This window comes from Dermacentor andersoni, chromosome 2 (genome assembly GCF_023375885.2).
Source record: "Dermacentor andersoni chromosome 2, qqDerAnde1_hic_scaffold, whole genome shotgun sequence".
Classification (NCBI taxonomy): domain Eukaryota; kingdom Metazoa; phylum Arthropoda; class Arachnida; order Ixodida; family Ixodidae; genus Dermacentor; species Dermacentor andersoni.
Window position 1 is genome coordinate 157,156,410 of NC_092815.1, and position 62,298 is coordinate 157,218,707.

At 47.1% G+C, this 62,298-nt stretch overlaps 1 protein-coding gene across 1 annotated transcript; it reads right to left on the bottom strand.

Annotated features, from left to right (window-relative positions):
- Positions 1 to 7,483: 7,483 nt before the first annotated feature.
- Positions 7,484 to 35,258, bottom strand: LOC126540554 (uncharacterized). Its single transcript, XM_050187389.3, has 5 exons — positions 34,826 to 35,258; positions 33,229 to 33,431; positions 31,329 to 31,472; positions 29,047 to 30,378; positions 7,484 to 9,216 (listed from the first exon to the last, which is right to left on the bottom strand). Exons 2-5 carry the CDS (start codon positions 33,410 to 33,412, stop codon positions 9,041 to 9,043), a joined length of 1,836 nt encoding a protein of 611 aa, XP_050043346.1. The 5' UTR covers positions 33,413 to 33,431; positions 34,826 to 35,258; the 3' UTR covers positions 7,484 to 9,040.
- Between the last annotated feature and the right edge of the window lie 27,040 nt (positions 35,259 to 62,298).

A 62,298-nucleotide genomic window follows, 5' to 3' on the forward strand; every position in this document is an offset into this window, starting at 1 on the left:
TCATGGAACGGCTTTTTAACACGTTTGCCGAAGTTATAACCGAGGTGTTAACTGCCAAATTAAACAGACTCCTCCAATCGCACTCGGATGTCGCAGCCCCCACTTCAATTAGCATTTTTGCGCAACATTCGAACGACTCAAACTTTCACGCTCAGGCGTGAATGTCCTCCGCCAATAGAAACTGAGGGATCCGGCAACACATTTGGACCCATGAGGCTTGGGACCATCAGTAATAGGCGTAGCAGTTCCCCACTTTCTTCTTTCGGTTCTCCTAAGTCTTGGCAGAAAAAAAGAAAAAGAAAGTAAATACCATAAAGAGGATGCATTGTGCTTCTCAGGATGCATTCTCATCTGCACTAGACTTGACTTTCTTTTCTGCTAAAATGTCTATTCCATCTTGGGACACCTTTGACCACGGAACAAGTAGCGATTACTTCCCCCTTACATTTGAAATTATGCTTTCACGACAGGCCCCTATTGTACGGCAAAGATGGCTCGTTAGTAATGAAGCTTATAAATTGACTATAAATTCAGGGCTGTCATCGTCACCAGTTCTGATGAGCAACGGAGGTCTGACTGACTCAGTGGCATCACCTTTGTGTTCTGCTATTCAGCACGCAGAGTTTACAGTTATGTCTCGCAGCAAGTCATCAAACTCGCCTTGGTCGAATGAAGCATGTAGGCGGGATTAGAGGCGAAGAAAAGCCTGGAAAAGCATCGAGCTTAATCATTCACCGAAAAATTGAACGGTCTATAAATTTTATGCAGCTGTCTTTACACGAGCTGTGGCAATAGCTAAATATGAAGAGAAAGACGGACTGCATTCGTTTATTGTATAAATCAGAAATAAGATTGCCGCTGTTTAGGTTTTTCCGGAATAAAAAATATTTTCTCCAGTCCGTGTGGTCACGTTCTTGTGTAATATCCCCTAGAGAAGAAGGGGATTCGCTAGATGTTATCGCGAAGGGGCTTGAAGCGCGCTTTTCTTCGAAATGTCGTAGACCTGATTTACAACGCCGCAATCGACTTGCAGGACTAAAAAAAATGCAATTAACTTCTGCGGTTTAACGTACCAAACCTACGATTTGATTATGAGGCACGCCGTAATGGGGCACTCCGAAATAATTTCGACCTCCTGGAGTTTTTTAAGGTCCACTCAAAGCCCGGTACAAGGAGGCTCGCAGGACTATGAGCAGGTGTCTCCGCATACAGCAGACCTGTACAGTATCCAGAGAAGCAACGCAACTTTCGTTGGAAGTAGCGATGGACAGGATACAGAGGCTCCTTATGTGCCTAGCGATGAAGTTGGAAGGGCCTTACAAGACATGCCTCGGGAAATAGCGGCAGGACAAGATAGAACAACAGTCGAGTTAATCAAAGGTGGAGGAGATATCATGCTTGAAAAGCTTGCGACCCTTCATACGCAATGCCTCACAACTTCAAGTTTACTAAAAAGCTGGGAAAATGCCAACATTATGCTAATCCAAAAGAAGCAAGACGTTCAAGAATTGAATAATTATAGGCCCATTACGTTCCTTTCAGTGCTGTATAACATATTCGCCAAGATAATTTCCAATAGAATCAGGGCAACACTTGACATCAATCAACGAAAAGAACAGGCTGACTTCAGGAAGGAATATTCTACAAGATATCATATCCATGTCATCAATCAGGTAACCGAGATATTTCCGGAGTACATCAACCTATCTATGTGGCTTTCATAGATTAGGAAAAGGCATTTTATTCAATAGAGATACCAGCAGTTATAGATGCATTGTGTAATCAAGTAATGTAATCAATGTAATGTGTAGGGTAGATAACTGGATGACCATTAGAGTTGCATAATGGGTATCAAGGGAAGGGAAGCGCCGTCTAGGACGGCAGAAATCTAGGTGAGGTGATGACATCAGGACATTTGCAGGCGCAAGTTGGAATCAGCTAGCGCAAGAAAGGAGTAATTGGAGATCGCAGGGAGAGCCCTGCAGTGGACTTAAACATAGTATTAGATCTTGTCGTTGAGTGCGGGAGTTGGCCGACGTTGAGGAGGATTTTGAGAACTAAAGGTTTATTTACATTATTTAAAGTAATAATACAAGGTAATGAACAGTCATAAAGTCATCGATGGCCGGCAGCAAATCGGACGCTGCGGCCCGTGGCAAGAATAACGAAAAACTCTTCTCCCTGTCTCTCACTTTTAACCCCTTCGGTCTCTGGGGGTCACGTCATTTTCGGCCAATCGTCAAGCCAGCTCAGGTGTCGTCATTTCCCTCCGATGGTAGGCGCCCGTGCAAGTGCCGTCACATTCGGCCAAGGGGACGCTCCGAGGGCTACATTGTCCGAGGGTCGACTTGCCTCCGGCGTCACCTCCTCGCCTGGAAGCGCTCAGCTGGAGAAGACGGGTTGTTCTCGAACGACCTTCCAGAGCCGCAAAATAGCTTTGCTCGGGACCAAAATCAACTACCTGGAACCGTGCCAGCCTCCCGTTGCACTTTCGGGAATAGTCAAGCAGGGGGGAGACAATAGCTCGACGTGTGGCGCATGAGGTAGGGGTCCCCAACCTGTCTGACGGGTCCGGTAACATGGTAGACGGGCCCTAGCGCACCTTAATTGGAATGCGACGGCGATTAGATGTTGTCGGGGAACTTGAGTGATGTCAGAAAAAGGGTCCGTATCCAACAATAGGCGGTGGTGAATGAGGCACGAGCCATGGGTCGATGATTACTGCTCTGCATAAGATAATTAAAGCGTACGGAAGGTACGCTTCTAAGGTACCGACCGGGGTGCACGTTACTCTCAAAATTTGTTATAATTTAGTTGCCTAATGCATCGTTTTGAATGTTGGCCTTCACCTCTTATTGTATTTTGTTGGGTGCACCTTTCAATCAGCCCAGTGTGGCCAATACGCCTCATGGGTACAGGCCATGTTTTGAGGCAACAACAACAACTCTTAGTTCTGCTATAGTCGGTTGTCAAGAGTATTTTGGTTGGAAAATGCTTTTCCCTCGCATGCGCCGCAGCGTTTCTGCATATGATCAATTTTCCTGAGGTTCTTGCTCTTCTGACAGCTCTTTATGCACCTTCTTACTCCTCAAAATACTGGTTTATTTTATGCTTCCCCCTGCCACTAGCAACTACATTTAATCGTGATGAATTAGGCTAGTCCGTGACTTTTCATGCTATTTGGACAAACATGCAAATTCAGGACACAGGTCCTCATCGCGTGGTAGTCCTGCGCCCTGCAACGGAATTGTTACCAAACACGAGCGGGTTTTTTGCATTTCGCCCCTATCGAAATGCAGCCGCCCCGGCCGGGATTTGACCCCACGACCTCCTGTTTAGCAGGGCAACACCATAGTCACTAAGGCACCACAGCATTTGCTTGTTTAAACTGCTCTATTTTACTGCATAGTCTTCGCTCATTTAAACAAAGGAGATGAAAAACCTTTTTTTTTAATGTGTTAGCATTCTTAGGTGACTCAGCGAGGAAGTGTGTCCGCCGGTCCGCCTGTTTCGCGTAACACGATGCTTTCCGCAAAGAAAAAAAAAGAACGAAATAAATTCCAAAGGAAAAATAACGGCGCTGGGTGAGATTCGAACCTGTAACCCCACGCTCAGATGCCGAGTGCCTTATCCACTGGGCTAAGCACTCGCTTTTTTTTTTCTGCATATTACATCGGAGCAAAATTTTCAGCATATCAGGAAAGCGCTACAGAAATTTAAGGTGTCTGAAAACACATTCAAAACACATTCAAAACTCAGGCAAGCACGTGCAAGCGTCCAATAAAGATATTTACTCCGGTGGTGTTTCGTATTCACTACGAACGGAACGTAAGCAGCAGATTCCCGAAATATACGACCGAGTGCTCCGCGGTAGTTCAGCGTGCCTGTCGCGCATTCTACTGCGCCAAAGGCTATGTACGCCAAGTAACACGAACATGTCATATGATGGGTCACAGGGATACTTAAAAGGTAGGAAGCAAAGTGTGTATGGGGTGACATCTATATCTTTATAAAGTTTTCTTTGCATAATGGTCCCAGAAGAACGCGGCATCTGTAGTCTACAAAACAGCGCTCAATCGTTTCAGCATGTTAAACTTCGATTAATCAATTACCTTCCAGAAACAGTTGCGTCGTCATCTGTCAGGGATGCACCAACGGCTCTTTGGGGCTTATTGAAGGAGGTTGTTGAAGGCTTTCCAAACGCTTGCTTTAGTATGGCTCATTTTTTCACTGCCTTCCACATAAAAAAATATGCTGCACTCAGACACGTTATTTACAGTTCCCCATTATCGTGCGCCTTAGTTGAAATGCTATTACCTAGATGTACTCAAGCGTGTCCGTCGAGTGGTCGTTTCTCCAGGGATAAAAAGTTTTTTCTTTAAGTTACCTTCGGCACTCCTTCCCGTCAAAACCTGGTTTAAAAAAGGGGGTTGTTTCGTGCCGTGGTCGACAAACTGCCGCTTGTTTCTACATGCTGAAGCGACTGGGCTAAACAACCACGCTGGCACAAGGCGAATATATCTGAACCATATGGGTGCGATGTACCGCGTTGTCTTCGTTGCCGCGCAACTTAGATAGATGATCAGTCAATGAGTTGATAAGGAGTCATCAGGAGTTATATGGGTGTTATCGCGGGTGATAATGGTTCGGCACAGATGGTGCTAAAGAGCGATAAGGGCTTGTAATGGTCGGGTGATAATGTTGATAAGGACCGATAAGGGGTGATAAGGGTCTGATCAACTTCGATAATATTGATAAGGACTTATAAGGGTTGATAAGGGTCACGTCATGTCCCGTAAGGTTGATAACGATGTATAAAGGTTGAAAGGGTTGGATGGAGTCCGACAAGGTTGATAACGACCGATAAGGGCTCATAAGGGTCGATAAGAGTTGGAGTTCAATAAAGTTGATAACGACCGATAAGGATTGATAAGGGTTTGTTCTGCTCGTATAAAGAGCCAAAACATACTACAAACCCAATAAAGCATGCATTTAATGAACCCTCTACTGCTTCGTCAACCGCGGCAAACAACATGCGTCGCGTCGTATGAGTGGCAATGAGCAAGTGACAAAATTCTTACGCGCACTTAGACAACTCCACTGGAGTTTCTGCATAATTTTTGCTGAATTGTTCAGTCTCGGTATGTCAGACGTTCTGGGTGCAAGATTTTTTTTTTTTTTTTTGACAATGAAGCTTTCGCTTTGCGGTCAGATCTTCGCAAAAGGGCGTTACTGTCCGTCACCTGGTCCCACGTGAACACGCTGTCCTTTATGAAAAGTTTGTCAAGGACAAGTTAAACTTTATAGCCGGGAAGTTGGACAGAACTTACGGGTTGCTAAAGCTACTTATGCGCAGCGTCGCCTGAGAATAGTCGTGAGACACAGACACACCTGAGTCATTTTGTTTGAAACTGTTCTTAAAGACGGGAAGCTTTTTGTTGTAGTTGTACAATTTAAGACTAGCCGGTTTAAATTTGTTATCGCGTCTTCTGCCGGTTCTGCGAATGCATTCATTAAAATTAATGTCGATGCGAAGTCTGTCTTTGCAGACCTTACGCAGCATTATTTCTTCCAATACGTCTCTAATCTTGTTGTGAGCTTCTGGCATGCCCAATACTAATAAATTATTCCTACTAGCTCTGTCTGCGTAATTAAAAAGCTCAATTAAGTCATGCCAGGTGGCTGACTTAAGCAACCACACTGGAAGTTGAAGGGTTTGACTTTATTGAGCCGTCTTTGACGAAATTCACCAGCGAGGCTCTGGACTGAGAGCCTCTGAAAACTCAAACATTTTAATAAAGTTTCTCCCTCACCTTCTCACTTACCTGGGAAGCCTCCGTAGCACGGCGCCAAATGGTGTAGTGGCAGCCGGTAACCATATGTGGCTCATCTCTCAAATATACAACTTTGTGTCCGTATCGCTGCAAGACGTCCATTGTTCCGCGATTGAAAATAGTTATAGCTATGCCCGAATTTTGAGCAGTTACGCAAGTATTGTGGTGTAAGTATCGACGTGTTGGGGCCGAAGAAACGGCAAAGCGCCATGTGCTCACGTCACAACCATAGGCCGGCCAACTCACTCACTGGCTCAGGCTACGACCAATCGGTGAGTTGGAGTATGAGTGAGCGCGGCTGAGTGGAATTTCGATGAGTCTGCATGCGGGTTTCCCCATATGAGTCAGTCTGAGTGAGCTTTGTTTATTTTGTCGAGCTTTGGGTACATGCTGTAGTTGATTATCATCATCAACATGGTCACGCCTCGTTAACGCGGCGCTCAAAGGGATGCAGCCATTGTCTTCAGATGGCTGAAGAAGGTACTGCACCTGCTTTATGCAGAGGCTACGCAGTTATTCTGGAAAACCCGAACACCTCCCGCATTGACTATATCTCAATAGCCGTTTTATTCGGGACATTCTAGTGCGTAGCATTGTTTTGCTAGATGTCTGGGGTCATTTGTTGCTCCGTTCGTGCTTCCGTTTCCTGCCCCAAAAAGAACTCCTAGCGTCATCTAGGTTCGAATAGGTGAAATTCTGCGAATACACAAACATCTGTTTTCCAACCCCAGTGGCAAACAGCGTCATCCAATTGTGTGCAGTTTATTGAGTTGATTGCCATAAGCAGCCGGCCATTGTTTAGAAGAATTTTTGGCAGTCCCTACTATCATCATTTGAAAGATTTTTTTTTCAAAACTGTACGATCTCCCAAGAAACCGACTTCTCACGTCGGTATCGTGACGTTACTGTGCAACACTGAAAGTGCAAGTTTAAATGTTTCTGATGAGCAGACTAACACAGATGCTGATAGAACACTTGGCATAAAGACTAAGATCTTCTAAATTATAGGATCATGTGATGATATGTGCAGTCATAGATACCTTCTAACCACGGTCTAAGTTGAGGCAGAGTGAAACGCTGTCATTTTGCTGAACGGCTGTATTTATTTGACGTGGCCCATCACAACCACTGCGCATGCATGCAAATGTTGAGAAACATAAGTGTTATTGAGGCCTGCCCTTATGAGCCCCATTGCAGTACGCGGAATACCAATAACGTTGGAGAGAGAAAGCTGCAGCAGTAGTGAAGCCACCTTGCGACACTGGTGTCCACAAGGACACGCAGAACATAGCCTCCGAGATCGGGCGGCGCGAGCAGTCCGATCTCGGAGGCCGTGTTCTTTGTGTAGCTGCCTACTGGTGCGAAGAATTCGGTAGCGGCTACGACTAAGGGAAAACGAATTGCTTCTTCTTGTTTTCGTCCACTCCAGCTAAAAAATGACGCAATGGAGAGACGTTTCTAAGGTGTGACTGAACGCGCCACAAGATTGGGCTACCAGCGCTGCTCCTTTCATCCCCGTCACTTGAAACTACAGTCTGCTGATCGTGCGCCACTCCAGAAAGTTTGGTATAGCATGTCCCGAAAGAGGAAGTAAGCAGCCAGTATCAAAACCTCGCATTTAAGAAGTGTTTCGTCATAAATAACAAAAGTCACAGAGAATAGGTTTTTTATTTGCGCACGTGACAAAAATACACAGCTCTTTAGCTGTTACATTGTACTTCGCATTCAGCAAAAGCGATAATGCTATCTTCCTCCTAGTGAGATCGTGATTGTATATATATACACATGGTCAACATTTGTATTTACAAAACAAGATAGCATTCTGAAAATTCATCGCTTGATGACACGTCTAAACGACAATTTTCCTAATGCTGCTCAGCAGAACTCACAGATAAAGCATATAAATACGCTGAATACTATTAGGTCTAAACAATTGTGTTGTACAACGTTCGTCGGAAATAGGTAAATTATGAATGATTTGCCGCCTTGGATTGTCCGACTATGTACTAGAGAAAGGGAAGAACTTAACATGGGGGGGGGGGGGGGGGCACACCGAAAAGCGAGCATGAAATTTCGCTAAAGATATCAACGAGTAACCCAAAATGTCTAAATCACCATTCCTGGAGAGGACGGAGTAGGTGATAGGTAGCTCTAGCGTAGCGTGCCTTTCCCTTTTTCTACATCAAAAATGTTAAAGAAGGGAGGAAGCGATAGACGTAAATCAAAGACAGCAACAGTATCACCACTATTAAAGGCTCTTAGCCAGCTTCCTATAAGTACCTTCGTTCTGATTATAATTTCTCAAGAGTGCTTTAAGTGATTTTAGAAGTATAATTACAATAATGAACTTGAATGAAAAAATATAGTTTGAGTATCTCCATGCGACGGCAAACAACATTACCTTTGTTCTGTCCAGCTACGTGGCATTTGCATATTTTTTTTAACTCTGGCTAAAGTTAGCTGGGACAACCTGTATAGTTAAACTCTTGAGGATATCGGGCACTTTGCCTTCTGATATGCCATCGAAAGTCTAATTGTGAATGTGAATGTCGTCTTTCTAATAAAAAATAATTGTGTGCAGTAACTGCCGTCAGGTAAGTCGGTCCATCGTGCCAAGCGTACAGATGACCCGTGTTTGACCAACATTTCTTCAACAACCTGTAAGGAAGGCACGTGTGTTTCACTTGTTATGTACAGGACGATACGGCGCAAGAGCGTCGCCTTAATAGCGTGGGAGGATGAAATTACCCAAGTGTAGCAACACACTTGAGATATAAGGAGTAATCAACGCCTTAAAAGAATCCGGGATCTTATCGGGCTGCCAGCAGATAAAAGCACCCCATTTGCTGTATACGACGGTCACCCGAAGGATATATATAGTGTCGCGATGATCGTGGGATGAGCACAAGCTGCCATAAAACGACTCCACTGTGGCTTGATGGTTCCTGAGGACGTCATCGTCGTCACCAACAACTGCACGCAAGTCAGTCTGCCAGAGCACTGCTTGAGAGCAATAACATTATGGTAGTCCGGCACCACACAATGACGCTAGCCGTCCTGGTACCTAACTACCGCGAAAATCACAGGTTCATTTAATAGTCATCGTCCCGCTCATGTCACCGCTCACTTACGGTTTCCTTGTTAAGCACAAACTAAGTGCACTGTCTTGTTAGGTACTGGGCGGTCGCACAGCACAGCTTGGACGTTCACGCTGCACAACCGCCGTTATCCTTTGCGGCTGCTGCTGCTGCTGCTGCTGCTGCTGCCTTGGTTCTTCGCGCGGAGACGATGATGCCGACGAACACAAAAGCCGAGCACAAGATCACGCCTGCTGCGATCCTGAACAAGTTGTCATAGGAACCCATCGTGTCGCGGAAATAGCCTGCAACAGAGATTAGGGTTTTGTATAGTGAAAATTTTACCTTGTGCCGTAACTCTACCGTATTCTCCCACCAGGGGCGTAGCTAGGGAGAGGGCCTAAATGACTTCAGCCCCCTCCCCCCCCCCCTTCCCGAAATTTTTCGTGCTGTCATGCACCGCCGAGCAAACAACCCCCGGCACCGGAAATCATTCTGGATTTTGTCTAAAATGTCTTTTTCATGCTCGAAAAGACAATTCAGCGAGAACATTGCTAACTCGGGCTGGATTTCGCACCAACGGCCATGCACCGGGAGTCACATAGCGCAAGGAGCCCCATCCAAGCACAAAGCTTAAAGAGCGTTTTAATGGCCAGCGGGCTCGTCGCGGCATCTCGCGGAGGCCGAGGAATCTACGGAATATTTCAGAATCTACAATTCTGAAACTTTATGGCTATAAAGTTCTCATAAAGTTTTGATGCGAAAGGAGCATTGACACTTTCAAAGTCGTGCTTTAGATTTTCCATTCCGGAGCATTGTGGCTTTAATGTTGTTATTAACATTGGACGCCAAAGGTGCATAGATTTTTCTAAAGTCGTACAACGGACCATTCAATGAGACAAGCCAAATCAACACACTATCAAACAAGGTGACTAGAGTGTACTACTCTAAAGTTGACAAAGCGCGCAGCGAGGTCCGATGAGACGAAGCACTGCGGTAGTTCATTTGTGCCGTCAGGTCACAGGAAAGAATATCGTCATTTTTTCCCCTTTAGTCAAAGCATCTATGTCAAGACACTAAAGCCAGTAATGATAACTACGTTATTTTGTTGTTGCTTTTTTGTACTTCGACTTTTATTCGCGAGGACACATTGAGCCTCTTCAGTTTTCTTGTTCTCGCTACCCGCGGGCTGCCAGAGACGGACATAGCGCATGCGTTTTTGTCGTGTTGCTCCAACCACCACGCAGCGCACTTTGGTACGCGTTCGTTTTTCTCTGGCCGAGTGGATTTTCGCCTGGCAGAGTTTTAGTCGCTTTCCGGCTAGCAGACGAGAAAAAGAAACAATGGTCGCTCGCCGCCATCACTGTGGGGACTCGACGGATTGAAATGCGTTCGCTTGAGCGCAACCTCTCCGGAAAATTTTGTCTCGCCGGTGTAGGATACCGGGCAGCATGCGTATGCTTCTCTGTGGATCAAGCGTCTCACATTTTTTTCGATATTCGTTAACCACATTAGGTGCCCAAAGTAGGCATTCGATTGTGGCCAACATGCTCTCCTTCGGATTTTTTTTTCTTTTCGGTGCCACCTCCCCACAAAAGAAAGAAAGACATTCTTGCGGCGCAGCGAATTGTCTCATGGTGAAAGTTCGATTTTGTAACTTCTTCTTTTGCGTAATGTAATGGACCACGGGATTCTTCAGTTGCCGGATACTCTCATTACATTATTGCGATAGCAATTATATGGACACTCCAGGCGCATTCCTGCCGTTGCCGTAATGTCCCGTATAAAGTCCAAGGCGATAACAACGTAACCGCGCGCCGTATGCTGTATGTGCGAGTGAAAGCGGGGGGGGGGGGGGGATAAGCATGGGTGAGCCGACGATGGTGGCTCAGTCTTGTGTGTGCGAGGGAGAAAAACGGGGAGGAAGCGCGCCGTCTTCCGTCGCGCGCGATTCGTCAGGGGGAGTGGAGGGAAGGGGGCGGGCCTTAGGATTCTGTAGTCTGTGGATCTGTGATTGCGCAACATGTTTATTTGTTTTCGTCCTGTAGTGGACATAAAATATGCTGATGATGACTATGGCGACGACGACGATGATGATACAGTGACCTTTTCTTAGATGCGTATATTTATTGGAGACATACGTGTATTTAGATATCTTGTTGCGAGGTTTTGTGTATACGTGCAGTCAACTTTGTTTCCAGTGACACTACTTTGCCCTTTATTAAGCTGTATCTTCGCATTTGTATATTTCATTGCATTTTCGCATTTCTAATCTACGAGGGCGAGTCAAATGAAAGTGAGCCGAATCATCCCGCGCAATAATGGTTCGATTCATTGTCTGTGAGGCATGCAAGTAGCACACAGGCATCTGTCATTTACAAAAGTGACACACAGGTGTGAGGATAAATGTCCTTTAATGCTTTTATACAATGGGTTGAACACGGTTGCGTGGCATAATGGACGCTCCAAAAGTTGAACAGCGTAGTGTCGTGAGGTTTTTGACAGCTGAAGGTGTTTCCCAAAAATAAATTGGTCGCTGTATGGCTGCCGTGTACACTGAACATTGCATTTCATTAGCCACTGTGAAGCATTGGAGCAAAGTGTTCAAAGAAGGACGTGAAAGTTGCAAATACGATCCAAAACTGGGTCAAAGCCGCCATGCAATCACCCCCAACACAATTGCAAAGGTTGATGAGCTGATTAGACAAGAACGGAGGATAAGCATCGATGAACTGGCAGAGCGTGTGAACATCAGCCACGGTTCGGTCCACGCCATAATTCGTGAACATCTCGGTTATCGGCTCTTGTGCGCGCAATGGATGCCCAAGATTTCGAACCACCACCAGAAGAGGGAGATATTCGGCGCTGCCTTGACTCATCTTATCCGATATCGCAATGAGGGTGACGACTCCTTGTCTGCAATTGTGACCGGGGACGAATTATAGTGCCACTACTACTACGAGCCTCAAGCATGACGGCAAAGCTTACAGTAGAAACATTCGAATTCACCACCCTAAAGAAAACAAATGCCGTCATTTTCGCCGGTAACGTATTGATTACTTTTCTTTTCGATCGTCATTCAGGGGTCATTACTGATCGAATTTGTTAAACCTTGGGAGACTATCAATAATTTGCGATATTGTGAAAGGCTGGATCGGCTGCGTGTCGCAATCAAGAACAAACGACGTGGAAAACTGACGAATGGGGTCATTTTGCTCCACGACAATGCCCATCTCCAGGTCGCTGATGTGGTTAATACAAAACCGGCAAAGTTTAAGTGGGAAATGCTGCAACATCCGCCATACAGCCCTGACCCCTCGCCTTGCGACTAACACAAGATGGGGCAATTAAAAAAAAGAGCTCAAGGGAACCAGATTCATGTCGGACGATGACGTAAATGAGTCAGTTACAGACTTTTTGAAGCAGCAACCCAAGGAGTTTTATAGACGGGAATCACGCGACTCGTTTGTCAGAGGTACAAATGTCTAAATGCTCATGGAGACTACTTTTGAATAAAGTGCCCCGTTTGTCATATATTCGCAATGGCTCAGTTTCATTTGACTCGCCCTCGTACATTTTGCAGAACTCCTGCTTTTTGTGTATGCTCTCTGTTGCGACTATAAATTCAGTGCATTTACTTACAATACACGACCGGTGACAGCTGCTCCTGCCAAATACATTGGAACAAAGGACAGCGTCACTGAGATTTTCCCCTGGCCGTTGCATTTGAACAAAAACGTAAACAATGTTCTTGAATGACAAAGTTTCATTAAAATATTTGTCCTGAAATTGTTAATTTCATGGCCTTTACATTTTTCATATCAGCGGCATGCGCTGCTTTGGTGGTTTCGAGCTGATATAGTTCTAAAGCTTGTGTGATATTTTCTTTACATATGAAATAGACAAAAAACAAGGAAGCATTGATATCAGTTATTTCGAGTACAATTTTTGGGACATACGAGTACATGCTTTCATGAAAAAAATACATATTTTACTTGTCTTCACAGTGTGTAGCGTTCAAGCATTCGTTTACAGCATCTTTGGCAATGGCAATGCACTTATTATTCATGTAGTTGGTCCCTCGACAAATTCATAGCGAGGAGGCCTAGCTGCAATGTGAGCCTCCCACGAACGAAATTTCTGGCTACGCCACTGTCTCCCACTTGTACTTGCCACTGTGAGCACTACTTGGAATACAAGGTTAACAATAGTGGAGAGCCCATTATAAATCTTGTCATTAGACACTCATGAACGCTCGCCTAACTCCAAGTGAAGGAACGTTGTGTTTTTCTTTAGCTTATTGAAACGCGGAAGCCGCGACCGGAGCTGAACCTTACACTTCGTGCTGTGAATCACGAGATTGCGTTGTACTAGCAATCACACTTTTTTTTTTCAGGAGAGTTTGAGACACAGGGTATTGTGGGGGAAAACAATGTCACGCAAATACATCAGAACACTGCTCCACAAAAAGGCTTCCTTCTTTTTTTATTCGCTCAGACTGCGTGATACGTAGTGTGAATGAATATTTACGCAAGCAGGTAGTTGACACATTTTGAGTACCCTCATCTTCCACAATGAATCGACATGCTCTTACATCGTCTCCGCCTCGGAACTCTTTAAAGAAAGTACTTTTTTTATTTCGAATTAGACATGTCCCCTCTCCAGCATGTTCTTGTGACCCCGACGACAACGATGTATACGACCTACTTCTCGACTGCGCCAAGCACACCACACATAGACAGCGTCTCGAAAAAGAACCCCGTTTACATGATTCACCTCGAAATTTTTCACTTACCAAAGTGCTAGTGCCCTGGCCATCAAAAGTACAGCATCGAAAAGCAACGAATTCACTTCAACATTTCTTCACAGACACTGGCATTTGCGACGAATACTGCATTATATGTGCCTCATTTTTGTACCTGAGAATTGTGTACCACAAACCATCGTGGATTCTGTTATGAGAACTTTTCAATAGAGACTTTTACTCTAAGTAGTGCTATATGTTCTTCTGTTTCATTTAGGAATCGCCTAGTGCAACAATTTATATGTATTTTTCTAATCCTGTATTATTGATGAATTGGTTAGGAGGGTAGCCATCGCCAGTAAACGGTGTCAACGACTGCTCTGTTTATTTTTATTTCAATAAATACAAAAGAAAAAGGAGGTCCGTTTCATACGGACACCACATCAGCGATATATGAAGCCTATAGCTAATGAGCCATCGCTCATAGTCTATAGTGCACTAGACACTATACATTCTATATCTTTTTCTGTTTAGCTCAGCGCCCAGCGAGGCGCTATAATCTCTCCCGAATCTGCAGTTGCGGTGCACGCCAGAACATAAGCGAACAATATGCCATGCCAATTCAATCACGTGTTCTTTTTTCATTCACCCTTTCAACCTAGTACGTACACCACCCTACGAACGCTTTGCGCAATTGTGCTTGTGTCCATTAAAAAACCTGATAGAGTTAAAAGTCTGACGCCTTGTTGTCTGCTTGATACATTAGACGGGAACATTAACCCTGAAGATATGGCTATATTTCTTTGCGTTCAATATTACGACCACTGCATGACTTGCGGCATCTCATAGGCATTACCTAGGGTACTTCTGAGATACCGGAGAGGAATGCAATAACAGAATTACTTGTGCCTTTTCTGGCTCTAGTTGCACCCTGCGCCTAGTCTCCTTTGTAAGAATAGCGTCTGCTTTACTAGTCTCTGGGTCTCTAGTCTTTTCTGCCTGAAAACACTAGAAACACCTTTTCATTAATGTTTATCCTATAAATTCATGGTGTTAAAGAGCAAGTCCCCTCCCTGTTTCAGTGTGCTTTTTATTGGTACTTCAATACTACTATATATGAGCATTGTATTACTCCTTCATCTTCTTCGTCTATATATATTCACCATCATGGCCAGCGTCATTTTTCTTCTTATGTGAGAAATTTCAGTCCCGTTTTATCGGGTCCTACACTGTTCGGGAACAGACTTCGCCAGTTAACTTCGTGTCACTCCCGTTTTTCCACCTTTGGACGGCCGCTGCGGGTCCACAGAGATTGTGCATTCATCTTCTTCATCTGTATACATTCATCACCATGGCCAGCGTCATTTTTCTTCAGCGCGACCTGCTAAATAAACCGTCGAGGTTCAACAGCTGTCTCACACTACAAATACCTACAAGCCAGCCCAACTGTCTACAGCTCTTCACAAGGAAGCTTGCATTGTGATAACACGAGGCGTGTTTACCTTTGCGCGACCGAAGGACACTCTATCTTTGTGTTGACCGTGGGAGGCAACTTTCCCCCTTATGTTTATTATATTGTGACCGTGTTCTTTCTAATCTTTCTGTCGACCTGAATATACGTTGGTTTGGTGCTCAAGGGCTAGAGGGCATATTTTACCTGCTAGATTATATTGTTAGGTGGAAGCACAGTAGGGAAGCTACTTACAGGATGTATTTACAAAGGTAGCAAGTACCGGCCAACAAGGAAGCCAGCCAACGTCAAGCAAGGCGCGTCGTCGTCATCAGATCAGGCAGTGGCCGATTATGAGTACGTCCCACTGAATCCAAAGGTCTACACCATCGTCTTCGAGTAGCACGTGGCATGACCCTCGGTGGCAGAAGCGCCACGTTGGCGCCACTAAGGACCCACAGCAGAGGAAGGGCAGTAGTGCTTGAATCTCGAAATGGTGGACGACATCGCTGGACAACGGAACAGAAGATGTGGTGGGACTGATGGACACGATCTCGTACGTCAAGTCATTCACTTGCTCAAGCACGCGGTATGGGCCCTTGGAGTGAGGAAGGAGCTTTTCAGAACGACCCACATATTGGGAGAGGAACCAAAGTAGCTCGAGGGCACCCGGAGTAAAACGTTTGTGGAGGTGTAGCTGGTGATAAAGGCGCTTCTGATTGTCTTGGGAAGCAGCAAGTCTACTACGGACTATCTGACGCGCGTAATCAGCCCGGGAAACGGCGTCGCGTACAGTCGAAGTTACAAGAGAAAGAATAAATGTGTCCAACGGTAAAGCCAATAGGCTCACGTCCGAACAAAAGGTAAAAGGAAGAGTATCCAGCAATGTTCTGGCGGGAGGAGTTATATGCGAATGTCAAATATGGCAGTGCAAGGTCCCAATCACGGTGGTCTGCCGACACCTGCTTTGAAAGCATGTCTGTTGATGTCCGATTCAAGCACTCGGTGAGCTCGTTCGTCTGGGGCTGGTATGACGTGGTGATCTTGTGCTGCGGGGAGCGGCAGCGCAGGATATCGTCGATGATTTTAGACAGGAAGGTGCGGTCTCGGTCAGTCAGCAATTGACGTGGTGCACCATGTACTAGAATCGAGTCACCGATGAGAAAGTCCACCGATTCTGTAGCATAGCTGGTAACCAGCGCTCGTGATATTGCGTATAGCGCGTCGCGTAATCGATAGTGACGGCCACCCACTTTTTTTCCTGAAGCAGATGTAGGAAAAGGTCCGAGAAGGTCTAAACTGACAAGTAAGATGGGCTGAGGTGTGACGTCGATGGGCTGAAGATACCCAGCAGGAAGCGCAGACGGTTTCTTTCGGCGTTGACCGAGGTTCGCAGGCGCTGGCATAACGCCGCAATGAGCGGGCTAGGCCAAGCCAATAGAAGCGATGGCGCACGGGGTCATTTGAGCGAGTAACACCAAGGTGGCCAGTGGTTGGGGCGTCGCGAAGCTCGCGAAGAACTGTGGAGCGCAGGTGTGATGGCATAACTAGGAGACGATCAGGGGCGTCAGGGTACACGTTACGCTGATAAATGTGCCGTCCTACAGGGTGAATATGCGCACCGAGGCGTCGCTGGGAGAGGATTGCAGGAGCTCGATTATTTCTCTTAAGTAGGCACACCGACGCTGTTCGTCGGTGATGTTAAGCAACTGGCACACGGAAAAGACGCAATCGAGGGAATCAGTGCGCGAAGAGTCACAGTCGGCCACAGGGTAGCGGTACAAACAATCCGCATCTTTGTACATCCTCACTGTCTTATGTACGAACGTGTAAGTGTACCCTTGCAGGCACAGTGCCCATCCAGCGAGTCTGCCTGTGGGATCTTTCAAAGAAGCGAGCCAGCAGAGGCCATGGTGGTCGGGAACTGCTGTGAACAGTCGGCCAAATCGATGAGGGCAAAACTTTGCAACTGCCCATACAATATCGAGGCACTCATGTTCTGTAACTGAACAATGTCGCCTCGATACGCACAGCAGCCTGCTAGCATAAGCGATGACGCATTCCTTCCACGTTCACACTGGGCCAAGACAGTGCCTATTCCGTAACCGCTTGCACCAGTACGGACTTTGGTTTGGGCTCATGGGTCGAAGCGGGTCAAAATTGGAGGCGTTGGCAGGAGTGTGGTTAACTAGGGGAAATCCGCGGCTTGTGCAGGGCCCAAGATAAAAGAAGCGTCTTGTTTAGGATCTGTGCGTGGCTTCGCAATCACTGCAATATTCTTCATAAACCGGTGATAATAGTAGCATAGCCCTACAAAGCTGCGAACATTTTTGGCAGACGTGGGCACAGGGATATCTTTCACGGATCTAATTTTCTCTGGGTCAGGTTGCACGCTGGCAGCGTCCAAAATGTGGCCAAGGATCGTAATGAATCTGAGGTCAGGCACCGCGGAACACGTCAAGAATTATAATTGCTGAGAGGCGTTCGAGGTGTGTATCAAACGTAGGGGAAAACACAATTATGTCGTCTAAATAACACAAGCATGTATACCAGTTGAACCCAAGCAGCAGAGAGTCCCTCGTTCGCTCGAATGTGGCTGGGGCGTTATATAGACGGAAAGGCATGACCCTGAACTGGTAAAGCCCATCAGGAGTTACAAAAGCCGCTTTCTCGCGGTCCATGGGGTGCGCACCAATCTGCCAATATGCAGGTTGAAGGTCGATAGAAGAGAAGTGGCACCATAGAGACGATCAAGGGCATCATCAATTCGCGGTAACTGGTAAGCGGCTTTCTTCGTAATGTTGTTGAGGTGGCGATAGTCCACACAAAAACGCTCGGTACTTCTCACGAAGGAGCTCCACAGCAGACGCCACCACTTATCTACCGCAACGCCGCCAGGTGATGACATGTCGCCGCCAGCTACGCCAGCGACCACTACTACGCCAGCGGCCCCGCGATCCCGGAACTTTCTCCGGGGCAAACAGCGCTGACGTGGATGAGTGGCTCAGCCATGCACGAGCGCATGAGCAAATAGCTGGGATCCAACTATAATATTGGCAAACGTCGTATTCTACCTCGATGGAACCCCTCGCGTCTGGTTTCCGACCCACGAGGACGACCTCAACAGCTGGGACGCGTTTCAAAGCAGCAGCTCTGGGACTTTTTTGGCAACCTGTCGCCAAGAAACAACTGGCGGTACGTACCCAGACGTCAACTGAGCCTCACTTGTATATGCTAGACCTGTATTACGTATTCGGTTAAAAAAAGATCGAGCAGTGAAAAGCTTATTCGTTTAGTCGATTGCATGTAACCGCAAGCGGCATCAAAGACTCGGCATCTGTGGCTAAAACTCAGAACTGACACACCGAAAGTTAGCATTATTTCTTATGTTAACGTTAACTCTAGTTTAGCAAGCTGAATTTCTAGAAGTGGTTTTCTTAATAATTTATACCGGCAACATAACAAAAAATAGCAATCTAGGGATTCTGTTTCTTGGCATTATTGACACAGGGGTGATATCATCAGACCAGTCCTCTGTAAATGTAGGATTAATGGGGTGACACGGCAGCGTAATCTGGTGATCACTACTTCCGATTGCCTTGATGGACCACCCCTTGATTTTCCACAGAAATTTTAGGTGCTGCAATTCTGTCCATGTAGTTATGTGATTCAACGACATCTCTGCAAATTTAATATATTAGATATCTAATTGCAATTATGTGTGCCACTGCTAGAAGAACCGACATTGTCGGTCCACTCAAGGATGCTGGCGCTAATGAATCTGCCATTTCATTTTAATGTAATCCATTGTGACCTAGTACCCATATTACTATTACAACATTCAACTAGTTGAACTAGCTGTGGCGGAACTAGTGTTAGAAATGTCTTTATAGTTGGCGAATTGGATGAAGCTGTAAGCGAAGAATAGGCAGAAAGGGAATCTGCTATAACACCCGCAATGATTGCATTCAATGCGAATTTCCGCAGCGCTAAAATCATTGCCAAAAGCCCGGCTTCAAAAACGGGAGTGAGATCTGGCAGCCTCAAAGAGAATTCCCAGCCAAGAGAAAGCGAGAAAATGTCTACGCCCCACTTTATCGTTGTTCACTGAAGCGTCCGCAGCTATTATGTTACCTTTAGGTGACTCGTTGCAATGGCTCATACGCGAAAAAAAGCGGCGACTAGTCCAGTGAAGCAAAAAATATCACCAGGAATGACTCACACCTCCATAAGCAAGCAAAGATGCAATGGCTGAATATGAATGAAGAAACGAAAGAGAGAAACAACGAACGAACGAAGGAAATAAATAAATAAATAAATAAATAAATAAATAAATAAATAAATAAAGAAAGAAAGAAAGAAAGAAAGAAAGAAAGAAAGAAAGAAAGAAAGAAAGAAAGGACTCTTAGGTAGTGCATTAGGTGCTCGCATGTGGCGTTCAGGAGGCCGACCTACAGTGTTATACGTTTACTTCACACTGAGGCTCGTTATGTTTTGCAAGAAATCTGACCCCTCCGATCGTATAACTTAACGCGTTACCACGTGTGCATCAGGCTGTCGCCTTCGCGTGTTACAGGAGCTTAACATGCTGCGTAACTTTTGTTTGTACGTGTGCAAGGTAATATTTCAATAAGTTATTTATCATCAAATTCAATTTTAATATTCTTATTTTATTCAGTTGATGGAATTACGTCTGGAATGCCCATATCAAGAAAGGCACGTTGTCCTCATCGATCGGGACGCGGCCGCTTATGGGTACGTCCCACTGATTCCAAGGGACCACACCACTTTCGAGTAGCATGTAGCAATATCTACGGTTTTATCAGAGAAGTGAGCGTTTTCGTCACGCGGTGAGTAGCTTTATCCTACCCAAGGTTGCGAGACAGTTGAAATAGTCGGTCCACTCCTGCCTCACGCGGGGCATTGTTATATCGGAAATTCCCGTTAAGACACAAGTTGTGACCACGGTGACGTAGAATACTGTATTGCGGCCAATCGGTCAACGAAGAATGGTGAGAGTAGGAGAAATAAACTACACTTACATTACTCTAGTTGTTTACATCTAAGATATTGTTACGTGTAGAAAGACACAGACGAAAGAGGCTATTTACAGGCTATTTACACTGGACTGGAGCCAGAGCGCCAGGCCGACATTCACTCGCGCCAAGGGCATAGACCCACTTCGTCGTCGTTCTCGCGGTGGCTCGTCTCTCGGGTATCTACCGATAATATCGTAATACTACCCCCCGGCAGCAAAAGCGCCGTCACGGTGCTTTTAAATATCCAAAGAACGTGGAGAGTTGTAGGGCTTGAGTCGGGTGACGTGGACAATGTCACTGGTTGTCACACCGGAGGACGTAGTGGGCGTGGCTAGTACAATTTCATAGGTGACATCGGTCACTTGGCGGAGCACGCGATATGGGCCTGTATAACAGGAAAGCAGTTTTTCACAAAGGCCAACTTTACGCGATGGTGACCAAAGCAACACGAGGGTGCCGGGCGCAAAATGGACATCACGGTGACGGAGGTCGTAGCGTCGCTTCTGTTTGTCTTGAGAGACTTGTAGACGAACGCGCGCAAGTTGACGAGCATGGTCAGCACGGGCGATTGCATCACGGGCATAAGCGCTAGTTTAAGCTGTGGTGGACGGAAGCACGGTGTCCAGTGGTAGCATCGGTTCGCGGCCATACAAGAGGTAAAACGGGGAAAAGCCGGCAGTTTCGAGACGGGAAGAGTTGTATGCAAAGGTAATGTAGGGAAGAGCCCGGTCCCAGTCACGGGGGTCGTCTCAAACGTATTTGGATAGCATGTCTGTAAGGGTGCGGTTCAAACGCTCAGTGAGGCCGTTCGTTTGAGGGTGGTAGGAGGTAGTAAACTTATGCTGAATGGAGCAGGCCCGCATGATGTCGTCAATGACTTTCGCCAAAAACGTACGGCCACGGTCTGTTAGCAATTGACGCGGAGCACCATGCATCAAAATGATATCATGTAGAAGGAAGTCCGCAACGTCAGTTGCGCAACTGGTCAGAAGAGCGCGGGTGACGGCGTAGCGGGTCGCATAGTCAGCCGCGACTGCAACCCACTTGTTTCCTGATGTAGATTCCGGAAATGGGCCGAGAAGGTCTAAGCCAACACGATGGAAGAGCTCGGCAGGGATTTCGAGCGGCTGCAGGTAACCAGCGGGCGGCTGGGAGGGCTTCTTCCGTCGTTGGCAAAGTTCACAAGCGGTGACGTAACGTCGTACGGAACGGGCAAGGCCCGGCCAGAGAAAACGGCGACGTACACGGTCATAAGTTCGAGATACGCCGAGGTGTCCTGCCGTTGGTGCGTCGTGGAACTGTTCTAGAACGGTTGAGCGGAGGTGTTTAGGTATGACAAGTAAGAACTCAGAGCCGTCCGGATGAAGGTTACGACGGTACAGAGTACCGTCGCGGAGGACGAAGAGGCGTAGAGTGGCGTCGGCCGGAGAGTGTTCAAAACGGTAGATGAGTCCTCTGATGTTGGCGTCACGACGTTGCTCGTCGGCGAAATGAAGCAGCTGCGACACAGAGAATACACAAGCAGCACTGGTAATATTGGGGGAGTCAGGGTCGTCAACAGGGTAACGCGACAGGCTGTCAGCGTCTTGGTGCAGGCGGCCAGACTTGTAGACCACAGAATACGAAAATTCTTGTAGTCTCAAAGCCCATCGACCAAGCCGGCCTGTAGGGTCTTTTAGGGATGAGAGCCAGCAGAGAGCATGATGGTCAGTGACTACGGAAAAAGGGCGACCGTAGAGGTAAGGACGGAACTTCGCAACCGCGCAGACTACAGCAAGGCATTCTCGTTCCGTAATGGAATAGTTGCGCTCCGATGGTGTGAGGAGGCGGCTTGCATAAGCAATAACGCGATCCTGGCCACGCTGACGCTGAGCTGAGACGGCACCTACGCCATGACCGCTGGCATCTGTACGCAATTCTGTAGGGGCATCAGGGTCGAAGTGGGCGAGAATGGGTGGCGAGGAGAGAAGAGTGACGAGACGAGAGAAGGCGGCGGCTTCTGCAGTACCCCACGAGAATTGTACGCCTTTCTTCAAAAGATTAGTGAGGGGTCTAGCAATTGGCGCAAAATCTTGAACAAAACGACGAAAGTACGAGCATAGCCCGACAAAACTTCGAACGTCTGCGGCTGTCTTTGGAACCGGAAAGTCTCGGACAGCGCGAGTTTTGTCTGGATCAGGCTGTACTCCGGAAGCATCAATGAGGTGGCCCAGAACAGTAATTTGGCGGTGGCCGAAACGACATTTCGACGAGTTAAGTTGCAGCTTCGCCTTTTGAAATACATCAAGTATAGCTGTTAGACGCTCAAGGTGAGCGCCGAACGTGGGCGAGAAGACAATGACGTCGTCGAGGTAGCAGAGACAAGTGGACCATTTGAAACCACGGAGCAAGGAGTCCATCATACGCTCAAAGGTGGCAGGGGCGTTGCATAGTCCAATTGGTATAGGCCATCAGGTGTTTAACGCGGTTTTTCCTCTGTCCATATCGTCAACAGCAATCTGCCAGTATCCAGAACGAAGACCGATAGAAGAGAAATTGCTGGAACCGTGGAGGCAGTCAAGGGCGTCGTCTATATGTGGGAATGGGTAGACGTCCTTCTTAGTAATGTTGTTCAGATGGCGGTAGTCTACACAGAAGCGCCACGTGCCATCCTTCTTCTTAACCAACACTACAGGTGACGCCCAGGGACTCGAAGAAGGGTCAATGATGTTTTTGTCTAGCATTTTGTTGACTTCGCTTTCAATTACTCGGCGTTCCGACGCAGAAACTCGATACGGTCGTCGGTGAATAGGAGTAGCATCGCCAGTAAGAATCCGGTGCTTGACCGCGAGCGTCTGGCCTAAAGGGCGATCGTCGAGTTCGAAAATATCTCTGTAGGACGATAATACTTGGTAAAGGCCTTCAGCCTGCGCAGAAGACAGGTCCGTCGCAACCATTTTCTGTATCTTGGGATCGGCGGCCGAGGCTGGCACGATCCGGCCGAGGCAGGCTAAGCTCGCAAGAAGCATCGGTTGATAACGCTGCCACGTGATGGTCGCCGAGACAATCAACGTTGGCAAGGGAAATACCTTGCGGTAGAATTTGCTCTGCCAATCCAAAGTTAAACATAGGTATGCGAGTGCGGTTCGCAGTAATAGTAAGTATACTGTGAGGCACGGTAACGTCATACAGTAGTGGAATGTCGGGCAGAGGAGTGACGAGGTACTCGCCATCAGGGACTGGTGGGGAAGACAAGAGTTCAATATAGGCTATTGATTTTGGCGGCAGGCGAATAAAGCCGGTGGGGCGTAGGTGGCACTGGGGTGCGTCAGAAGGTTCTGCGAGAATCGGCAACTCAAGGCGAAGGGTACTGGCAGAGCAATAAATAAGAGCAGAATGTGCGGAGAGAAAATCGAGGCCGAGAATGAGGTCGGGGGGGCAATGAGCAATCACGGTGAAGAGGACAGGAGTGGGGCGGCCGGCGATGCTAACACGTGCCGTACACATGCCGATGATAGGCACAGTACCGCCATCCGCAACGCGGACGACGCGTGCCGACACTGGTGTGAGGAGCTTGTTTAGTCGTCGTCGGAAGGCAGCACTCATAATAGAAAGATGTGCCCCTGTATCGATGAGTGCCGTGACAGGATAGCCATCAACGTCAACGTCAAGAAGGTTTTGGTTCGTGTTTAACGTGAGCAGAGGATTTGAGGGCAGTGTCGACAACGCAGCTTCACCTCCAGAAGCTGCAGTGCCTAGTTTTCCGGCTGGGCCCGGGAGGCGATAGGTGGCGAAGAGAAGCGGCGGGGTTGGGGCGAACGAGACTGACGGCGTCGAGGTGAGGGCGAGCGGCTGTAGCGGAGGTTCGGAGCAGGGGCATCAGCGGCAGTGGCTTCATGGCGGGTTGCATAGGGAACAGAAGGTCCAAAGGTGCGGGTATAATTGGCGGCGTATACGTCCGAGGAGGCGGTGGCCATCGGTTGCGGCAGGGACGAGCGACGTGGCCGATGCGACAGCAGTGGAAGCAGATTGGTCTGTCATCAGGGGTACGCCATTCAGACGGGTTGCGGCGAGATGTGGTAGAAAAGGACTGTCGGGGACGAGGAGGGCCGGTAGAGAACTGGGGAACACTGGGTGTAGATGTTGAACACACGGAGTTAAGACCCATGTTCTCAAATTCCTGCCTGACTACGGCCTGAATCATGGCAATCGTGGTTGCTGGCGGATCGGGAGGCGTCGTGGAGAAAGTTGGCGAACAGGCAGCCTCGAGCTCGCGGCGAACAATACGGGTGACGTCGTCACAGGTGGTGGCCTGACGCGGTCGACCCTCACATGTCGACGTAGCAGCGGTGTTGGGTAGCCGCGTGATGTTGTGCGTGATACGGCGGCTCTTGGCTTGTTCAAGGCGACGGCATTCTTTAATGATGGCGTCGATTGTCGAGACGTTGCCGAAAACAAGCAAATTGAAAGCGTCGTCGGCGATGCCTTTTAGAACATGGGACACTTTATCTGATTCAGACATAGCATCGTCAGCTCTGCGACATAGCGCCAAGACGTCGAAGATGTATGAAACGTACGGCTCTGTAGATGTCTGAACACGAGACGCAAGAGCCTTTCTCGCGGCAACCTTGCGGCCAATGGGGTCACCGAACAGTTCCCGTAGCTTTTCTTTGAAAGTGTCCCAACTGCTTATGTCGTCGTCATGCGTCTGGTACCACACGCGTGTGGTGCCGCCAAGATAAAAGATGACATTGGCGAGCATAATTGTTGGGTCCTACCTGTTATTAGCGCTGGCATGTTCATATAGCTTGATCCATTCGTCAAAGTCCTGTCCCTCCAGGCCAAATAACACACCAGGGTCGCGATGTTGGGCAACCGTGACGATTGGAGCAGTCGAACCAGTCGAAGCCGTTGCAGTGGCGGGCTCGTCACCGAGAGGCATGGTGACAAGCTCGATGTACCGACCACTTCGGAGTTCCGTGGCGAGGACGGGGATCGCTGACCTCCACCAGAATGTTACGTGTAGAAAGACACAGACGAAAGAGGCTATTTACAGGCTATTTACACTGGACTGGAGCCAGAGCGCCAGGCCGACATTCACTCGCGCCAAGGGCACAGACCCACTTCGTCGTCGTTCTCGCGGCGGCTCGTTTCTCGGGTATCTACCGATAATATCGTAATAATATTTTCACTCATGGTTGCTGTGTATACATTTTATGCATCGCTTCCCCTTACTGTATGCTCTAGTTGGGCTCCGTATGGTATTTTCAATAATAAGTAACACGGCCACCGACCACTGATGCACGAATAAAGGACGTGGCAAGTGCTACAATCGTGCCGACGAACTATTTACTCGGGTATTTCCAGTTCGGGGAACTGTACGCGAGAAATGGTGACATCCCATAGCAACCAGGCGCGTCTGCAGCTTGCGGTTGGTAGATGCGCTGGTTGTTTGCCTACCATGGAGATACTGTAGAGCGCCTACATTAACCCTGTGTAGTTAATAATTCACCGTAGCCTTCATGAGCGTGTGTAGTGACTCTAATGTCCAGAAGTAAACCAGAGGTATAAGAAACAATCGCAGTTTAGAAGCTGACGAACACGAAAAATGGATGGAATATCAAAAGCGGGTGGAGGATTACTCGAGGAGGGTGATAGAATAGGCGTGTAAGAGCACGGATGAAATTCACATAAAGTTCTCTTTATGACCAGGTTACATCTGTCCAGAAATGCTCTGCGAACGAAACCACGCCACAAGCTCACATTAATGTGTTGTGGCAGTTCTGGATTTATTTATTCGTGTATTTGGGCAAACCGACAAGCTGATCACAGTTGTGGGCCACTCAATGCATGATATGCTTAAAACGAATTGCGTTGCTTTGAATTTACGCATATGTGCGTGTGTTTGTGTGGGTGATTCAATGTGCAAAAACGCTCTTTAAGGAAGGATCGACATTTGGGCGAGTTGGTACTGGTTGAACATCTTGAAGGGGGCAGCGCGAAAAAACGAAGACAGAAGGCAGGAACACACAGGACAGCGCTGAACTCACAACTAACTTTATTCGAAGGCATACACACACTTATGTACACAACCCATAGCCACGTGCTCTCCCATCCATGGCGTCAGTATCAGTGCGCAGGCAAAAAAAAACATGCAAACCCATTTAATCTAATGCTACGCTATGAGGCGGCTTAAATATTCAAATTCACTATCATGCAAATATAACGATGGCATGCTTACACAACGCGACCCTTTTTTTCTGATATGGAATGCCTCAATAATCTCCCTCGTAGTCTGATTTTTATGCGCGGAAAGTATTGTGGTGTTTTTATATATTGGAGTGCACCCATGCTCAGAGCAATGCTGCGCGACATGCGAGTAGGCATTACCCGTTAGTGAGCGCCTATGTTCAGATAATCTAATATTGAGGCACCGACCTGTTTGACCGATGTATACGTGACCACAGGAAAAAGGAAGCTCATAAACTACTCCCATTCTACATTGCACAAACGGGGAAGTATGCTTAACAGTACAGCCTTTCCCAGCATGAGTGGAGGCAGCCTGGGCCAATTTCCTATCGATTTTACCACAAATTTTGATCAACTTGTTAGGGGCAGAAAAAACAACCTTTATATCAAATCTGCCTGCTACATTCCTGAGACTGTGTGATAGTTTATGGACATATGGAATTACAACCAGTTTTTTCTTCTTGTCGGCTGGTTCTAGATTGTTCATTCTTGTGGGTGCTCCTGATTTTACACGCTTAACGAGCTTCTGTACTGTCATGCGGATAGCATCCTCTCGAAAACCTGCCGCTCTCAAACGCTCCAGTTGTTTTAAGAAACTCTCAGACATCTTGTGAAAACACGATTTCGAAAGTGCGGAGAATAGAACCGAAAAAGCTATGCCGTTTTTTACTACCTTGGAATGTGCGGAGTGAAAATTTAAAATTGGTTTTTCTGTTCTTGGGCAATACATCCAACACACATGCGTATCAGTTAGTTTGAGCCTCGTATCTAAAAATTGTAGTTCGTTCTTATCTGGCACTTCATGTGTGAAAACTAACCCTGAGCCACATTTGTGGAATACTTGAAGTACATTACGAACCGTTTGAGAGCGGCAGGTTTTCGAGAGGATGCTATCCGCATGACAGTACAGAAGCTCGTTAAGCGTGTAAAATCAGGAGCACCCACAAGAATGAACAATCTAGAACCAGCCGACAAGAAGAAAAAACTGGTTGTAATTCCATATGTCCATAAACTATCACACAGTCTCAGGAATGTAGCAGGCAGATTTGATATAAAGGTTGTTTTTTCTGCCCCTAACAAGTTGATCAAAATTTGTGGTAAAATCGATAGGAAATTGGCCCAGGCTGCCTCCACTCATGCTGGGAAAGGCTGTACTGTTAAGCATACTTCCCCGTTTGTGCAATGTAGAATGGGAGTAGTTTATGAGCTTCCTTTTTCCTGTGGTCACGTATACATCGGTCAAACAGGTCGGTGCCTCAATATTAGATTATCTGAACATAGGCGCTCACTAACGGGTAATGCCTACTCGCATGTCGCGCAGCATTGCTCTGAGCATGGGTGCACTCCAATATATAAAAACACCACAATACTTTCCGCGCATAAAAATCAGACTACGAGGGAGATTATTGAGGCATTCCATATCAGAAAAAAAGGGTCGCGTTGTGTAAGCATGCCATCGTTATATTTGCATGATAGTGAATTTGAATATTTAAGCCGCCTCATAGCGTAGCATTAGATTAAATGGGTTTGCATGTTTTTTTTTTGTCTGCGCACTGATACTGACGCCATGGATGGGAGAGCACGTGGCTATGGGTTGTGTACATAAGTGTGTGTATGCCTTCGAATAAAGTTAGTTGTGAGTTCAGCGCTGTCCTGTGTGTTCCTGCCTTCTGTCTTCGTTTTTTCGCGCTGCCCCTTCAAGATGCTCTTTAAGGATTTCATCTTATTGCCACATTTGCCCGAACTCTACGTGCTAAACATTATTTCTTAATTCCGGTAATCCTGAAAGATCTCCAATTATCTTCTGACATCGCAGCTTTTTCTTTTCGCTCTTCTCCCGGACACTACTTTAACTAGTAGCGTTTATGCATACCGTTAATGTACGTATAACTCCAATCTATCTGGAGCATATGTGTAGTCAAAGGAAACACCACGAAAGCACATGGCAGTCCCTTAACTTATCTGCAACAACTTTGACATTAAATAACTGCAACAATGTCGTCCGCTTTCTCGCGCTTATATGCGCACTGTTTCGTTTTTCTGCGTCGTCTTTTCTTTATATTTTGAACCCTTTAACCTCATCACCCTTACGCAGCCAGACCATGCTCTAGCTAACGCCCTCGTTTTTCACTCACATCTTATCATTTGTCTCTTCCTATAACGTTTTCATTGAATAACGTGTCATCCTGGCGCTAAAGCACGTATGACAGGCGTTTCGGAGACGTAATGCAACAGCACATGCTGACCTGCTGACGTGCCTGGGCGGACCTGCTGAGATGACTCATTGGCTATTCGCAATTCTCTTTCTGAGGTCAAGGCCCTTTGTTCAATTCCGGACTGCGGTGGTGCGGAAAGCGAAAACGTTCCTTACTTAGGTTTAGAAGCAAGTGTTAAAATGCGCAGCTGATCGAAATATTAATCCCGGACTCCCCGCTACAGCGTCTCTCGCAGCCCATGTATTATTGCTCGGAGATGTTAAATCCTATAGTTTGGTCTGCTTGCCAGATCTTATAGGACAGACACACCATGTTTTGCGTGTTACGACGACGAGCTAATGCAGTCAGCCATACGCAGCCCGCTGACTTTAACTTTCATCTGCCCAGCAATCGTAACGGCAGTACGCGTAGAAAAGAAAAGAACTGCGCACTCGAGCACGAATTGTGGTGGGACTCACCTATGATCATGGGGTTGCTGAACAGCACCGGCACGAGCAGCAGGCCAGACGTTCCCGAAATGAGAGGTACGGCCTCTGGGCCAAGGTTGTCGGCTATGAGGACCTGCTTCATCGTTAAGAGGCCCGCCATTGCCACCGATGACAGCGCACGGAGGGCAATGTGGGCAGCCAGCGTCGTTTCCGGCGTGGCGGCGAATAAGAATCCGAGGGCGAAGAGCGAACCACAGGCCAGTGTCGGCCTGGTCACCCATCCGAGGTCGGCCATAAAGGGCAGGAATATGCGCCCGAATATTTCTGGCACTGCGGCGTACGCGATGGTCATGGTTGCCTGTGTGGGCGAAACGCCCTTATCTCGGGCGTAGTCCACCAGGGTAGAGAGGTGCACGGCATTCATGTAGTCCAACAACGTGGATGCCACGACGGCTATGATTATCCCCAGCGAAGGAGGCCTTGTAGGTAAGACAAGTTTAAAAAACCACCTAAACAACCCACCAGAAAGACATGAAAGCCTATTCCTTGTAACCCAGTTCTGAGTGTCGTGCTGTCCGTTAGCGCCTTTTTCGGAAGCCTGAGAAGACAAGCCCAGTGTGCAATTGTTTTGAGGTGGTTTGATGGTCACTGGGCCTACTTCAGAGAGGCGCCGCCCAATTTCTTGAGCTATTCTTTGGCTTATGTGATCGCCATTCGTCAATTCCGAGTTGTGTTTATCGAGCATTTGCTTGTCAGTGCTCAGCAGTGGAACACAGCAGTCTAACGTTTTAACTGCTATCTCGGATGTAGATTTGTCTCCGTGTTTATCCATTTCGGAAATGAGTAATGGGGAGAATTGTCCTAGCCCCGGAGACGTCTTAGATGAAGAATCGTTGCTTTCAGGTTGCCTGAGGTGAGCTAATAAAACCTCCACTTCTGGAACGGGCATTTCATATTCTTTAGAGTTTTCTGAAGTTGTTTGATTGACCGCTAAAGTGTCCACTGGTTCCATTTTCTTGCGGAGCGCGGATACGTTGCATTCAAGCCCCGTGTCCGTCAGCCTGTTTGGAATGTCGCTTGGTTCTGTCGCTGGTGTTTGCTTTTTTGTTCTCGCGCGGCGAACCCATGGCGGTTCCTTGAGCATTAGGCTTAAGGCAGTGACATGCATGGTGATGGCCGCAAACACTAGTAGAGTTCCGCGGAAGCCGTAGGCGTCTCTCAGCGCCGACAACACGACCGGAAAGACGATGGCACTGACAGGATTGGCAGACAGACGAAGACCTGCTGCGACACCCCGGTACTTGCGGAAGTAGTGCATGATCAGTACTAGATGCGTATTCAACACGAGTCCTGCACCAGTACCTGCACAAAAGTGAAGTCCAAGGCTTGAATCGGCAATCACCAACCGTAGCTTGGCGACTTTACGTGTGAATAGAATTCTTCATACACTGTCTCTGTCACTGTACGCGCTACAATATGACACAGTTGAATACTTCACAGGAAATTAACAAAATTAACATATCAATACCTTGTATGCTACCAGGATGGACAAATATGAATGGCCAGGACAAAACACTTTCTAAGCAAGCAACGAACAAGATCAATGATGAACACTAGGATCAGAACAGTGATTTACGTGTAATATATTACGACCTGAAACGCTGAAACAAAAAAAAATCTTCCAGAAATTCTTCGCATCTTTATTTCACAATACACAATGCATATGCCTCCAGAATAATCAACCAGTATACATTAGAATGGTTTAAAGTGGAATAGAAAATTGGACTTCTCGCTACAGCGTCAGAACATATAAAAATGCAAGCTTATATGTACATCGATTTAGCAAATGTCATGACGTTTGCCACCGATACTATACCACACCCTTATCCCCAACGTCTCCTCTTTCCATGGAAAAGAGGAGACGCTCAGGAAACGTTTGGTCTTACTGTGCATCAATGTAATGCCAATATTTGAAACACTCACAGCGCGTTGAATTAAGGTACTAAAATAAACTAAGAAAGAAAACATATTACGCTACCACGGCAGAAATTCGGGCTAGTTAGTTATTCATGATAATCTTATAACAGAGCCTAAAGAAAGTTACGAACATAGAGCTCACATAACAGCGCTTACATCTTAGACTGGCTCTAACATTTGAAGTCTGTTATCATTTATCCATATCCCTCTATTCTAATTCACCCCATGAAAGCGGAAGTATTTTTTTCTTTTATAAAATTTCGCCACAATTCCCAGCAGGTTCTAAATGCGCAGCACCAGCGCGTATGAAAGGATTTTGCATTGCTGCGTCTCACCGTGTGCAAAGCCGATGATCACCGTCATCCATTCTATGTCCGGTACGAACGAAGATGCGATGAGGCTGCTCCAGAGCAGGATACTGCCCAGTAGACCAATCCAGAATAGCGACAGGTATCTCTGCAGTACGGAAAGGAGGAGACCTGCGTACAGAGGGCGGTTTTGTTAAAAGTTGATGATACTTGGCTTACGAGTCCACCATTGCAGTTTCGGCTGTCGGATACTATAACGCCACCGTTTGAAGTGACATTCAATTGGGAAGTCCCTTACGGCAGGCAGGGTTTGTCAATGTAAGGTGCGCTCAAAGTCAGTGTTGCCTTTCATGCGCTTTCTTTTCAGTGTTCTCGCTTATGTTTGTGTACCAATGTTTTCATTCAGAAATATAAATACTTGCAATCTGCTGGGCATACGTATACTGCTGCGTAAGTAATAAAATAAGGATTCTTCGGGCTAACAGCAGACATATTGTATTGCCTGATAGCTGAGTTGAAGTTTATTTAACACACTGGTACATGCCAAAATCGTATACGAGTGGAAATAATACTGTGGAGAGATAAAAACATGGAGAAACTATCCCCATAGTTGCGAACGTAGTCAAATAGCCGAACGCTTCAAGAAAGCTATTCGCTTTATTAAAGAAATGATGCCTTCGAAGGCGCATTTTCGTTGCAGCGAGCACACATAGGTACTGTTTATTGTCTCGCAGCATAGTTACCTTGAGAACAGAGCCGTTAGCTAGTGCACGTGCAGTGGGGCGGGAGCCTCCTCCTACAGCTGACATCCTGCCGCAACCGCAGAAGGAGGGAGCGACGGGACAAACGCTGTCGTTGCCCAGCACTCCACAGAAGCGTCTAAGCCTTCAAAACGCCCCAAAGTTCTCGCGCGACAGCCTGTGCCGGCAGGCCCAGCTTATTTTGGCTTGCACGCACAACTCTTTTACGCTTAACAGACGACATTACGAAGGCATGTCCGCAACGCAACAGACTTCTACCAAAGTTCTGCTTTCTCATGGTCGGCCGATGCCTGTTTTTCACAACCTTCGCTAGAACCCTCGATGCTTTAACGAAATTTGACGAAATATTTATTTTAATCTCATATCTGGAACTCATCTAGCGGGAACTACGCTCGCGTTGAACGTTTGTCAATCTGGAATATTTACTGTTGGCGTTGGTCAATGAACGCGTCCCACAGCTCGAGGGCTCGAAAGCACGCGCCCTTTGCATCGGCGGTGAAATTTCAACCACCAGCCACCAACCGCCCACCGCAAGAAAAAAAAAAAAAGAAGGCTGATCCGTTACCCCCTCCCCCTGTGGTGACTGCATGATGGCGGCTGTAAAAGAGGGCTCTAGCTCATTTGGATGTGAACTGGTTAGTGGCTCTGTTCTATGCGGAATGGCGCGGTGAAACAGCATGCACTACCTGAATGTTCTCGCTTCAAGCTCATCATCAAAAGAAAGCTATTTGCTCTAAAATCTGCATGACCGCAACTGGACTGGCCCTGCCACTCTCCTCAAACACAGGGGCAGCAACAAACAGCACTGGAACTTACACATAACGTTCACAGAATAAACAAAACAAAACAACTACAATGTTTTGTTTACAAGTGTGCCAATTCGAAATTTTTACAAAACTGATATAAGTGAGATCTTCATTTGTAAAGGTGTTGTGTTACCCGGAAAACTCAACTGAGTCTTGATGGTACTCTCTACAATGTCGGTGTGATACTGAAATGACCAGACTTCTTCCTAATCATACTGAAGTGACTTCACGTGCAACCGCGCACTGTTTATGACGTAAGAACGAAAAACAGACTGACTTGAACTATGTATGTTTGGTATCAAAGTAAGGCCAAAATCGTCTTAGTTTTTGTAGCCCACCGCATTTAACGACAGAGCTTACCGACGCAGCGAAGGGTGGTTGTTAGAACAGACCCTGGCCAGGACGCACCACGCCGATCAATGCCAAACTCCTCCATGTAGGCCACGTAAAACCAGCCTATGTTCCGGTTGGTGGCGATGGCGAAGAAGCCGGCCATGGACGTCAGCGCGGCCACGTCCCACCGGCAGTCCACCTGATTTCTCATGGCGAAAATTTGTTTCTCTCTGCACAGCGGAAAGAGCAACCTTTCAGAATTATTGTACCGTGCAGTGGCGCGCCCATTCGCACCACGTGTTGCGTTTTAGAAGGCTACGCTCAACTCTTACATCCATAACTAACAATTGAAAATTGCGTAGGCAGTATTTTGAGGAGAAATAGCGCTGTGGCGGTCTCCCCAACACCCTTGCGCTCTTGGTGTTACGTGTATTTGGGGACATCTATAACTGGGAATAGGAAAGTAATTAGACACAATCTTGCGAAATGCGGGAGTGCAATTTTGCACTCCCGCATTCACGTACACACTTGCACACGCGTACACTCAAGAAAACACCCTCACCCTTTGTTCTGTACATTATGGCATGGCACGGTAACGGTTCGCACCGAAAGGCGACGTCACGTTTTATGGCGACTCAGTACATCTACTGCTGCGCTAGCTACATATGAGGTCCTTTTTTATACTAGAGAGAATAAAAAAAAAGAAAACATCGCTGATGGCTGAAAGCACAACTATAATCCATGAACTGGATTAATCGCAGAGGCGGACTTCACTTTCCTGAGAAAACAAAATGTGTAATAATCTAGTTAACCAAATTTTACTAATTGCTTAACAACACATATTCCAATTTACGAATTGTAGCCGGTGGCGTTGTAATGCCGATATAAAACAAATCCTGATGATGGCACCTGTTTCCATAGACGCGCTTTGAAACTAGCGGTAAAAATACACAGTGGTACCACTTACTTTTTTTAAAGAAAACGCCATTTTATGCATCTAAACAAAAACGTAACTGGAACGCCAATGTATTTGGTTGCACACTTTGGATATTAATATCTCGACACTGGTATAATCCTGACAATTAGTTGTAAGTAGGTACTTTTTCACAGCTCACCGGCTACAATTCGCAAGTTTCAATATTGGCTGTAATGTCATTAAAATGTAATTAGCATATTTTGGTTAATCAGCAATTACTCATTTTCAGTTCTGGCGCAAGCCATTTCCTTTTCTTCAAGGATTAAAATTGTGCTATGAGTCACAGGCGACGTTTTTTTTTTTTTTTTTAAATTCTCTATAGCCTAAAAAAACAAAGAAAACCCAGGTAGTTGTCAACGAACAAGCGATGAATTTGTTAAATGGCGTAGCTCCCGGGTGAATCGAAATGGATAGCGATAGCTAATTCTATATATAATGGGCTATCGGTAGCCATGTCGGATTGTTCCTAAACGCAATCAGACTTCTAGATTAGGTTCTTGATTGACGCCTGTATTAGCTTTCACAGCGGATGCCAAGCGTAGAGAGGGAGACAGAAGGCGGACCTTCGCTTCGAGTAAGTGAGAGCGCTCGCCGGCGTCTCAAAAAGCAATGAAGGCAAACGAAAACGAATGCAGCAAAAGGCATCACCTCAGAATGGACGCTCCAACAATGCGAAGCAGACGAAACTGAAGAGTGTCGTGGGAAAGGCGTCGCGCCAGACACCTTCTAACGCAGGCGACGGCAACTTCGTCGGAGGCAATGACTTCGTCGTCGGGGGATGCCGAAATCTAGGCCTGCCACGGAGCACTTGCGGCGACTATTGCCACGTGTTGCAGCAGGAAAACATCTGCAAGAAGGGCGCGTCACGATAGTGACGACAGCTCAATCCGCAGTCCTTCCACTTCGCCATTCCACACGCTCTGAGAGTGAATGTATTTAAAACGTCGTCTCGCGACTATAACTGGCGCGGAGTCGCCGCGATACCGGCGCGTTCAACTCGCGCCGCGCGCTCCTTGTTTTTCGCCTTCTCGGAAGCCGGCGTTCCAGGCGGGAACGTGCGTACGTCATTCGATGCTGCCGCCTCTATACGCGGGGTTACCGGTGCATTCGTATAGCGAGACCCTTCGGTTTCCGCTTGTCCGACTTGAAGTGGCCGCGATAAGGGGACCTTGCTTGCAAGATGAGTATCTGCAACTGAACGCCAACGTAGGCGATAAGCGCCTCCGGCAGCACGCGGCGACGGGTGTCACGACCGGCTAGCGTTACCCCTCATTCGAGCCCATTGAAATCATAAAGAGCGGCCGGAGAATCTATCGCTATATAGGCGAAAGTGCAGCAGAGAAGAAAAAGAAAAGTTGGTCACTGGCAGGTTTTCCATCGTTAAGTCATTTACTGAAGAAGAAAAGCAGCTAGGTGGACATCGTTGCTTTCCCTTATTTCATTCAAGCACGAGCAAATAAACACATGCACGTTTTCATAGTTGCAATGTACATTCATTCGGAATAAGTATGAGAAATAATTTATGACAATGCTCGATATAACATCAAGTTTCTACATACCTTGTAACACCTTTCGCAATTACTAAATCCAGACAATGTTTGATCACTAGTGTGCTTTGTAGTCTTTGATGATAGTAGCGTGAACATCAACTTGGACAACTCATTTCACTAGGGGGTATTCTGCAAGTGTTCACCTAGCGGACATGTCCACTTCGTCTGCTGCTGAAGTTCTGACTGGGTAGGCTGAGGAACGCGTCAGAAGGAAACAGATACCTTCAGCCAATCAGTACTTCAGCAGCAGACGAAATGGACATGTCCACTGGATGGACACTTGCAGAATTGCCCCCTGCTGCCTGACGGGAGTGACAACGACGTCGTCCTAATGACGATCGCACGACAACAATGACTACGACGATGACTAAACCGCTTCGTTGACGGACATTTCAGATAGTAAAGAGTTGTCTTAGTAAGACCAACGCGAAGACCGCCTGCGCAAATAAATTATGTGGTTGGGAGGAAACAAAGTGAGATGATACTTATCGCTGTCAGTAGCCCAGTTAACTAAAATTCAATAATGAGCTTTTTGTTGACTGCAGCAAGTGAGTATGTTTGTAGTGAAAAGTTAGAGGCAGTCGTGTTTCTACACAGTATCAGTTGGAAGAATTCTTCTAGCGTGTCTGTGCTCCGAGATATTGGACTCGAAATTTCAATTGTCGTTCGCATGATTACGCATGCGAGAGAGTTAGGATCGGCGCAAAGCTCCTTCCTGCCAGCCTTTAACGTTGCTCCGAACATTTTTTCGTTCGATCGCTCGTTGCATGGCCCCTAACTTGTTCACATGATTCTTTGTTAACCTTCAAGTTTCTGCTCCATATAATAGCACTGGTTGAATTCAATGGTTGTATCTTTCCAACGACAGTGGTAAGGTCCCATTCATGATTTAGCAATGCCTTCTGCATGCACTCAAACCCATTTTTATTCTTCTGTAAATTTTCATCTCATGATCAGGGTCTCCAGTGACCAATTGTCCTATAACAACGTAATCCTGCACAGACTCTAGAGGCTGAGTACCGACTATAAAATATTGTTCCTTTGCCAGATTATTGAACATTATTTTTGTCTTCAGGTTATTAATATTCAACTCTACTCTTGCCCTTTCTGTTTGGGATCATCGATCATTTGTTGCAGTTCATCTCCAGTGTTGCTGAACACGATAATCTAATTTCTAAACGAGGTCGTTGAGTTATTCACTTTTGGACCTCCCTCCTAAGCCTTCCCCGTCTAACAGCTTAAATACTTCTTCTAAGCATGCAGTGGTCGACGTTGAAGATATTGTGTCTCCTTGCCTGACCCCTTTCTGGATAGGTAACTTTCCACTTTTCTTATGGAGAAGCAATGCAGGCGTGGTGTGTTTGTAGATATTTCCCAAGATATTCACTCGTGCTTCCTGTACTGCTTGATTGCACAATGTCTCCATGTCTACTCGTATCTGTACTAAATTAAATGCCTTTTCATGATCTATGAAAGCCATATAGATAGATTGATTGTACTCCGCAGATTTCCCAATTACCTGATTGATGACGTGAACGTGATCCATTGTGGAATGTCCCTTTCTGAAGCCAGCCTGTTGTCTTGGTTGACCCAAGTCAAGGATTGCCGATTCTGTTGGAAATTATCTTGGTTAATATTTTATACAGCACTGAAAGTAAGCTAATGGGCCTATAATTATGCAATTCTTTAACGACTCCTTTCTTATCAGTTAGTATAATATTGACATTCTTCCAGTTCTCTGTAGCACTTGAAGTCGTGACGAATTGCGTATAAAGGGCCTTAAGGTTTTCAAGCCTGATATCTCCTCCACCTTTGAATAATTCAACTGTTATTCCAACTTCTTTGCCGCTTTCCCTGGGACATGCCTTGCAAGGAAGGCCCTTCTAACGTCACTGCTTTCAATGAAGGTTGTGTGGCTGCTATGCCATACTAATTTAATTTAATTGAGGGGTTTTACGTGCCAAAACCACTTTCTGACTATGAGGCACGCCGTAGTGGTGGACTCCGGAAATTTCGACCACCTGGGGTTCTTTAACGTACACCTAAATCTAAGTACACGGGCGTTTTCGCATTTCGCCCCCATCGAAATGCGGCCGCCATGGCCGGGATTCGATCCCGCGACCTCGTGCTCAGCAGCCCAACACCATAGCCACTGAGCAACCACGGCGGGTAGCTATGCCATACTGTACAGGTCAGTCGAGAATTTTTCTGCTGCTTTTACTATGTAATCGAAATTGCTGATGACATTACCCTGCTTATATTTATACACCATGCCCTCTCTATGCTAAGTTTTCTTCTCACTGGGTTCATGCTGTAGCCATTTTTCTGCTTCCACAATCTTTCGGGCGTTATAATTTCCATTATCGCTTAATTTCTGATTGTGTATCAGCTTTAATTGACAGTTAAGCGAATTCTATTTGATCTCATTAGTTATATACTTTCATGTTTTGTCGCTTCTTTATCAGGTTCTTTGTTACTTGGGAGAGCTCTTTAATGGTGGGCTTGGTGCCTTACCTCCCACTTCAATTTCTGCTTCTGAAATCAGCCCCCCTCCCTCCTAGTTACGGTTTCATTCATTACCTAGTTCTGTGTTACATCACGATCTTATAGGCTCACAAATGTCATCTTTGGTTCATTGTTTGTTTTGAGCCACATGTTATATCATTATATATTTTAGTCTGTCCCTGAGACTGATATGTAAACAGTGCATTGAGCATGGCCTACTCGTTTTGTTGGACATCCCTGCTGTGCTCACGTAAAAAAAAAAGAAAAAGAAAAAGAATTTTTCTCTAATTTGTATCTCAACAACGTTGATTTTTGCGAGCTCTCTGTGAACCCATCGATGTGCATTTCTAATTTAAGATATTGCACAGAGGTGGCTATACATGACGCTAGAATTTCTAAGCAATCGAAAGAGCCACTAGCTGACGCTGTAAAATCAAAGGCGCCCTTTGTTCCTTGCCTATCGGGACAGATAATAGTGAAAGCAAAACCACGAGAGAAAAGAAGGAAAAGGGAAGCAGCAAATAGAACGGTCAGTCTTAGGTCAAAAAAAAAAAAGAAAGAGGAAGAGAGCGGTGCACGACTAGGAACTGCGCTATCCCTTTGACAAGCTCAACCACTTGACAATACGCGCGCAAGCATATTCCATGCCAAAAAATAAGAAGACGTTTTCTCGCGCGCTCTCTTATCGTTCGTTTCGGATTCAAGGTCCCCTTATACAGGTCTGCTAGCTTGTGTAGAGCAGCTCGGATCATTGTGTCTATGTAAAGTGCTTGTGTGGAGGACTAGTGTCAACAATTTTAACTGCGCTTGCACTTCCCAATCCACCGAATATAGAGCACTACAATCACACCCAGCCAAAAATTTTGAAGCACCACTCAGCGAGCAACACAATCTTTAGCAGAGCCTGCTGTAGGATTGTGGCAGGACGCCTGGCGCTGCGAAGTCCGCGAACTGAAGGCAAAAGAATCATCCGATGCGTGGGTATTTCGAGCAACTATATCTGAGTGGTACTTGAACATAACCGTAAGTGTAAGCTCAGCCACACTGCGTCACGGCCTTGTCTAAGTACTCTAGGCGCTCGGTTTCATTTCTTTCAAATAATCCATAGTCAAATAACCGCCCCCACCCCCAGGGCCATGCATATAGCTGTGGCAACGTTATGCACCCAACTATGAAGTCGAGGGTTCGACTTCAAGCCGTGGCGGCTCTGTTCCGACGAGAGAAGAGTACGAAGTAGAGTATGTGCAGCTCGTGTACCAGACCTTTTCGTGGATGGCAAAATAAAAAAAAACAGGTGTCTGCCACTACTGGGTCTTTCATTAGAGAGAGAGAGAGAGATCTTTATTAAAAAGTAGAGAGGTTTGCCGGCGTAACGGTATTCGCCTACATGCTACTCTGCAAGGGAAGATCAGAAGGAAGAAAAGGGCTCTAAGAGAAGGAGGGCCGAATAAAAAGAAAGAAAGGGGACAAAGGACCTCACTTCATATCGTCATTTCGCTTTTGATTCCTACTTGTCCGAATATATGAGTCCTTTCGACTTCACTGCTGGGGTTTTTATGCGATGTAACAGGCTCAATAATAGAGTTTGCAGAGAAACCCGATTCATTGAAGATAACCAAATAAGTCGAGTGCCGACGTTGCTTTGATGGAGTGTGTCAGGGACATAATATGAGCCTTAGTGTCACAAGGCCTTGACAGATTCCTGCCACATTTGTCTTGTGCGTAGCCTTTTCATCAGTGTACGCTTTACAGTATGATGCAACATGTCCGATTGTTTCCACAGAGCCACAGTTGTCGCAACAGGGGCTTGTAGTTTGAGCAAAGCAATAGAGAAAGCTGTTTGTGTCGTAGCGCATGACAGAGTGTGTCTAATTCCCGGGGTAGTCACCTTGAAAGCCTCGATTGATGTTTAGCGTACAAAAACTTCTAGTCTCCAAAGGAGGAAGAACAGAGTTTTTTTCCTCTGTTGAGGCACATTCCGCTTTGCCAATGCCGATGTCTCAGTTATTCTGAAAAAATATCTTCCTTAATTTTTTGTGGTTAGGGCCCTTACGAGCCTCCTCACCTGCTGTTTCATTTCCTGATATGCCGCAGCGTGACGGGATCCGTTGAAAGGTTATGAGATGACCTGCTTTACATGATAAGTGGTGAAGGTATGTAATGTCATTGATGCCCAGGTTAGCGCTGTCCTGTGTCTCTGTCACGCCCGTGTCTTTTTGAATTACGCTAAAGCTTTTGTCATTATGAGTAAACCGTACCAACTAGCCCAAGAATTAGCCTTGTTGATAGCTCGAGTTGGTTTTTCTCATTTACAGACATTGCAAAGCTGCCCTTAGAGTTCGCAAAGACGGTCCAGTGTCGTGGAAGACGTGGTAATGGGTATTTGATAGCTTCTTTGATCACATAAACGTTGACTAACGTCTATGACATCGTTCTTTCAAAACCATGAGATAATATTCTTCCATTGTTCCTGTGGATGGAACAGACAAGCCGCAAGTTGAGCTTTGAGGTACTAATGAGTCACCAGTGAATATGTGTCGTACTGGAGTATTTCACCTTGACGTGACATAACACTTGATTGTTTCTGAAATAACCTCTCGGTGCAAAGCTTCTTGGAATCTACATGTATAGGAGGGATAACCTGTCTTATGTGTAGAGACGACATCGTCCATTGGACAGTGTGGTGCCATTTTTGTCGTGCTTGCACGGGGATTGTATGCTTAGTGCTACCAGCGGCGTAACCAAATCCTGAATTTCTTTTGTTGTTGCTACGTGGCTCAGGAAGTGCTTCTTTACTTAAAGTATGCACCTAAGCAATCATTTATGTATCCTTCATTTCTTGGAATTGTAGCAAGCCCAGCAGTTCCGAGAACAAAACGAACTTTTTGGGAAATCCGAGGCAGATATGCGCAAGCAATTAGTACGCACCATTTCCAAGTTTTTCTTGCTTGTACAGGGAAGAGCCGCTGCAGGACTGGAATACTATAGCGCAGCGTTCTGTCGGTGTAGGCACTCCGGTGCTGTACTGTGGAGAGGCAGCCACCGCCCCACTGCTGTCCAGCAAAGTAGCTCATCAGCGGAGAGGCGCAGCAAATTCATGTGCGCATTGTTTTAACCTCCGGATACCATGAAAGGTTCCGGTCGATCATGACGCCAAGAAATATTTGAGTCCTGGTATAAGGAAGGGCTCTATCAGGGGAAAGCGATCCATCAGTTTGCAGGTGAATGCCATCGCTAGCCCTTTTCGGTTGATAGCTGCAGTCATCCAGCTGCTAGCTACGTCGACACATTCAAAAGTGCTCTCTGAAGCCGCTGTCGAGCAGCTCGACGAGAAAGTGACACACTCCAAATGTAGGTGTCGTCTGCATGTAGCGGGATGATAAACCTCCTGGTAAGCCCACTCTAAGATACATTCTAAGAAATAAGATAGTTCGTACGCATGCACGGCAGAAACTTCGCGCACCTGAAATCGCACCGTTTTCTTCCGAACTTGGGCGTCCAGGCCTTAAGTTGCTTCCGAACGCTTCTTTCTCTCCCCTTCATTCTATTTTCGTGCCTATGTCCCCCTTTTCTCATTGCAGGGTAGCAAACCGGGCGTGCCTCAGGTTAACCTACTTGCCTTTCATCTGTTCAATATATCTCTCTAAACCCAATCAGTCAAACAGTTTTCAAAACGCAGTTCTAAATTCTAGTGCTATGCCCAAAAAAAAAGATACAAATCTGCCCGCGCGATTCTTCACCCGTGCAAACAGTAGCCGTACGTAACGGCGATTAGTATCTCAAATTGCATTTCGATAACGCGAGCGTGAGCGCTGGATTCATTTCAGCATCCTTTGTGTATCTCCTGAGCGGATAGTTTCTAACCATTTAGGTAATTACTTGTTGCCAATGTCACAGGTGGACATTTTAGAGCATTTATTGGCACAGCGCCCGCAGTGAGAGAGGAAGAGAATCCATTTAAGGAACACTGGAGAGATTTCCCTGGCGGCAAGCCTAGCATGGGGCCTTATGTGAATGCGATGATAAAGTAAATGACCCGCCGGAGTACCGCTGAGGGGCTGTGGCGTTGAGCTGATGGGCACGTGGTCGTGGGCTCCATTCCTTGATGCGGAGGCCACATTTCGACAGGGGCTGAATGCAAACGCGCTCGTGTAATTGGGCGCACGTTAAAGAACCCCAGGTGATCAGAATTCAGCCGAAGCCCTAAACTACCGTGTCGCTTATCGCCCACTGTTTGAGTTCCAGAAAGCTAAACACAACAATTTCTTTTAAGTTTTTATTGAATCAAACAAGACACACAAGTCATAGGAGATAACATAAGAAGCCAACGAACAATCGCACCAAAGACAACGTAGGGGAAATTACTTGTACTTACTAACTGAATGAACCGCAGGTGGAATCGTTCCCCACCTGCGGCAAGTTGTTTTTTGATCCACTTTCATTGCCATTAATTCATCATTTCCTTAATTCAGTTAATAAGTACGAGTAATGTCCCCAATGTTGTCCTTGGTGTCTTTATTTGTTGGCTTCTTATGATATGATTAATAAAGATCGAGCCATTCGGTTAACCCCCTTTCTTCTCGTTCATTACATAACGAGGGTCTCGAATCAGGCAACATTAACGCCTTCAGGTAGCATGTGGGGGCTTATTGACCAGTTGTCTTCACCGACAAAATTCACGCACTCGTGACGCCTGCGGCATGAAGGATGTTCCACATCCGCCGCCAAGGTTTGGGAGTGGTGGCGCTGGCTCACGCTGCCAGGGTTAGTTCTTGTAGTAAAACATAAATACCCAGGAAAGTGGATGCGAAAGCGGCGCCGCGGTAGCTCCATTGGCAGAGCATCCCACGTGTGATGCGAAGACGTGCAATCATTCCCAACCTGCGGCAAGTTATTTTTTCGTCCACTTTTTTTTCCAATAATTTATCATTTCTTTAATTCAGTTAGACAAGGACAAGTAATTTCCGCTATGGTTTCCTAGGTGTCATTGTTTGTTGGCTTCTTTTGATATGATTAATAAAAATCTGGTTTCTCGGTTAACCCCCTGTGTAATGTTAAGGCATAAGACAAGAGCAGATTGGGTGAGGGAACAAACGCGAACTAATGACATCTTAGTTGAAATCAAGAAAAAGAAATCGGGCATGGGCAGGACATGTTGTGAGGAGGGAAGATAACCGATGGTCATTAAGGGTTAGGGACTGGATCCCAAGGGAAGGGAAGCGTAGCAGGGGGCGGCAGAAAGTTAGGTGGGCGGATGAGATTAAGAAGTTTGGTGGGACAAACTGGGCACAATTAGTACATGACCGGGATAGTTGGAGAAGTATGGGAAAGGCCTTTGCCCTGCAGTGGGCGTAACCAGGCTGATTATTATTATTATTATTATTATTATTATTATTATTATTATTATTATTATTATTATTATTATTATTATTATTATTATTATTATTATTATTGTTGTCACGTGGTGGTGACGTTGAAGAACACAGTAGCAATACTGTGAAAGACAAAACTATCTTTTATTGGGCGAACCTGTGCCCACAAAAACAGGCTACACTTATAGCACAACGATAGCGGCGAACACGGTCGACGATCGTCGAAAATCTGATCAGCGGGTCAAGGACGTCAGCTTTTATACAGCAGTCGTCGAATGTTCCAGAATAATCGTTGGGACCCGCGTGCCTTCCACAAAGTTATACACCATTCGCGTTAGGCGATGAAATCAGATAGCATAAGGTCCGGCGACAACAGACAGCCGGATAGAAGCACCGATAACTTTCCAGAAACGTCGGATACATGCAGGCGCGTCCCGCGCTGTGCGATAACATTTGTTAGGCGGCGAAACGTGGCCGCCCGATAAAGACAAGTACACGTGTCATTATTATTATTATTATTATTCTCAGTTAAGGCATAGGAGAGACACATAACGCACACGTAACACACTGCACTTAAGATACAGGCATTGAAGTGCGCAAGTAGTCAAACAAGTTTCCTTCTTTAACTATATCCTATCCTCTCTCCCTGACCTTTTACACCCCTACCCACAACCCCCTACTGCTGACCGCCATTCAGGTGTCAACAGCCAAAGCTAGACCATTACGATGCAGTTAGCAGCAAGTTAGCTGCCCTCCTTCTTCTTCGTTTATTTCATTAAATTTAATAGACAACGCATTACGCATACGTGCGCATTATCACGAGCAACTGCCGAGGTGCCCGTCCTCCACACAGCCCCACGGAGGGATGCCGAACGTCATCACACCATGAAAAACCTCCTGGAGAAGCACAAATGGCGTCCTGCGAGAGGACCAGTGTCCTTGCAGGGGAGTCAATCATAAAGACAAGCGCATGGAGCCGCTATAAACAGCTCATTCTTTCGGAGCAGGCCTCGCTCTCAGCGGCGCACTCTGGGCAATCAAACAACACAATCTGACAAGGTTCCTCGGTTTGCACACGGCATTGCGCATCACTCGTTTGCGACGCCGTCCCACCAAGGGGGAGAAAAAAGAAACATTTATTGACTTTCGGGGATCCCTGCGTTCGTGTGGTAATTATGGGTGACAGGAAAGGCAACAGAATGTCATTTGCTTGCATGTGGATCGGCGTCGGCTCTTGACGTATTGCTCTGCGATGTCATCATATGCTGTTATCCACAGCCCGTTCGCGAGAAAGTGTTGACCGAACGTAGTGGTACGAACGATCACGGCGAGATTATCAAAAGCGGCCACCGGGAAACGGAGTATTGCATTTGTTCGAGTTATCGCGACACTGACGGAAGTCTTCAGCAGTGCGGCACGTGTGACCAAGCGTATTGGAGAGCTCCAGCATAACGACCCAAACGCATTCTACGATATACCGAAGACGTACGGAGATGCTAGCACGTGAGCTTACGTTGGCCCAATGGAATTCGGCGGACTTTGTAAACTAGCGCCTTTTGTTCCCTGAATCCCCATCTAAAGGTCCGACTTCACGGCTTGAAGAAGCATTCCCAAACGCCTACTCATCGGAATGGACACAAGTCCCAAATGTGAAGTTTGTCGGTACGCAGTTGCTATTGCGCACCTTCGGGATTGTCCTCGTTTCAGTGAGCAAAGAAAAGAGTTCTGCACCATGCTCGACAAGCTTAACAGCCGTCTCCTTACGAAAAAACAAAGAAACAAAGAAACTCTTGAATCTTAGTCCCAGCTAAACGTCAGCCCGAGCGGCTCTAAAAGCGCAAGGGTTCTTATTTTTAAAATTTTTTTTTCGGCACGAGGACTAAAGGAAAATGCTGTAGTCGTTATCAGTTGCCTTCCTCGTGCTTGTGCCGAACACACTCTTGTTACGCCTTCTCTTCTTTTCTCCTCATCTTTTCTAACCTGTCCTCTTCGCCCCTGTGCAAGCAGCAAACCAGACAATTACTTTGGTTAACCTTGCCGCTTTTCATCGCTCATTTTCTTTCTCTCTCTGTTCACTCGAAATACGATGGCATAAAGTTGCGAATTTTCCCACTCTACAGGTATCCATTGCTCTTTGCCTTAAGTAACGAAAACATCGGTCCGAGTTTTCATCTATTGGTTATATTTAGTAAAGTCTGAAGGTATCGTGGACGGTATAAAAATTTACAGGAGCACTATTTCTTACCGGCTTGATTATCTTTCAAAACAATGTTGGGTTAAAAAGATTGAACAATGTGAAAATGATATTACGTAGCCTCTCAGGTACTGTGATTGTTCATGGAGAAGGCAGAGGGCTGCTCAAGCCGTTCCTGAGCAGTTAATTTTTTACTCCCCCTTCCGTTACATATTACTGTGGCAAATCAAATCAATGAATCAATTAGCATACGTTTAGCTTCAATGCAACGCATGCTATACGTGCTGCAGCATGACACTGGCACCGCAGTTGGCTACAGTATGCTCCTGTAAAAAATGTTACTCCTATAGATGTCAGCTTTAGGCCTGATAAATATATTCAAAACAATCAAATTTCGGTGGCCACTACCATTATTTAGGTGAACACTGCTGATTCACGACTAAATGCGATTTTTCTTTTTACTTTTATGAAAGCTCCTGCAATGAAATCTTGTGATACTCTCCCGAACCGGTAAGTGTAGGAGTATTACCCACAGTGGAGCTACTACGTTCCACTTGTCTAATATCGTCATTGCAGATACTCAGCAAAAAAAAAAAAAAAAAAAAGAAGAATTACGGGAAAAGACCCCTCTTCGTTGCCGCCCACATCCCGGCCTTCACACACACACGCACATGCCCCCAGGTATGCCTCTGATTGATTTCAAGCTATTTCTTCCTCGGTTGGCTAAGGCTGACGTTTAGCTGTTGCTACATGGTTTCTTCCGTAGCACCTTGCTTCAAAGCACTGCTTCAAGGGACGTAGATACAATTTTGAAACGAAAATGTGTAATCGCTGAAATTTCGTTTAGTGCTACACTTGTTTAATGCCACAAAATAAACGTGTTCGCAATTATTACACCGTTTCACATCTTTTTTCTGTTTATTTGTTTTTTTCTAACGAGTACGTGATTTGCTTTGTTTGGCAAAAGTGTACTCGCGCTCCCACCCTCCAAATAAAAAATAAAAAACTCAGTTCAAATGATCGCATATACTTAAATGCATGAAACGAGTGGAAACACAAAGATTACTAAAAGGCCGAACTACCGCGTTAAATCACTTGAAGTTGTCCATCAGTTCTTTAGCTTTATCAGAATTGTAGCACCGCATGTCAGAAAAGCCACAGCGCCAAATCACGGAGATTCTTCATCGCGAAAAACAACTGAAAGCACGGCGGTCAGCATAAATCGCCAAATTTTCTATCTCTAAGTACATTTTGAAATGAAATGTCACAAATATTTTAGAGATACTTTCAAACTAAAACTTTCTTTCCGACAAACCGTATTTCTGGACTACAGGGAGTCGTTTAACTTTGACAGCATTATTATTGGCTTGCGACAGCAGTCTGGACGCTGTTGCGAAACTCGCATGGCAACTGTTCTGGGAGCAATTGCGAAAGCACTTCAGCCTAAGCGACGCAAGGTGAAATGTAGCACTAGCAAAAGATAACTTTCGCCACAACAGCGTGCCAAACATGCGCTTACGAAATTTCTGACAGACTCGCGTCTGCCTGCGCAGCGCATTCACGCTGAATACGATGGAATCATACCTGGTAAATGGAAACGCTCAAAGGGCTCGTAACAAGTTCACCAAGTGTTTGATAAATGCCACGCTGTTCCTAAAGCGTTTCGCCAAGCGCTCAAGAGCGCTCACTGTTATGGCAGCAAGCGCTCCTGCCAGCATGCGGTCTAGACTCCAGCACGGTCCTGCGGGAAAGTGACTATTGGTGACGCGCTACATCGTCCATGCCACGTACCTTCAAAAGTCCACGTTGCGATAACACTTCACAGAACCCACGGTGTCTTCTTTCTACGAGGAATCCTCATCTCCGCACGGCGGACACCCAGCGCTTGTCAAAGCGGATGTTTTCGCCAGAGACACTCTTGCAAAAACGTGCAACATCAACGTCGACTTTATGCAGAAAAGGTCTCCCGTCGCTACGGCACAACAAAGGAAGGGGCAAGAGTGAAGCGCTCGTTCTATGAAGGTGATGGATGACGAAACAGAGGTACACCGACGGCGACGCTGAGAAGCGACTTTCACCACAGAATTCCATGGCTTCGCTAAGCACCATCTGCCGGCCAGAGATGCAACTACAGCTGCCTCGCGGCTGGCTTCTGGGTATACTCTCCGCAACTGCCGGCTATATATAGCGGCACCTAAGGAACGCAGAGCAAGAGGGGGACGAATATATTTTATTTGGATTTACTGCTTCCTGCCCTGACTAAAAATAAGCTGCAGCACATTGAAGCGCTGTTCTGTGAACAGTTTTCAATGAAGGTTAAAAATGTTGGCACCGTTACTGACACGGAAACACATATACCAAAAAAAAGAGAACACAGAATTGGTCGGGGGGGGGGGGGAGGAACAAGGAAGTTTGGGTTCTGATTCGCTAATGGTCATCCACCAAGTGGTCGTGCACATGTAACCTTGACACTGACCCACTAAACACGCGTGCAAAGGAGATTGTTTCGTTGCACACGGGGCTGGCAAAGGGATAAGCAGTTCAGGCGCGTCGCAAGTGAAGTTGTAAATTCATAATGAATGCAACCCACGTTACAGAAAGAGAAGCCAGGGAGAAAGGATCTAACGAAAGCTGAGAGGGCATTTGATTTGAAATAAGAAAAGGAAAACGAAACAAAATCAGTCAGAGTGAAAGCAAAAGAAACTATGCAGAAAAAAAAGAGACGAATGGATCCCAGATGACAAAAAGTCAAAGAATGCCTATAAGTCTACTGGATAATGTTAGTCCTGATTTGTTTATTATAACGAAGACACGTATATAGTCGTATATAACGACAAGTATATAGTCTTTGTGGCTAGGATTGCATCCCCACTTCTGCCCCATGGTCGTAGAAAATCATTAGTCTATGTTTGTCCGTGTATCAAGTGACGCCTTTGCTCCTAACTTTGCGGCGGTGTAGAGAGAAGGCGACAAAAAAAAAATAAACACCTATATGCTAACTGTTATAAGTTGCACATCGGGAACACCGCCAGGTGATATTCCATCACTACAGGCCTGCAAAGTTTTCCTTGCGCAATCCAATTTCCACTGCATCCTTGTTAATTGATTACTGGGCTTAAAACAGATAATTATTTAAATTCACACTATATACTCACGGACAACTTTCTGTAGCTTATACGGAGTCAAAGCGCAAGCCAGTAAGAGCGCTTCTGAAAGAAAGCTCCACGTTCTTGTACGCGCAAGTTCAAGCCACGGGAAACAGAAAGCAAGTAGATGTTTTTTACGATAGGAAAATCAGATAAAATACACTCTTGAGTGTTGACTTCGATATTATCTTCGTTCTTTTCTCTTCCGCCTTTGGCCAAATGCAATACCGTCGCAAGCGGAAGCTACGCTGCTTCTCCCCTCGTTATGTGCCCCTAGAAACAGAAAGCGCTGTCAAGCTATGCCGGACTACATGGCGCAATATACATGTGCAGAAGCTCCGCTCCTGTAGCTTTCTCTTCATTGCCGCAAAAAGTTGTCTACGAGTACAGTATGTCTGCACTGGGTCTATGCGTTGCCTTGGTGTTTCTACTCTCCTTTGTGTATAAAAATACGTTGCAGATACGGTTACGAAGTCAACCTCCAGTGACGATAAAAGCTGGTGTCACTGGAGCTTACGTTGGCCCCAGAGCGACCACCTCGGCTGTCAAGCTTCCTTATAACTTTGTTGTTTGTTGACGAGTTTTATTGTTTTACCAAGCACCGGTTCGCCAGAGTGCGGCAGCCCCGGACTGTCAAGGTGTCTCATATGGTTGATTACGACCTTCATGATATTACCAGGACACACTGTAACGGACTGTCCCATACCTAAACATGTTCTGCTCACTATATGCATAATTTCGGCCCGCTTTCTCTATTCACCTGCCTGTCCTAATCATTCAAAAATCGCCTTAGCGCGCATCAATCAGCGGGCGAACGGAGGACGCGACGTGGCAAAGCATGCGTCAGCTGTTGATAGTTTCTTCCGTGAAACGTTAAATTGCCGGCATTGATGAAAACCATCTATATCATCCTAATCTTACCAACCTATTAACGAGAATCGTCTTTCAGTACAAAAAGAAATGGTGTACAAGCCCGCTGGCCTAAAGCCATAACGCTTATAACTTTTGGCACCGCTTACTTTTCCGTGTGTGTGCTAACGTGAAGGAAGAAGGGAAAGGGCTAGGGAGGAATGAAGTGACGGAGGAAGATTGATTTGTTGTGCAGCACAAAGCTGGATTGCACAAGCTGGAAAACGTGGCTTCGAAACTTGGGGTGAAAGCATGCGAAATCACTTTCCGAAGGAACGGCTTGACGTTTGCTCGCCGGTATACGGGTACCCGTTTAGGGGGAAAACAGTGCAAAGACAGGATAGCAGGGCAAACAGAGGGCAGTAGCAGGTAGCAGAAGCACTGACTGGCAGCACGGAGTATCTTTCGTGCATGGCAGAATAAACTTACGGGAAAAGTAAAAAAAAAAACTTTTCGTTTTATGTTCCTCTAGCATTTATATTGCCACGCGTGAAGTAACCTTTCATTCGCCAGTCAGCGCGTGTGGTCAGTCAGTTTTCTTCCCCCAGTCCTTTCTGTACGCTGATTGTTTGTTTATAGCGTAAGTTGTTATGAGGTCATTCCAACAGCCATTTCGGGTGGCGATGGTGTCCGCCGCCGCCGATGTCCGGTGTCCGTAGCAGCTATCGCCGGGAATGAGAAAAAAAAAAATAGCCCTGGTCCTCGCCGGGATCGAACACGGATTCGCTGGGTGGGAGTCCGCTACTCTACCACTGAGCTATGCCCGCTTCTTTTTTTTTTTTTTTTTTACTACCGGCATTGCAACGTACAAAACAAGACATCTTAAGAGTACATGACAGTCACGACGAAAGTCTCTGCCACTGGTTGGCGGACACGGGGGCTAAAAACGCTCGAAGTTCGCAAGCTCAGTCATCAAACTGAGCCATGTTGGTATTTCTTTTTGCAAATTACAATTTCTTTAATAAAACAAATGCTTTCGATGAAGTATTCTCTAAGAGGCCGGACGTTTATTTCAGCATGTCTCACCGCCATTCTTGTTTTCCATAAACTATGCAAGGACAAAAGCATGAACATGTCACATGGTGCAGTGTCTTCGTTTAGAGTAGGCAAGAAACGAATCCCGTATGGTGTAATCGGCAAGTCCTTCTTTGGGGTTCTCTGTAAGATGTCCCGATGGAATACCGCATCCAAGCAGTCAATAAATATGTGTTCTACTGTTCCGGGTTTTCGGCACAGTAAACAGTTTTCCGCTTCATGCTAGCAAGCGCTGGCGGGGCTCAGTCACGTTTTGCTAGCATAACCCGGAAAAATGCCTATAAACACGTCCTAGCGCGCGAGGAGACACGCGATGTGGCATGCGCGCTGCGTAGCCTCTATACGTGCACGTTTTGCATTGCACTTGCATATTATTGCAACAAGTAGAACGCTATGTAGCCCGCGCACATGTAGCGGTACAAGACAGTTACAGAAGGTTTGAGGAAGAAAAATAAGTTTATGGAGATATATACAAGCATGCTAGAAGAAAATACAGATTGTTTACCTGATTAAATCAAGCTGGCTAGGTGACCATGCCACCGCCGCCTATCAAAGGGGATGCCAATAAATCATGATGATGGTTACCATCGTATTGTGCCACTTGCCTCGCAAAGGGAGATTCTGGCCACGTAGCGTCTGTACGTGCGCCCTTTGCATTGCAGTTGCATATTATTACACCAGCTGGAACGCCATGCAGCAGCTACATAGGTAGCGGTGCAAGGTAGATAGAGAAGTCTTCAGAAAGGAAAACAAGATTATGGAGATGTATAAATACTGATGTAATGAAAAACATGTATGCCATATCTGATTAGTTCAAGCAGGCTAGGTGACTGTCTTTCGCCGTTCCGTTTCAAAGGGAGTACCATTAAATCAGCATCAGCATCATTACCACCGTATTGCGCCATTTGGCATGCGCGCCGCGTAGCATCGATACCTACAGACTTTGCATTGCAGTTCCGTTATATTCCACAAGGTGTCGCGACATGCAGCAGTTGCATATAGCAGTTGCACGCTGCGTGTATCTGACCCTGGATGTAGCAGGCTAGGTGACTATTTGTTACCATCCCGTTTCTAATGGGATGCCGTCATTATCATCACCATCATCAACAGCAACGTACCGCGCCACGGATCAAGACATGTGACACGTGCGCCACGTAGTTTGGATACCTGTGTTTGCTCTTCGCTGCACGTTATGGCGCCTCCTCGAAGGGAACGAACCTGAAGAAACGATTCGTAGAGCTACGCGCGCAGTTGCAACCAGGCAACACTGGACTCAGCAGACCGCTGTGCAGAGAGCAGGACAAGCCGCAGCTCTCCGTCAACGCCGGGCGGACAGTTCAGATCGTTCTCGTGAAAATGACGGGAAGACCCTGTAGTGCGTGGTGCCGAAAATGGAGCTCCTATGTAGCCGCTCTTCCAGCTTACGCTGTAACTGTGATGCGCGTGCCGCGCAGGCCTGTGACTTTTTTTCTAAAGGATCGTCTTTTTTTTTTTATTGATGCGATATAAACAGATATTGACGCACAGTTTAAGACGCCGGCTACGCCTTAGCTCTTGAATGGGTCTAACTTACAATATACAGCGTTCAAGATTACATATAAAACAACCCTTTCATCCAAGCACCAGACCTTATCCAGCAACCTTTTCACAGTAACATTATGACGTAAAAAATACATGGTGCATACAATATACAAGTAAAATAACTCCACAGCACTGTAGAAGAAAGTCTCAATGATACAAATGATACTGTCACCTAATAACACAGGCATTGGTCGCCGTTGTTAACTTTGCTAATGTTCATTTTATTTCGATGGCGCTGTATATGTGTATGTGCTTGTGCATTATCTTATGTTGACTGTTCTGACTATATGTGATAACGCCTTTACACGATGCATCCACCACCCGCTGTCTAGAAACTGTCGTCTTCCGAAGTATACACACAAATGCAAGTGGCTTCACAATGAGGAAAGCTGCGCGTCGAGGTTGTACTAGCAAAATTTATGTTGCGTATGAACGCTTTGTCATGGGTTGGCGTTCGGAGGCGCGCCAGTCAAAAAAAAGGGGATCAGCGGGATATAGAGACGAAAGCCACGGCAACGACCATTCATACAGGCCGCGAATCGCATGGCTGTAGTGGCTGTTGAAAATAAAGCAGCGACGGCAGCTGCGTCTCGCATGCGCATCATCGCTACCATTAAGGTTTCATTAAAAAGCAGAAAATATATATATATTTATATATATATATATATATATATATATATATATATATATATATATATATATATATATATATATATATATATATATATATATATATATTGTTACGTTTCGCCTACAACGCGCGGTATAGCCGGCGCGGATGCAACGGACGCCGGAGCTTCGTTCAAAGCGGCGGACATTTTGGCCCGTTCGGAGCTCCCGCAGTCTCCCCGCCAAGCGCGTCCAGGCGTGTTTCAGTGCCACGTGTCTTCGTGTGTGCGTGTGTGTGCCCACGCTTGTCAAAGCGCGGCAGCCGGGGAGAGGAGCTCCCCAAGTGTGAAGCGAGGAGGTCTGATCGGCGCCGGGTTGGCGATGCGTCATTACACTCGTCTCAACCTGTCTCTCAGCGTGTCCGTGGCGCCGTCACGTGCGCCAGTGACAAGGCGTTCCTTCTCGCCCTCAACTCCGAGACTATAAGAGCAGCTGCCCCCGGACGCCGAGAGAGAGGCTCCGATTTCTTCTGTCGAGTTACGTGCTCTCCCGTCTCTCACTTCGGTCGACCTGACCGCCCGCTCTTTTGCGATGTTAGAATAAACAAGTTGTTCTGTTACCAGTTGACTCATGCTTTGCCGGGACCTTCGGATGCTTCCAGTGCCCCAGGCCGCCAGGCCAACGCTACCCTTGGGGCTTGCGCTGAGTTTGCAACAACTCGTGCCAGCACTGCGATTCTTACAACCGGTGGCATCGGTGCGATATCCAACAGCTGGTGGCAGCGGTGGGATCGCGACAACGGAGGCCAGCAGCGAAGAGATGCGGTTGACTGTATGCTGAGCAGCACAACGACCATCCGGGAGCAGTGCAACGAGCCCTGTGTGATGACTGGTTGCCTGCAGCGGAACGACTGCGCTGAATTCTTGGCTGCGAGGTTTGGTGAGTGCGGGACTTTCTTCTTCTGAGTTTTGCCAGGCTTTTGTTAGTGTCAGAAACAGAGCTGGTAATTGTGGTTGTCGTTGCTGCCAGGTTAGTTTGCGGCAAGACAATAGTAGGCAGTAGAGAAAGCAGCATTCAGAGCAGCCATGGATTTGAAGTCGTTGCGCAAACCGAAATTGCTGGAACTTGCAAGAGAGTTGGGTCTGGATGTCTCAGACAAACTCAGAAAACCAGAACTGCTAAGGGCTATTCTTGAGTTAGAAGCTGAGGATGACGAGCTGTCGGAATGCCTTGAGACCATTGAGGAGAGGGAGACGGCAAAAAGACAGGAGCGCGAACTTAAAGAACAGAAAGAGAAAGATGAGCGCGAACGAAAAGAACAGAAAGAAAAGGAAGAGCGTGAACGTAAAGAACAGATAGAGCGAGAGCAACAAGAAAAAGAGCGCGACCGTCAACACGCTTTGGAAATGAAGCGTCTCGAGGTAGAGATGGAACGCGCTCGTAATGGAAGTCAGGCACACGGTGCAGGAGAACGAGTATTGTTCAAAATGACTGACCTGATGCGGCCGTTTAAGCTTGGAGAGCACATTGGTTTGTTCCTGGTTAACTTTGAGCGAACGTGCGAGAAGCAGGGGTTCTCTCGGGAAACGTGGCCACAGCGCTTGCTCACTTTGTTACCCGGCGAGGCGGCCGACGTAGTCGCTCGCTTGAATAGAGAGGAGGCAGAGGATTTCGACAAAGTGAAATCTAGTCTGCTAAAAAAGTACAGGCTGTCAGCGGAGGCGTTCCGTCGGAAGTTTCGGGAAAATGAGAAAGGTAAAAGTGAGTCATATACAGAGTTTGCCTACAGGCTTATGTCAAACATGCAGGAGTGGCTCAAAGAAGAGAAAGCGTTTGGTGACCACGAGAAAGTTCTGCAGTGTTTCGGGCTAGAACAGTTTTATAGTCGGTTACCTGAGAACGTGCGGTACTGGGTCTTGGATAGGCCAGACGTTAGTACGGTGGCTAGAGCCGCTGAGCTAGCCGAGGAGTTTGTGACGCGTCGGGCTCGCGGAGCTAAGGACGGTCAAAAGGGTGAATTTGGCTCCAAGTTTGAGAGGCCGAAGTTCACGCCCATGAGAAAGCGGTTCGAGACGAGGCAAGCGCGCGTGTGTTATACGTGCCAGAAGCCGGGTCACTTTTCGGCGCAGTGTCCGGAAACAAAAACAAAAGTCGTGTTTTTGTCATTATGCAGCACTGACGAGAACATGAAGCTTCTCGAGCCTTACATGCGAGACCTCCTCGTGAACGGGAAAGAGTGCCGAGTGCTTCGCGATTCCGCAGCTACGATGGATGTAGTTCACCCCTCATACGTAGAACCCGATATGTTCACGGGCGAGTGCGCATGGATCAAGCAAGCCGTGGAAGCTCATAGTGCGTGTCTGCCCGTAGCAAAAGTGCTTATTGAAGGACCTTTCGGAGCGCTTGAGACGGAGGCCGCAGTGTCATCTATGCTGCCCCCCCAGTACCCGTACCTATTTTCGAACAGGTCCGATCACCTCCTGCGCGAGAAGGGGCTTTTGTTTGGTGAGGCTAGCGTTCAGGTCTTAACCAGATCGAAGGTTCGGGAGCTCGCTGCAAAGGCGGTAGTTGCGGGACCAACGTTGTCGAACAATGAAAAAGGGTCAGAGGCGCAGCAAGCCGATATTCAGAGCACGCCCGAACTGAATAAAATTGAGCCTGTAGCGTTAAAGGCACCAGATACTGGAGAGGAAATTCCCGATGCGGGAAAGTTAGAAGAGCTATCTGCAGATTTGCTCATCGCGCCTACGTCAGATGGACTTAATAGGTTGCTAAAAGTCAGCCGGTCGGCTTTGATAGCCGAGCAAAAGAAGGATGGCAGCCTAGAAAACATCCGCTGCACTGTCAAGGAAGGTATCGCCAAGAAAAATGCTCGCTTTGTGGAAAGAGGTGGGGTCCTGTACCGAAAGTATCTAGACCGCAGAGGAGTGGAGTTCGATCAGCTGATCGTGCCTCAATGCTATCGTCAGGATCTGTTGCGCTTGTCGCATGGGGGTTCGTGGTCCGGACACCTAGGAGTTAAGAAAACTAAGGACCGTCTCTTGCAAGAGTACTATTGGCCAGGGTGTTTTCGGGACGCAGACCACTTTGTGAAGACATGTGACACCTGTCAGCGGGTGGGCAAACCAGGGGACAAATCGAGGGCGCCGTTGAAGTTGGTACCTATCATTACGGAGCCTTTTAGACGGCTCGTTATTGATACAGTGGGACCTCTGCCGGTAACAGCCACGGGGTACAGACACATTTTGACTGTGATCTGCCCAGCGACAAAGTTCCCTGAAGCAGTGCCGCTTAAAGAACTCAGCTCAGTTGAGATAGTCAATGCACTACTGTCCATATTTGCGCGAGTTGGTTTTCCTGCGGAAATCCAGTCAGATCAGGACACAGTGTTTGCTAGCCCTTTGACGACAGCCTTTCTCGAAAGGTGTGGGGTAAAGCTGTTAGACAGCTCAGTGTACCACCCACAGTCGAATTCCGTTGAGAAGCTCCACTCCGTCATGAAGCGCGTGTGGAGAGCATTGTGGTTTGAACAACAAACTGACTGGGAGCTGTGTCTGCCTGGGGTGACGTTGGCATTAAAGACCGCGCCGCATGCGGCTACGGGGTTTTCGCCAGCTGAGCTAGTGTACGGTCGCTCGCTGCGTTCTCCGCTTCGCATGCTTCGAGACGGATCACTGCCCTCTCCAATGGCTGCAGACTATCTCTTCCACAAATGGCCGCCTCCTGCGCTGGAGCCTAGCTTTGCTACAACATTCCTTTGAGGTGCGTTACAAAAAGGGGAGTCTCAACGGTAACGCCGATGGCTTAAGTCGAAGCCCCTAACGTGGGAATCAGCCTCAAAATTGTTTGTTACTGATGTTTTTCTTCCTGAGGCAGGATTTTTAACATATTGCTTTTGTGTAGTGTTTCAAAGTGATGATGTGCTTTCTCGTGCAATTTTCCAATTTGTGGACGTGTTCTGAGTGCTGCTAAACTACTGTAAGGAACTAGGCAGTAGTATAAAAGGGGAAAGAGCCTGGCAGGGCTTAGTGAGGGTTGTGCCGTGCTTGCTGACTGAGCGGTTGAGTTTCGGCGTAGTTCTAACGCTTGCCGGGAACGAGAACAAAAATGTCAACTCTCCCGAAGTCACTTTGCAGTGTCCTGGGTGAACCTGAACGAGAGAACGAGGCCTTCTCTGTGCGCTGAGCTCAAGAAACGCCGAAGGACGCCCGACTTCGGTTATGAGCATCATCGAGCGACATCCCTCCGGACAGCGGATGCAGTCCCCTGACCATCGGGATCTCCTTCCCCCGGCGGGGCGGTCTGTTACGTTTCGCCTACAACGCGCGGTATAGCCGGCGCGGATGCAACGGACGCCGGAGCTTCGTTCAAAGCGGCGGACATTTTGGCCCGTTCGGAGCTCCCGCAGTCTCCCCGCCAAGCGCGTCCAGGCGTGTTTCAGTGCCACGTGTCTTCGTGTGTGCGTGTGTGTGCCCACGCTTGTCAAAGCGCGGCAGCCGGGGAGAGGAGCTCCCCAAGTGTGAAGCGAGGAGGTCTGATCGGCGCCGGGTTGGCGATGCGTCACTACACTCGTCTCAACCTGTCTCTCAGCGTGTCCGTGGCGCCGTCACGTGCGCCAGTGACGAGGCGTTCCTTCTCGCCCTCAACTCCGAGACTATAAGAGCAGCTGCCCCCGGACGCCGAGAGAGAGGCTCCGATTTCTTCTGTCGAGTTACGTGCTCTCTCGTCTCTCACTTCAGTCGACCTGACCGCCCGCTCTTTTGCGATGTTAGAATAAACAAGTTGTTCTGTTACCAGTTGACTCATGCTTTGCCGGGACCTTCGGATGCTTCCAGTGCCCCAGGCCGCCAGGCCAACGCTACCCTTGGGGCTTGCGCTGAGTTTGCAACAACTCGTGCCAGCACTGCGATTCTTACAACCGGTGGCATCGGTGCGATATCCAACAATATATACACGTGCGCAGCAAAGGCATCGGTCTCTTGTTTGCAGTGGGCAGCACCAAACCGTAATCGCTCTGGCGAACTCGAGCACCTTCTTCGCGTATGCGGGTCAACAAGCGGTGCTCAGACCGATCGCTTGTAGTGCGCATGCCATACCATTCAGTGAGTTCATCTTCAAGAGACAATCAAGCCCCGCCCCCCCCTTCCCCTCCAGCAATTTCACGATAATCACGTAAAGTCGCATTGCGCCAGGGGAATCGAGAGCCTCTGGTAGAGTCGGAGAGGACTTGGCCGCACTCGCTAATGCCTGCTCGCTGTGACAGAAACGGAGATGCTCAGCTATGACAATACAGGGCCCAGCAACACCTGACGCCCGATCACACTACGACCTGAATCAGTGCTTGCGGAACTAGTGCGTGGGAGGCCGCAATAAATGCGCCACCTCTTGAACTTGGATGAATAATTGGAAGTGTCATGACCAAGAGCATGAGTCGGCAAACTAGCTCATGACCCGACTCATTCAGATTCGCATCAACACGTGAATCTGAATCTGAGTGAGCTCGTCCGAGTATAATTTTGTTGAGTCTGAGTCCGAGTCTGCCCGGCTGAGTAGAATTTTGGTGACTATGCGTACGAGTCTCAGAGCGTTCCGTTTACATTGCCGACCTATGGTCATGACGGAGATAGCGGTCAAATACCGCACGAAGAAAGCCAGGATTTAGGAAGAGATATTCAACAATGGATCACATTAACTTTAATAGTCAGATAATTGAGAAATCTTCAGAATGTAACCAGCCTATCTATATCGCGTTTACAGAATACGAAAATGTGTTCGATCCAGTACCAACACCAGCAGTTATGGAGGCATGAAGCAGTTAAGGAAAGCAGGAAGCATAAGAGAATATCTTGGAAAATATCCATTGTTCTATGGAGCAATCATTCATTTTTATCCTGCTTCTTCTTTTCTATAAGTTAGCAACAAATAAGCAACAATATAACTTTATCACTATTAACATGCTCAAAAACAATAATCCCTAGGAGCTTCGCTATAAGCAATTTTTTGTCCCCAGAGCTCATACTAATTACGGTCTACTTCAGCATACACAGCAATAGAACACTGGAATGATTTACCTGTTTAAAATCATCACCATGCGTATCTTTTATATCGTCGCCTAGAACCTGTATCGTACAATAAATTCAGCCATATTGTTACAATGAAAACAGAAGTACGAAATATATTTACACAATATTTCCGATAACTGCAGGTGCTGACTAGATCGCAGTTAGCTCGCGAAGTTAAGAGCGTCGTCTTCTTCGGACTAATCTTGGGCGTCTTCTACATCAGCCTGTCACATGACCCCCGGCGGCTGTGGGAGCGAGGCTGAGCCACGGTAGGGTCAAGAGGGGCGGTTTCGTACATGACGTCGGTTACTTGACGCAAGACGCGGTAAGGATCAGAGTAACGTGAAAGTAACTTCACCGAGAGGCCAACGCGTCACGTCGGCGAACAAAGGAGAACCAGCGCGCCCGGAGTGTATAGTGGTCGCCACACGATGAATAAGTACCGCTGATTTTCCTGCGAGTCCACAAGTCGACGTCGGGCAATATGGCGCTTCTTCTGCTTTGAGTATGGCTTCACGGGCGTACTCCAATGGGAAATCGACACTAGCAGGCAGAAGGGTGTCGAAAGGTAGCGTAGCGTTGCGGCCAAACAAGAGGAAGAATGGAGAGAAGCCTGTGGCATCGTGGCGAGAAAAATTATAGGCAAATGTCACGAACGGCAATGCAACATCCCAGTCGCAATGTTCAGTGGAGACATACCTGGAAAGCATGTCAGTAAGGGTTCGGTTGAGACGCTAGGTTAGACCGTTCGCTTCTGGATGGGAAGCAGTATCAAGTTTGTGCACAGTCGCGCACGAGTGTAGGCTATCTTTAACAACTCTACAAAGAAAGTAGCAGCCTCGGTCAGTGAGGAGCTGTCCAGGGGCACCGTGGTGAAGGATGATGTTCTCTAGGAGGAAATCGGTGACATCAGTTGCGCAGCTTGTCGACAGAGCCCGTGTGATTGCGTATCGGGTGGTGTAGTCTATTGCTACAGCAGTCCACTTATTTCCCGAAACAGACATAAGAAAAGGGCCTAGAGGATCAGCACCTACATGAAAGAATAGTACGTAGAGTGGTTGAAGGCGGCTAGCAGGGACGTGTTGTCGGTTATTTTCGTCGTCGACAAAGGTCAGAGCCAGGGATATAACGCCAGACGTCACGGTAAAGACCAGGTTAAAAGAAGCGCCGAAGAACGCAGTCTTAAGTCAGTGACACACCAAAGTGACCAGCAGTCGGTCTATCGTGAAGGCAGGCGAGAACAGTTTGACGCCGATACGAAGGCACAACGAAGAGTCGGTCAGGAGCGTCAGGGCGCATGCCAATAACGGCCGATGTTGGGGACTCGAACTACAGGCGACGGTGCAGGAGTGAAGACTTTCTTGAGACGTTTGCGATGTTTAGCATTCATCACAGGTACGTGCGCGCCGGTGTCAAACAGAGCCATAACAGGTACGCCATCCACTTTAAGTTTCATGAGGTTCCTATGTGTTGGCAGGGCCAGAAAAGGATTTTAGCGTCGGGCCGTTATAGCAGCATCACACCTCCAGGTGTTGCGCCCATTAATTTTCCGAAAGTGTGCACCGGAAAGAGCTAGGGGATGGTGATCGACGAGATGGCGGCGATAGCGAGAAGCGGCGATGTGGAGAAGGAGAGCGGCTAGATCGGTTGGGCAGAGAAGTGACACCAGGAGTTACTGCATGGTTGCGTTTAAGGGTGGGCAGCGATAATCAGCATGGGCTGGATGGTGGGGTGGGAAATAGGGCCAAGAGGTCAAATTACAAGAAGAACGGCAGTGACGTGAAATATAGCTGAAACGGTCCCAGGTGAAGCATATATGTCTGTCTTCTGGAATGCGCCAGTCGTCTGGGTTGCAATGCCGCGTAGGAGCATTCAGGCTTCAGTTGCGTGTGACAGCGCTGGACGGAGCGTAGTCAGTCCGATTAATTGAGCAGACGTTAGTCAAGCCAACGTTGGCCAATTCCTGGCGCACGACAGTATGGATCATTAAAACGGTCGCCTGGCATTTGTCGGAGCGAAGGGTTGGGATTGCGATAGAAGATGCGGCTTCTATTTCACGCCGGATGATAGGCATGATGTCATCAGAACCATTGGGCGTGAGCAGACCACCGAGGTCTTCGCAGGCGGACGTAGCAGCCGTGTTGAGAAGGCGGGAAATGTTTGGGAAATGCGGCACCTCTTGGCTTCTTCAAACCGCCGGCATTCGGTAACGATGGCTTGCACAGTGAAATAATTCTTAAAAACAAAGAAGTAAAAGGCCTCATCTGCTATGCTCTCAGCGACATGCTCGACTTTATCAGCTTCGGACATCCTCGGATTCACTTCGTGGCGCAGAGCGAGCACGTCCTGGATGTGCGTGAGGTAGGACTCGGTGCACGTCTGGACACGCGAAGCGAGGTCATTTTGTGCGGCGCACTGACGGCCAACAGGCTTTCCAAACACATTCGCGAGCTTCTGTTTACAAAAGTGGCAGCAGTTAGGTTCCTCCTCGTGGGTAACAAACCAGAAGCGTGCCGTTCTCTCGAGGTAAAATATCAAATGAGCTAGCGTGATCGTCTGGTCCCAGCGATTGCTTGAGCTCGCCCGCTTATACAGTTGAAGCCAGTTTTTAACATTCGTGATTTCAGGGCCTAAAAGGTTCCCGGGTCGCGCGATTGCGCCAGAATGACGGTGGACGTGGGTGCCGACGTACCCGTAGCATCTTCGCCATGAGCTGCCACTGGAGATGCAGCGTAAATTCTCACTGCGTAAATTCGCCTTGCTCATGAGCCCGCAACCTCGACCAAGAAAGTTACGGGGAAGAGAGAAGTACGAAATAGATTTACAGGTTATTTACAAAAAAGTGTAGCAGTTGACAAGATATTTGTTGTCTTTAGGTGCCTCAAAACATGACTAGCACCCGCAGGGGGGAATTGGGCCACACTGGATTGATTGAAAAGTGCACTCTACAAAATACCAAAAGGGGGCAAAGGCAAACATTCAAAACGAAGCATTGGGCAACTAAATGCTAACAGAAATTTTCAGAAGGCCTATACAAGTCCAGGGATCCGGGACATCTACTTCTGCGGCAAAGCCGACCCTGACGCGATGCGATCGGCGTAGCTCTATGGGAAGGACTTTTTTTTAATTCATTGCTGAGCGATACCTCGTTTTTCGCA

Coding starts and splice junctions, on each gene's coding strand:
- LOC126540554 (XM_050187389.3), bottom strand. CDS start 33,412: ATGAGAAATCAGGTGGACTGCCGGTGGGACGTGGCCGCGCTGACGTCC. Junction 31,473..33,228: donor AACCACCCTTCGCTGCGTCG/GTAAGCTCTGTC, acceptor CTCTGTACGCAG/GTCTCCTCCTTTCCGTACTG. Junction 30,379..31,328: donor GATCATCGGCTTTGCACACG/GTGAGACGCAGC, acceptor ACTTTTGTGCAG/GTACTGGTGCAGGACTCGTG.